The 61,835-nt window shown below is 36.6% G+C and overlaps 4 protein-coding genes and 1 pseudogene across 4 annotated transcripts; 2 read left to right on the plus strand and 3 right to left on the minus strand.

The window, feature by feature from the left end:
* Positions 1 to 22,299: 22,299 nt before the first annotated feature.
* Positions 22,300 to 22,935, minus strand: LOC103335898 (uncharacterized). The gene has a single exon (XM_008238934.3). It carries the CDS (start codon positions 22,852 to 22,854, stop codon positions 22,432 to 22,434), a length of 423 nt encoding a protein of 140 aa, XP_008237156.2. The 5' UTR covers positions 22,855 to 22,935; the 3' UTR covers positions 22,300 to 22,431.
* An 11,966-nt stretch (positions 22,936 to 34,901) lies between these two features.
* On the plus strand, positions 34,902 to 35,543 carry LOC148916446 (uncharacterized; annotated as a pseudogene).
* A 4,044-nt stretch (positions 35,544 to 39,587) lies between these two features.
* Positions 39,588 to 40,190, minus strand: LOC148916447 (uncharacterized). Its single transcript, XM_089054917.1, has one exon. The coding sequence runs from the start codon at positions 40,110 to 40,112 to the stop codon at positions 39,723 to 39,725; it is 390 nt and encodes a 129-aa protein (XP_088911043.1). The 5' UTR covers positions 40,113 to 40,190; the 3' UTR covers positions 39,588 to 39,722.
* Positions 40,191 to 41,863: 1,673 nt separating this feature from the next.
* On the minus strand, positions 41,864 to 42,477 carry LOC103336033 (uncharacterized). Its single transcript, XM_008239071.3, has one exon. The coding sequence runs from the start codon at positions 42,385 to 42,387 to the stop codon at positions 41,998 to 42,000; it is 390 nt and encodes a 129-aa protein (XP_008237293.2). The 5' UTR covers positions 42,388 to 42,477; the 3' UTR covers positions 41,864 to 41,997.
* Positions 42,478 to 49,845: 7,368 nt separating this feature from the next.
* GCH (GTP cyclohydrolase II) lies at positions 49,846 to 55,125 on the plus strand. The gene is given in 8 exon segments (XM_008239069.2): positions 49,846 to 50,026; positions 51,093 to 51,294; positions 51,296 to 51,487; positions 51,597 to 51,818; positions 52,368 to 52,690; positions 53,102 to 53,231; positions 53,539 to 53,835; positions 54,459 to 55,125. Coding segments are annotated over 8 exon segments (1,689 nt in total). The 5' UTR covers positions 49,846 to 49,973; the 3' UTR covers positions 54,729 to 55,125.
* The last annotated feature ends 6,710 nt before the right edge of the window (positions 55,126 to 61,835 follow it).

Consider the following 61,835-nt stretch of genomic DNA (forward strand, 5'->3'; position numbering starts at 1 on the left):
GCACGAGCTTAAATGGGTTGGGCCAGCCCGGCACGGCCCGTTTGACACCTCTAACTCGAAGAACGTAGCGAGATGACACCGAAATCTCCACAATCGAAACCTAATCCTGTGGCCGTAAATTACATGACAACACTATGCATTACTAAACTGTCCAAATAATGGGACAATTCATGAATTAATTGGACCGCAGTCATGCATTATGCATACATGCACGAAATCCAACTAATCTCGAACGGGAAACTAAGTGTTACTAAACATAAAAATAAAAGTACGAAGTTAATTTCAATTAACTTCGTACATCACAACATATTATGCTACGTTACGCCCAATTTAACAACATAATATAAATATAATTTCACAAAAAAATTTAAACATAACAAACTAACTTTAACATTATTAATATATAAAATGAATAAAATATCTTCTCAATCATTCTCCACCAATCGCTAATTACAAATATCCCTAACGAAAACAAAATTAATAGCGTTAGTACGAATTTAAATTAATACTTTTAAACTAATGACGAAAAATACTTACCCAATGAATGTATTGAAGTTCCAGCAGCGGCAGAGAGGTTGAGAGAGAGGCAGAGGTAGAATGCTTTTGTTTTTTTTTGCATTCTGCCTCTGCAATGGCAAAATTCTAATATGAAGAAGAGCGTGACGAACCAATGGTTTCGTTGTGCAAACTGCCGTCGCGAAAAACCAAATTTTTCGTCGCACAAACCAAATTTTTCGTCGCACAATCACGTGCCGACATCGAACTTTTGCGTGACGCACGGTATATTTCGTCTCACAAACTTTCGTCGCGCAATGTCGTCGCGCAAAAACACCATTCCGTCGCCAAAACCACCATTTGTCACGCAAATGTGAAACTTTACACGACGAATAATATTTACGTCGCTGAAACAAAAATGTCCCACGCAAGTATTTTTGGAGCCAAAAGAAAAAATATCCTCGTTTTCTTATGCAACGAAATATCTTCTCGTCGCGCTAAGATGTCTTTTGCGACGAACAGTGTCGTCGCATAAGTTTTTACCGCCAAATAAAGGGACCCACTGTTTGTTGTCCATTTTCGCGCTACGAATTTTCTAACCGTCGTGGAAGTTGTCTTAAGCGACGATATTCCTCGTCGCGCAAGTGTTTCGAGCCAAAAAAAATTTCACGGGTTTTTTAACTCACTTTGAGCGATGACGAAATTTTCTGTCGCGTGAAGAAATTATGTACGACGACATATTTGGTCGCGCAAGTTTTCAGTGGTATGCGCGACAAATATTTTTTTTCGTCACCCCAGTGCGTTTTGCAACGAATTTTTCTTCATCACGCAAATAGTAAAACGTAGTAGTGAAATGGTTGTAATGGATGTAGGAATTAATTTGGAAATATTTTTTTAAAATTTAACAATAAATTCAGATTTATAAATTCAGATTTACGTAATCAGTTTGTTTAAAAAAATTGTTTATGTTATTTTCTTTTTATGAATTATACATGACTAATCATCTACTTTATAATTGTTTATGAATAATATTGTACATACTAATTATGTTGAACAAATAATGTACCTATTACTTGTTTGTTTTATGAAAGTATAATTTACCTAGTATGAAAAGTGTACCTGTTTTAAATTTATAAAAAGTGTACATAATTATCTATTCCAATATACCTACATTATACGACATCCAATATACCTACTACGAAATATGTATAGTAAACTATTATACAAAATTAGTGAAACACCCATTCCTACACATGAAATTATAAATATACCCTACACTATTTAAAACATAGAAACACACCCAAAATAAACCCAAAAATCAACAATTATATATTTTTTAATTTAATTAATAAGATGAAATATCTTTATTACCCTTTTTAGCATTAAATTAGTTTTGGATCTCGTTTGAAGCCTCCCTCAGTTTTGACAACCTCAGGTTTGAAGCCTCAAGCCCCTCTCCTGCTTCAAACCACCATCTCTCCTCTGTTCTCTCCCTTCTTCCCTCTCTATGCCTTCAAAGTAAACCAAACAGTCTCAAAGCCATGGACCAACACAAGACCGACGACAATCTCCGTTACGTAGGTGGCCTCACAAGTGTTCTCGCTGCTGATGCCTCCATTTCCTTTGCAGGTTTGTTCCATATGCTTCAATTCATTATTTTCCTTTTGATTTTTGCTTAATTTACTTGAATTTCTACTTGATTTCTCTTTCACATGCACCAACCCCAACGGATCACCGATTTCCACCGACGATATATTCCAAAATGGCTAGATCGGTCCTGTGTTCCCAATTTTCAACTCGGATCTCTTGTTCGCAGATGCCGACGACGATGATTTTTCCATAGCCAAAGGGGTTGCCGCTTCCTCTTCCTCTCTACGGCCGCCATTGAAGCTCTTCTTTGAAAAGAGGGATACGCCGAACTCATCAACACCTTTTACAGCAGCAAGGAGATCTTTCTCTGTGAGCTCATCAGTGACGCCTTTGATGTACGTATTTTCACCATTTATTCTTATGTTGATTGCTCATTTCAGTATTTTCTAGTTTTATTGTATGAATTGTTGTGTTTTCTGTTTGCGTTTGACTTGTGAACATTTTAAATTCAACGAATTAGTTTGTATGGCTTAGGTTAGAGATTTGAACATGTTAACTTTTATGTTGTGGTTTATGATCATTTCAATATGGAAGGAAACTAATTGATTTGTTCTTTAGTCGTGATAGGCATATTTGCTTTGGTTGCTTTGGTCATACAAGTACGCGGATCTCTTTTAAGGAAAAGCTTGAGATTTGTCTTGACAAGGAAGATGAAATGGACTGTCTTGTGGCTGGATCAAATTTTCTGCTTAAGGTGGGATCCTAATACCGCATACATAGATTGGTATGTACAAGTTGATGCCTTTCTTAAGTCCTGTCATGTGTTGCATAGGATGTGTGGGTTGGGATTGGCAATAGCGTGCACAAGATGAGAGGAAGTAACTTTGTTTTTGTTTTTTTGTTTTAGAAGGAAAAGAAACGTGGATGAGTCATAAAATGTGAAACTTGCAAAATTCAGCTACTTCTGTAGAGATATTTATGATTCTTTAGGATACTGAAATATATGGCTTATGTGGAATATAGATCCATTAAAAGAGTAAAAAAAAATCCCTTTGCCGCTTTTTGATTCAAGCTGGCGACAATATCATTAACATTCTTTTTTGCATTATGAGTTCCTTGCCTGACAATAACATTCACATTTTGATTGTTATTAAAGTAGGCAGTTCACACCAAAGCATTCACATACATGGATGGTCAGAAGGAATTTGTGCAGATTGACCATGATGATCTATATCCCTATATGCTTGTTAATATTGGTTCTGGTGTCAGTATGATCAAGGTATTCTCATAGTAAAAATCAAATACTTTAGTTACTGAATTAGCTTCATATATTTAACTTTTAAAAGCTTGATAGTGTCGTCTGTGTTGTGCTTATATAGGTAGATGGACATGGTAAGTTTGAGCAAGAGGAACCAATGCTGGTGGCGGCACCTTTTGGGGTTTGCAACAAGCCAATTTTGGCTTTTTGGGTGGTTGTGGGTCTAATATATGACTTTTGTAAATTTCAACAAGCTGGTAAGTTGATTTGTAGTATACAATTTGTTATTTGTAAGTCGTATAAGCAGTTGTTAACTTCCAGTAAGTGGTATGAACGACTGTTATACTGTTCATACCATGCAACTGAGTTGATTTATATAATATAGTATTAACAATGTACTTCTATGACATAGTATTAACAGATTTTTAGTAATAAAGCACGCTCTATATTTTGCTCTATATATGGTTGTGCACTTGAAGTTTATGATATGCAAAATGTGATTTTTACTAGGAAATAGTTTTTTGACATAGTATTAACAATGTACTTCTGTGACATAGTATTAACAGTGTACTTTTTTTTTTTGTAAAGGTATTTCCTTTTGCCTTTGCGATTGTATCTGGTGAAACTATGGACAATTGGAGGTGGCAGCAAAGGATATTGAATCTCTTGTTAGGGTTTTTTGGATTTTTTGTATGAAATGGTATTTACAATGTTTTTCTATGAAATTGTATTAAGAATATTTTTCTATGAAATTGTATTAACAATATACTTCTATAGCATGGTATTAACAATATACTTATATAGCGTGGTATTAACAATGCACTTTTATGACATGGTATTAACAATGTACTTTTATGACATGGTATTAACAATATACTTCTATGATATGGTTTGCAGAGGTTTGATGGAGAATGAAAGGTTGTGGGGACAGACCCTTGGTTTTCGTGATTTTTTTTTATTTATTTTATTTTAAGTTTGGGTTTTTAAAAAAAAAAAAAATCTAATATGGGCTTGCTGGGCTTGTTTTGGGTTCTTTTGGGAATTTTGTGTTGGGCTTGTTTTAAGTTAATCAATGGCAGAGATGTAATTTATAAGAACTTCAATACTAATTTCACATGTAGTAAATGGTTTTTGGGTGTGTTTCTAAAGTGCATTCTATGTAGGGTTTTTTTATAATTACAGCTCCTATTTTGGGTATATTACTAAAGCTCCCAAACTATTATATGTAATTATGGTTTATATGTATAGCTATATATATATATATATTATCTATGAACGAACATATATTATATGTTTTATGAGAATGTTTTGATTTGTTGAGTCCAAGCAACACCATAATAATGGAAAGGCTAGATATTAGGGATTGTTTAGGAAAAATTGTTGGATAACAAAAATGGCAGGGTTTTGTAAATAAGTAATAAGAAATGGGCAACTTTTATCCTTCATGGCATCCGTTTTCAAAATTAGGTTTTGGTTGGAAGTAAATATGCAGATGAATTTAGAGTTGCAAGGGCCTATTACATAATGACAAGGTATATAACGAACATACCCAGTCTCCACATTGGATCAAGAACAGGATCAAAAACCGCTAATTCATATAGAGCCATCGAACCAGCCCAACCAGAAACTAGAGCTATAAGCATTATATGGACATCAATCAAACAGTCGGGATCATTCAATACAACGGTATGAACACGATACCAAAGCAAACCCATGGAAATACCCTTTTATCAACGAAAAATAGACACAATGTAACTTTACTCCATTGGAAAAAAATATGCTGTGGACTGTGGATTATCTTGGGGTAAGGATTAAATTTTATTATGAAAGAAAATAGGATACCTGAACTTTAATTTGGTGACCCTAGAAAATCAGTACTTTTTCAGAAAAAAACAATCTTTCGATTTCTTACAACGTAGCATGTAAACAGTCTTTCGATTTCCTACTAAATTTATTGCTTGCGTAAATTATAACTTAATCTATCTCTCGCATAACTTAAACTTAAAGGTAACATAAAGGCCAGTGTTTATCCCATATGACACAAACTTTCGGCCAAATGGAAGCGAATCGGTTTAGCGCGGAGGCCGCGGTCGTAGAGAATATCTAGTTGGAGGTGCTGACCCTTCAATAGGGGCTGATGTGGGGATCACGGCCGATGGTTCTAACACAAAGAGCTGGATGCGTGAGTTGGATGCAATCCCTTCAATGCTCTGAATTATACGCCAATCTTCATGAAGATATTCTCCGTTGAAGAATAGGACTTGCTGGGATACTCTTATCCCAAGTAAACATTCAATCTTGTCCTTTATAGAGCCCACAATCCCAAACATGCTCACTTCAATAACTTCGTCTTTATGCCCTTGACGTACCACAACAAATTTGTAGCAGTTCCTGAAAATATAATGAAATAAAACCTCAACATAAGGTTTTTGAAAGGATTTTTTAAATTTATTTTTCATTTACAAAAAAGGAAAAAAAATAAATAAATTAAGAACTGTTTTAGAATGTGTACAACCAGAAAATAAAAAATAGACCTAGGGTATTTTATTTAAAATGCATCTTTTACCAACAAAACAGAAATCAATCGCGATACGATATAGCACTGATGTGTGCAATATAAAAGAATCACAATCCAGAGTACAAACATGTCAATCAAAAACTCAAAAACACTGTAGAATTTATTAATTCATATTATTTGAGCTTTACATCATCTTATCAAGTGTTTTTATGTGCTGTTTCAGTTTCAGATTTTTGGAAAAAGCATAAAGAATTAAGCATTTATAACACAAATTAAAAATTAAAATTAAAATTTGTGTAGGATACATACCCGATTATCTCCTCCGTCCACATGCTTGCTACTCGCTCAAATTGAACTTCCTCACCAACATTGGCTGCTACTCCCTGACCGTGATCGTGATCGCCAACGTCGTTACCATCATTGACTGCTACCTGACCCCCAACAACCATTCTACCATAGTAAATAGCTGTAGTGACTGCAGCTTCATATTGAAGGTTGTTGTAATATGATGGTGATTCTTGTCCAGGTAAATGTCGTGGTGCTCCTTCTTGTTCATCCATTGTACGTCAAATCGCAAACTATGAATATGAAGTAAGAAAGAGAGAAGCAGCAAGGAAAAAGAAGCGAAAATGGAAAAGATTATCGAGAAGCTTGATGTGTGCATGCACTATCTTAAACCTGGAACACAATGGGGGTAGAGAGAGGGCTATATATATAATAGCTCTGTGATCAAGTAAATCGCTATCTATTTCTTCTTTTTCCTTACTGTTTTGGGATAGTAACTCCTGACTTGCCCTTTTTGATATCCAAGTTTGTTTTGGGATATAGTAGGTCCTGACTTGCCCTTTTTGATATCCAAGTTTGTTTTGCGATATAGTAGGTCCTGACTTGCCCTTTTTTATATCAGTTTGGCGGCTTGGGATAGTACTATCCCTCACTTGCCCTTTTGGATATCCAGTTTGGTTTGGGACAATAGCTAGGTCCTGACTTTGTCATCGTACCAGACAAAGATTTGCCAAGAGCGATTCATAGAATCCCAAATTTGTGCTGATAGTTTTTTATTTAAAAGCAAAAATAAAAAAAGATTGAGTTTTTGTAGTTGAAAATTTGAACCCAAAGTTGGACTTTTCTTCATGTGTTCCAAAATTGGTCATATACGTACCGCCGCCACCTCCAGCGCTCTGCCGCCGCATCACCATATGCGATGTTCTATTTTCCTTTGCTTAATCTAATCCGTATGAGAGCAAAAGAAAATATGTTCTTTTTCTTTCTGATCATGCACATCTTCAATATCAATATTATTTGATAGCAAAAAATATTTATAGCCAAATAGTTGGTCCTCGAATTTGCCTTGGGCAATATATATATATATATATATACAGTCCCCTTCTATTGAGGGATCCCTCAAATAATTTTATTTGAGGGACGCCCTTTAGGATATCCTACAATTTTTTTTTCAATGATCCAAATCATCTATTTTTCAGGTCTTCATTCATAGATCATCCTTACAAAAAATTAGACAAATCGGAAACTATTTCGACATCCAATTGTGTCCTACAAAATCAATGAACACGGTGTTTCAAGAAAATACTAAAATTTCAATAAATCAATTGAATGGTCAAATGATATCGGATTCAAGTGATTTTTTGTAGAAATGATCTTTGAATGTGTATCTACAAAATAGACGGTTTGGATTAGTGAAATACAATCCGGAGTGGGCCCTACAAGGGGTGTCCCTCAAATAAGCTTATTTGAGGATCCTCAATGGAGGCTCTCAGATATATATATATATATATATATATATATATATATCTGATCCCCTTCTATTGAGGGACGCCCTTTAGGGTACCATACAAATTTTTTCCCAATGATCCAAACCATCTATTTTTAAGGTCTTCATTCATAGATCATCCTTACAAAAAATTAGACAAATCGGAAACCGTTTTGACATCCAATTGTGTCTTACAAAATCAATGAACACGATGCTTCAAGAAAGTACTAAAATTTCTATAACTCAAATGAGTGGTCAAATGATATCGGATTCAAATAATTTTTTGTATAGATGATCTTTGAATGAGTATGTACAAAATAGATGGTTTGGATTAGTGAAATACAATCCAGAGTGGGGCCTACAAAAGGTGTCCCTCAAATAAGCTTATTTGAAGGATCACTCAATGGAAGCTCTCTATATCGTGCAAAGTGTATGAAAACATAGGAATATGAGCAAAACGGGCTGCATGAAAGCCTTTTGGCGTCGGAGCCAAATTAACTTGGGAGTTATTATACAATTGCACACGTATATTATACATGTTCGAACTGTTTGGTGGTGCTATATAATATTCTTTTTCTTTTTTCATCGGATGAAGATTTTTCTAGCAAGATTTTAATGAGACCACGTTATAGCACATCAGAGTCTAAGATTTCTGGATGTATTGATGTTGGCTTCAGTGTGATTAAAGTTTTTCTTTGATGAAAACAAAAAAATGATTTTGGATCTTTTGACCAAGACATGCATAATTGAGTTATTTTAGGGAACTTCCCTACTTGAATTTTGGACCATTGATTAGGATATCATATATTTGTACTACAGGCATTCGTCCAACTAATGTATAGAGGCTATATTTTGTAGACAATTTGGCCGGGATTCGATGGGATACAAGGACCTCCGTTGCTAAAGGTACCCAAACCCACATACCCTATTCTCAAACAAATCTCAAAAAACCCAAAACTCATATGATATATCTTAACACATAGTAATTTTCACACAACTACTCAAACAAACGTTATAAATCAAAGAGAGAATTGATAGACAAACACTAGTAAAAAATAAACCTTGCGCGACGAAAAACTATCGTCGCTCAAAGTCACTTTGCGCGATGAAACTCAAAACTTCGTTGCTCAAAACCTTGCACGACCAACTTTTGCTCGACGAAAAACAATTCATCGCGCAAGTCACTTTGCGTGACAAACTTTTGCGCGACGACCATACATCGTCGCTCAAAGTAACTTTGTGCGACAAAACAATAAACTTCGTCACGCAAAGTCCTTATAAAAATAAATAAATAAAAAAATTTATTTTTTAAAATCTTTGCATGGCGTAATCCAAACATTCCGTCGCCTAAACCAATTTATTTTTGTTTTTTATTTTGTATGCATAACAATTAAGAAATTAAACGGTATATATATATATTTATTAAGTAGCTTTAAATTTTTTATTTTAGATTGGATTGGATTTTTGTTAGAAAAATATATTATTGTTGTTCGGATTGGGTTTTTGTTAGAAAATATATTTTATAAATTGACGATCGAATTAGTTCATTGTATTCATATAGGGTCAAGGAGTGTAGCTATAAAAAATCATCAAAATCGGAGTTAAAATAGCTGTTAAATTATGATTTTTCATTTATAACCGTCGAAAAGTTTTGTCTCATTACTTGATCTCTGAATGTTTATTTTTTCCGATTTTTGGCGTATGTGATCTTGAAGTATAAACAAACAAGTTTGATGGTTGGATTGTTGAAACTAGTTTTGTTGAATGCGTATGCCATCAAAACAATATATTCACTAACAATTAAGAGTTTATTTATACTTTCGTTAAATATAACATAAGATTTTGTGGTATCCACTAGTGTAAATATTTTAAATTGAAGATCAAATTCAGTCATTGTATTCTTATAGGGTCAAGGAGTATGGCTGTAAAAAATCATCAAAATCGGAGTTAAAATAACTGTTAAATCATGATTTTTCATTTATAACCGTCAAAATTTTTTGTCCCGTTACTTCATCTCTAAATGTTTATTTTTTCCGATTTTTGGCATATATGATCTCGAAGTATAAACAAACAAGTTTGACGGTTGGATTGTTGACACTAGTTTCTTAGAATGTGTATGCCATCAAAACAATATATTCACTAACAATTAAGAGTTTATTTATACTTTCGTTAAATATAACATAAGATTTTGTAGTATCCACTAGTGTAAATATTTTAAATTGAAGATAAAATTCAGTCATTGTATTGTTATAGGGTCAAGGAGTGTAGCTGTAAAAAAATCATCAAAATTGGAGTTAAAATAACCGTTAAATCGTGATTTTTCATTTACGACCATCGAAAAGTTTTGTCCCGTTACTAGATCTCTGAATGTTTGTTTTTTGCGATTTTTGGGGTGTACGATCTTGAAGTATATACAAACAAGTCTAACGGTTAGATCGTTGAATGGTGTGTGTGTGTATATATATATATTTATTAAGTAGCTTTAAATTTATTTATTTTGTACATATAACACTTAAGAAATTGAATAGTATATACATTTATTAAGTAGCTTTAATCTTATTTATATTTTAAATTGTAAAATAAAATTATTTTATTTTTTATTATTCATAACAATTATTTTTATAAATATTGTGCTACGAACCAATTTTTCGTCTCTCAAAAGTTTGATCGACCAACAGTTCGTCGCGCAAAACTCTAAAAATTTGGGTGGGTACCAAAAATGAAACGCGGGATTTAAAAAATATATATATATATTAGACTTTGCGTGACTAATATATATTTTTCAATCATTCAAAAATTTGGGGTACCAAATATGGGACGCTGGAATTTTTTTAGACTTTATGCGACCAATATGTATTTTTCGTCGCTCAAAATGTAAAATTTTTGGGTACCAAAATGAGACGGAATTTCTTTTTTTTTTTTTGCGCGACCAATATACTAATATTTGTCGCGCAAAGTGATACAGTTTTTAAAAAGAAAATAACTCCTCCACCATTTTCTCAATGTCATTCTCTACTCCTACCTCTCCTCTCTCTTTCCCTCTCCCCAAATCCCATCCTTTCTCTCACACTCACTCCTCTCACTTAATCTCTCACTCTCACTCACTCTCTTATCTCTCTTTTCATTATCTCTCACTCTCTCATCTCTCTATCACTATCTTCTCTAATTCTCTCACACTCACTTCTCTCTCTCATTCTCACTCACTCTCAATCTTGCCAAAAGGTATATTCTCTCCAAATTTTAAATTTTTTTCATTAATATGTGTTTTTGGAGTTAGTTTTGAGTTTGTGTGGGGTTTGGGGTTGAGTAAAGAGGAGGGATTGGAGTTTGGGTTGAATTTGTGGTATAACAATTTTAGGGGAGATTATCCATTTTTTTTCTTCTTTTTTTTTGGTTATTTGACCTTATTTTTTGTAGGGAATCATCGAGACTTTGACGGCTAAAGTTAAGGATTATGAAGCTATCAAAACATATCCTCCGCCACTACCACCACAATATGCTTGTATTAGGATTTTATTATTGTACTTTGTTAATTTATGTGTACATTTTGAATATTATATATATATATATATTTATTGGATAATTTGATCACTATTTTTCATATGTAATTTTATTTTGAATATGTCAGTTTAAATTAAAGTAACTAAAAAAAATCATACAATTAAATTAAATTTAAAAAGTAAAAATTCAAAAAAATTAATATAATTAAATTAATATAAATTTAAATTAAAGTAACAAAAAAAATCATATAATTAAATTAAATTTAAAAATTAAAAATTCGAATAAATTAATATAATTAAAGAAATATTAAAGAAATAATAAAACAAAAAGTCAAAAACCAAAGTATTTTGTCGCGCAAATATTTGCGCGACGTTAGTATTCGTCGCACAAAACTCTAAAAATTTGGGCGGTACCAAAAATGGGACTCGGGAATTTTTTATTTTTTTAATTTTTTAAGACTTAGCGTGACCAAAGTTTTTCGTCACGCAAAATTTGTGTGACCAATGTTTTTCGTCTCACAAAGTCACTTTGCGAGTCCAATATTTTTTCGTCGTGCAAAGTCACTTTGAGCGACCAATGAAAAACTTCGTCGCTCAAAGTCTTTCTTCATGATCTTTGTACAACGAAGTTTCTGTCGCGCTGAAATTTATGCGACTACAATGTATTTTGCACGACGAAATTCTCTTCGTCGCACAAAATGTAAAATGTAGTAGTGAAACTTGAGTTCGAATACTTGTAAATAAGAAGCAGATGACTCTGTAAATAGAGAGAAACAGAACATAAGAAATTGTGAAGAAAAAGATGAAGACATAAGAACAAGAAGAAATTATGAAGAAGAATACCTAGGGTAGATCATGAATACTTTGCCCTCAGGTTTTTGTTTTAATTTTTTTGGTGTGTCTGTGAAGAGTATATCTTCTTTTTGCTAGTAGCGTGTGAAGATGAAAGAGCGCTAGGGTAACCAAATCATAATGAGCGCGCAAGAATTTTGTGTTGTCGCTTTTTTTTTCCTTCTTTTTAATTGCCCTTGAGCGGGAGTTAATTTTCCAATAATTTATCTTTTTCATAAAATTTTGTAAGTTGTAGACTTTGCAAATGTAAAATTAAAATTTGGCAAAAAAATCTAAAAGCCTGATCGGATTACTTTTTAAAAAGATATAGCTCTATTGTCTTTTATCATATGAATTACCTTAAAAATATATATATATATATATAGTTCAATCTATTGTACTTTATTACATGCATTACTTATTGAAAGAAAAAAAATATAGTTCAATCTATTGTCTTTTATCATATGAATTAATTTTTTAAAAAAAAATTATAGCTCAATATATTTCATCATAATAGAAATATATAGTGAAAATTGTTATGCATTAAGGCATCCTAGTAGCTGATCGGAGTTTGATCAAATGAATGGTTGATTTGGATTCTTAATATATACAAGTAGTTCCAATCATTGTGATCATTACATGCTTGTGGAACTCTTCGGCATTATATGTTTTCAGTCAAGGAGATGCAATATATGTAATAACATATAAAGGATGAAACATGAGCTTAGGTGATTTTATTGGAGAAGATAAAAAATTTAATCTTTGTGGCATCAAAATGTAAACAACTTCAAATTATTTCAAATAAGTATTGCTGATTTTGGAGAAATTCAATTCTTGGGTGGGAGGTGATATTTTAACTCATGGAGAACTAACCTATTAGGAATTCATCTTTTTTACTCATTATATCCTCGCACAATTTTAAAAATTCCAAATGAATGGAATAAAATGGAACCATGGGCAGTGGCAAATCCGGGAATTTTTCAGCGGAGGTGCAATTTTTAAAAGTTAAGAGCTCAAAATAAAAATAAAAAGACAACTAAACATCCTTATAATTTAAACAATACTAATGTTATTCATAATTAATTAAAAAAGACAACTAAGCCTCTTCCTCCTTGAGTTTGGTACTGATCTTACTAATACAAAGAGAGCTAAATAAGAAAAAAAATTATTCAAAAAACCAAAAAAATAATAAACAAAATTGGCGTTCGCTCAAGAAAAAAATAAATATGCATTCGACTTACTTTGGATTGGCGTACTCAAGAAGGAAAAAAAAAAAGGCAGGATTCTTGTGATGTGCACACACTTTGATGAAATTGGGTAATGTTAAATTGGTCTTTTATAAAGGGAATTCCTAATCCCACTTATATAAGGAATTCCCAAAACCCAATTGAATAAATGGAACTCCCAATTAAAACCCAATTAAGTAAGGAATTATACAAGCCCTTTGAAAAGCCCACGAAATGGCCAGCAGTTTCCCTTTCTTGTTTTTTTTTTTTTTTTAAACCTGGTCCAAAACGACGTCGTTTTGGCATGGCTTCGTTTAAAAAAAAAAACAAGCGGGTAAGCTTTGCATTGTTCCTGCTTGAAGGAAAGTGCCGCACTATTTTTAGCCACTCGGAGATAGCCTCTTTGATCTTATTGGCTTAAGCAGACCATTCATGAGCAGATAAGATCAAAGAAAGCAATCTATAGTCCCATCCATGCATACTAACTATAAACAACCGATTTGCTTATTCAACAAAACAAAAAAATTATAGCATTCCCATTGTATTTCAAAATTAATTCATATATAGTTGGTAACCCAAAAAAAAAAACAATGACTTATTGTAACACCATCTTAAAAAACAATCTTCCTTTTCATTCTAAGTTCGGAGGATGAGGGCCCTCTTTGAAATACTTCTTGACAAAAAAATAATTCTAATCCATGATTGAGAAACCATCACCCAACTTTTTGATAAATAATAATCTCAACCATTAATTAGCCGTTAAATGGAATAATTCTTCAAATGGTAAAGCTGTCCACTATATTCAAGTAATAATTGGGAGAATAAAGTCACTATTTATTTCCCAATAAATGAATAAATATAATTAATAGTCAAATAGATAATTAAAATTGGATAGGTAAACCCCTCAAAATTTTTTGTTGGACTTTTAGAGAGACGATAACATATTAAACTCACACACACTACATGGATGTTAAGACTCGAAATAGTACATTTCTAGAGAGCAATTACTCCAAACGACTACATTATTGGATCCTTTCTCTGCCCCCGAAGTGTTTATTTAACCAAATTTGCAGTGTAAATCCCGTCGGCCAGGCAAACTTTCTCGAAACGGCCAAGTTAGGAGCGGATGTAGGAGCCTCAAAAGACAAACCAAAACTCCAAGAGGGAGAAATCTCCGCAGAGCTAACCGGGGAAGATGAGGGAGGAGAAGACGGAAAGTCAGCTACGGGCGCAGTAGGAGCAGCCTTTGGTGGAGTGCTCGATGGAGAAGGGGAAGGTGAAGCCCTAGATGGAGCGCTTGATTGAGAAGGCGCATGAGACTTGGTAGGTGATGATGCATGGGATTTTTCCGTTGTTGAGGCCAGCAAGAGGGAAGCCATTCGCACCAAAACGACACTACTGAATATTGGGGAGAGAGAGAGAGAGAGAGAGAGAGAGAGAGAGAGAGAGAGAGAGAGAGAGAGAGAGTTATGGGGTTTTAGGGGTTTTAGGGGGTTTAAAAGGCAAATGAAGAAGCCAGGGATGGGTTTATTGAGAGAAGATGTTGGGTTCTATAGAGGGACGCTGAGGAGGCTTGGCTTATAGAACACTGGTTTGTTGGATTGTGAGAAATTAGTTTGTACGGTGGAAATTTCTCCTAGGTGGATTTGGTTGGAGCAAAACGTGGTTTGTTTGTATGTTGAGCTGCTTTTCCTAGCTGTTGTATGTAAAGTTGAAGTTGATAATGTGACGGTTAGTTTCCGTAAGTCCTATATTGGTCATTCTTGTTTATCCTACTACTGCTGCTTCCATAGTTGGGTTATTTTTCTTGTTGCTTTTCCACTTTAATAAAAGCTTCAATGTATTCTCCATTGATGGTCAATCAGATGGCCCACTCCTACTACAAAGTGTATCAACCACAATGTATTTCTTTTATTTCTTATTTTTTTTAGCTTGGGGTGTATTTAAGGGTAATTTGGAACGATAGTGAGGTTTTCTTAGAAATTGTGAAATTTTAAATTAAAAGTTGGAGTGAACTAAGAGAAGTGTGGGGTTTAAATAAAAAATCTGAAAAACAATTCATTATTATTACATCGTCTAAAATAGAGTGCTGCTATTTCCACCCCTATCCTATTTTCCCACCTACCTTTTCTTTAAAATTTGAAAGACAAATTTACCCCTTTGTAAAATGAAATCTAAAGACTTAGAGCATTTCCACCAGTTAGCCCCTTGCCATGGCAAGGGGAGCCCTAGGCGCATTACTATTCACGTGAATAGTTGCTGCCTAGCTCCCCAAAGAAATGTGTGTTTCCAGCAGTTAGCCCCTTGCCATGGCAAATACTATTCATTTTTTTGTTTTTTTCACAACTTTGTTTATTTAAACAATTAATTTGGATAATATTTTCGGATAAGATTTTTGGGTTCCTACGTGTCAATACTATTCATATCGGATAAGATTTTCGGTTTCAAATTTCAGATAAATTTCAGATAAATTTCAAATTTAAGATACATTTCAAAATTCAAATTTGAAATAAATTCAAAATTTGAATTTCAGATACATTTCGAAATTCAAATTCCAGATAAATTACCAATTCCAAATTTCATTTGAATTTCAAATTTCAGATAAGATTTTCATCCTCTAAAATTGCGCCACGTGTCATCTCTATCTGTCTAAATTTTTCTATAAAACCAGAGGCTCAGCTCATACCTCCCACACCATATCTTCTCTGCATCTTCATTTCTCATATTTTAGATTTCATTTCTCAGATTTTAGATTTCATTCTCCATTCTCAATGTCAGACATGGAAGATGTTTTGGATAGGCAAGAGCGAGAAAGGCGAGCAAGAATGCGCAGAAGAGCTGCAAGCAAAAGGGCGCAGAGAGAACTAGATGAGCAACTTGGTGTGGCCGTTGCTTTGATGGAGGAAGAAAACCAGAGCCGTCGTGGTTCACGAGAAGGCCGGGCATCGAATGTGGACAGACATAGACATTCTCGGGGTAAGAATCTTCTGGAAGATTATTTTATCCCACAATCTCTGTACTCTGATGTTCATTTTCGAGCAAGATATAGAATGCAACCCCATTTGTTCAATAAAGTCATGCATGATATTTGCAATTATGATGACTACTTTGTTCAAAAGAAAAATTGTGCTGGAGATTTGGGGCTGCTTCCCGAGCAAAAGTTCACAGCTGTGATACGAATGTTGGCGTATGGGTCATCTGCTGATCAAGTGGATGAGATTGCCCGGATGGGGAAGTCCACTATTTTGGAGAGCTTGGTGCGATTTTGTGATGCAGTGGAAAATCTGTACACCATGGACTACCTGCGCAGACCTACGCCTGTGGACCTGCAACGGCTTCTACAAAAGCCGAGTCTCGTGGATTTCCTGGAATGATTGGTAGCATTGACTGCATGCACTGGCAATGGAAAAATTGTCCAGCTGCTTGGCAAGGGGATTATGGTAATCGGAAAGGGCAGAAAAGCATCATCCTCGGCGCTTGGTTTTGATACCGGGTTTGCACGCCTTCTTTGGAGTTGCCGGCTCTCAAAATGATTTGAACGTCCTGGGTCAATCCCCGGTGTTCAATGATATTTTGAGAGGTGAATGCCCAAATATCACATATCAAGTCAATAATACCGTGTATCAAAACGGGTATTATCTAGCTGATGGTATCTACCCGAGATGGACAACATTTGTGAAATCAATTCCACATCCCCGATCCGAGAAGGAAAAATTTTTTGCTGCCTATCAAGAGGGGTACAGAAAAGATGTGGAGAGGTGTTTTGGTATCCTTCAAGCTCGGTGGGCTATTATCAGGGGCGCGGCGCGTCTATTTGACGAGGAGGTGCTCAGAAGTATAATGATGACTTGTATCATCCTCCACAACATGATTGTGGAAGATGAGTATGATTATGATGTTGAGGAAGTGTATGAGCCAGATCCCATGAACACGACCTTAACACGAATTTATGAAAAACCTATGGGGCCAAATGGAGAACCAGTGCAGCATGATCCGTTAGTTAGAGACGGTACTTTCATGCATCGCATGATTGAGCGCTACACGGAGATGCAATCGTCGTATATTCATGAACACCGTCAAGTTGATTTAATGGAGCATTTGTGGGCGGTGAAAGGCAATGAAGGTCAATGAAGTCAAGTGAAGAAGTTATTTTAGTGCATTATGTTTATGTTGTATTTTTAGTTATGCTTTGTTGTTTTTTTCATGCTTTGGTTGTGGTTTGTTTATTTTTTATGCTTTGGTTGTGGTTTGTTTATTTTTTATGCTTTGGTTGTGGTTTGCTTTTTATGTATGGAATGTTTTGAATAAAAAGGAATTTTGTTGAATATTTTCTTCATTCACTACAAGAAAATCAATACAACTCATAAAATAAAATACATGAATTACCACTAATTTTTTAAATAAAAAAAAATTACAATGAAATGAAAGGCAAGCAAACTAATTTAATGGTACAATGAAATGAAAGGCAACCAAACTAATTTAATGGTACAATGAAATGAAAGGCAAGCAAACTAACTTAATTGTTTTGATCATTTAACCAATCCGTGTTGCTAGGTCCATCGTCACGAAAAAGTCTTCGTCTCATAACATCCCTTCGTTCTAGCTTCCAATATTGTTTTGTGTCAGGGGACATATGGGTTGTATCCATGGCCATTGTTTCCCGATCCTTATTTTCAATCTTTTCTTGTCATGCATACTCCCTTTCTTGGCGTGCATACTCCCTTTGTTGGCGTATATACTCCCTTTCTTTTGCATTTTCTACATCCATTGCCCTATCGTGCTTTTGTTGTTTCATGTCCATTTCAATTCTCATGGCTTGCATCCTTGAAAGTTCCTCCAAAAATTTAGATGATGACTTGGTAGAATTACTCCCTCTCTTCGCCTTCGCCGCCTTCCTCCCAATAGGCCTCGGCTCCTTTTCGATAGGTGAGTCTTGATTCATCGGGGAATCCATAGGTGAATCCGATGCCGGTGTCTCATAGAGTGGCGTCTCGCTTCAAGACTACCGTCGGACCCGTGGAATAATTTGGAATTTCTTACAATTCTTCACCACCTCCCAACAATGGGTATGGTTGAAGCTTTTTTCCTTGCCCAAGTAGCACCAAAAAACATTTGTGCTTGTATAGTCTATAAAAAAAAAATAGGAATGCAAGAAACTATAAAAATTATTGGCAATTCAACAAGTATAAAAAAATAATAATGGAAATACAAGAAACCTTAACAATTTATTAGAAATGAAAAACAAAATTTAAATATTGCAACAAACATTCATATTAATATTGGAAATACAAGAAATATTAACAAAATATATAAATTGCAAGAAATATTTAAATTAACATTAATATGACATAGAAATTAATAAAACAAAAATTACAAAAATATTACCTCACTGTAAGGTTTTCCCCGCTTCTATGGTTGTCCATCGCCTTTGCCAAGGCATCCCTCCATTTCGCCAACTCTTTGTTAAGAATTTTCCACCTACTAGATAGTGCTTGATCTGTACGGGTCGTACCACTTACCCTTTCACAAAAATCCTGATGAATTTTTTTCCACATATGACAGAATTTCATCTCATTGCCCGTTACGGGACAATGACTAATGTGGAGCCAAGACTCACACAAGCTAACATCTTCCATGACACTCCATGCCCCTCCGGTTTCACTAGAAGAACCCATAAATTTTTCTAGAAAAATTCAACTTGAAAGTGAAAAAAATTTAGATTAGAAAGTGAATAATGGTAGAATGAGAAGAAAATGTATGAAGAGGTGGTGTTAAAAGTGAAGAGTATTTGTTGGTATTTATAGGAAAAAACATCAGTATTTTTTTGGGTATTTTTTCAAATTTTTTCCGATTTTTTTTTCATTTTTTTCATTATTTTTGGCGATTGAATTGCCGTTGGATTGTCGGAAGGACTTCATCGGAGCGCCAGAGCATCGCCACGTGGAAGAGAGCCGTTGGGTGCAACTTCCGATTTTTTTTTTTCATTTTTTTATTCGCGAAAAATGAGAAGCGTTGGATTTTGTTCAAACCCGATCGGACGCCTTCGGCGCGCGTGTAATAGAGCCGCATGGGCATCAGAAGCGCTGTTAAATTTTTATCGTTGCGCTGCACGCGCCAACATTAAAAATTTAAACAACGACGTCGCCGCGACGTCAATACCGACGAGGCCCAAAACGCTGTTTTGCTCCTGGGACCGCCTGAGGGCTAGCCCAGCAACATTTTTTTCTGGGGCCCACACCTTGCCCTGGCAGCTTTGGGTTGCTGGAAACAGGCTTTTCTCCCAGCCCCCAGCCCTCCCCCCAGCCTGCTTGCTGGAAATGCTCTTAGGGAAAAAACATAACCCACCTATTATTTAAAAATAATTTAACTTTTAAATTTTTAAAACCAAAAAAAAAATCTCGTATCCCAGCAACCCCTCTCTCCCTCTCTCACCCCAAGCACCTTCTCTGACCCACCCTGCAGATCCGCCCTTCCACGACCCACTCTGTTCTTCTCTCCTCCTCTCTTCCCCGACCTGCATCCGTTTCACTCTTGCTCAACGTTCACACTCAAGCAAAGCTTAAAGAGAGATCTGTTCTCTGGCGTATCGCTCCAAGGTATATTGGAATCACTCCAATAGAAATTTGAAATTTTCAGTCTTCCCATCTTTCACACATTACCAGGAAATCACAAGAACTTTCACTATTAATGAGTTTTATAGTGCAACGATTTTTGTAGTACAGTATTAAAAGAGGTGAAGACTTGTGAATGGTTCAAAGAAAGCTTCCGTATTCCCACTTGTCTCCTCAATGGCGTTTCCTATTTAAGAAGAATTTGGAAACGGTTGATCACACGTTCATTGCCCGGGGTCAATAGTTGAATTTGTGCAGAGAGATGGGCATTAGCTGGGTAATTTCAAGGGACTGCTTTTCTCTTCTTAGCCAAACACATAAATTATTTTGGACGTAAGAAGGCCAAAGTTATGTGGGCTGCATGATCATGGCTACTTTGAGCTCCAAAAAATTTTCATTGCGCACAGATAACACTAACTAAAAATACAAAGTTTTCCGAGGCTCACAAATGCCACATTGCTTCTTGTAATTTGGGTGAAAGTGGGTGTATTTGGGGTGGTGGTAATAATGGTCTTTCTGAAAAGGTTGAAGAAGTTTAAGATCTTTTTAAAGTTCACTCTTGAGCATAACGATTTCTTTTCTTCTTCTTTTTTGTCAAAAACTTGAGGGTGAAAGTTGATCCTCAACCTTCTTATCAAAATCATGCTTTTCCAATGCCCAAATGACAAAGCTATCAACAACTGGTTTTGCTAATTGAAAACGACAACTAAAGTTAAAGCCTTTTCACCTGCACATATAAGGGATCATTTGGTAATGTTTTTGGAGAATATTTTCAGAGAATGAAAATAAGAAATAAATTTGCATTTTCAAGATCCAAGAATGTGTCTAATAGCTTAACTCGAATACAGTTTTAGAAAATAAAAACAGTGAAAACATGTATGGCAACATAAACAATTAAAAATATATAATTTAACAATAAAATAAAATTTTGATATTTTTAAGGCTGAAATTTTTATTTAAAAAATATATATTTTTGAACAAATACCAAAATAAAAATAAAAATAAATTGCAAATATAAAAAACAAAATTAAAAAAAAATACAACTCAAAAGCAGTTGCTTTCAGCCGATGCCCTCCCTTTCTTTTTCTTTTTTCTCCTTCTTCTTTCTTTCTTCCTCTTCTCTCCTTCCTCTTTTCTTCCTTCCCAGGCTCCGTTCCTTTTTTATCTTTCTTCCTCTTTTCTTCTTGCTGAGTGGGTGGTGGTACTCAGAGCCGGTCTTGAATTTTTTAGGACCCAGGGCAAATGAAATTTTTTTTGCCTCTATATATAAAATATGTACTTATCATTTAAGTGCTAGACTCACTCTCATTTTTCAATCAAGATTTAACTTATTCAAATTAACTAAAAATTTTACATTCAAGACAAATAAATTAAGGCTAATGTCAAAAGACCCTGAGAAGGTTTGGCGTCATTGGGCCCTCAAGTTTTAATTTCATTAATTTACACCCCATGATTTTCAAATTTGACCAATTCAAGTCTTCCATTAAGTTAACCGTTTGGTGAAATTGAAAACCATGGGGTGTAAATTGATGAAATTGAAACTCAAGGGCCCATATTAAGAATGACCCCAAACCTTCAGGGAGCCTTTTGACATTAGCCCAACAAATTATATAAATACAAACTTGAATATATAAAAATCTAAAACATGAGGCTACACTTGATACATTCAAATCTAATGCATAAGCAAGATAAATACTTGTAACAATTCAATAATTTCTTTTCCTTTTTTAAGTTCCAAAGTGTTGTTTTTTAATAAATTATGGCTACTTGAAATCAGAATCAGTACAAAGAAATCCAATGAAATTTTAAACTTCAAATAATAAACAAAGAACAACATAACTTGGATTTTGAGAAATCCCACTCCACAAACAAACTTAAAACTTCCAAAGTTGCAATCAATTAGAGCTTAAAAGAGTTGAAACACCCATGTTATTTTTTTTTTAAATATTAAAACAATATATAATAACTCTTTATAAAAATTAAAAATAAAAATTAGGGCCCTTGGATAGTGGGCCCAGGGCAATTGCACTTACCACCCCTGTCTAGGGTCAACACTGCTCGTACTTCAATTTGGTACTAGTGGTATTGATCGTAGGGTTGATTGGATTCGACTGGGTGTATGCGTTTTCAATGAATTAGAACTAAAAGGTTCAAAACATTTTCTGCAATTTCTCAAACTCACCACCGAACGCAAATTTTAGTGTTTCTAAGAATGAAAATGGAAAACGGCCTCTAAGCCCTAATTTTTCATCAAAAAATTGGATGAATGAAGATTGAACTTCAATTTCTTGAGAATTCATAGACACATCCAATAACATGAGTTGGCAATAGCTGGTGCAAAAGCCAATGGCCCAACTTTTGCCTTCTCATATGTGGATTATATACCGTGCCTCCTTGAGTCTAAGCTCGATTCCTTCCACGTGCATTAAAATATTTTTGCAAACACAAAATTATACAAGTTTTAATATAATATAAATAAAAATTAGATTGCAATTCTGATGACAGAAAAATGCCTCTTTTTATTCCCATATATATCAACAACTACAAAATGAATGAATTAATCAGATGATAAATTAAATACAATAAAACAAATTATTAAAATTCATAAAACCCCGGCTGTACTTTCCCTCTTTACATAAGCATGGCGGCAGCGAAAACCCCAACGGCCACGGATCCCACGAAGGAGAACCTGTTTAAAACGGCACCGTTGGATGCAGGAGCTCCGGCGGGTGATCCTGAGACCGAAGAAGGGGGAGAGGTGGCCGGAGATTCAGGAGAAGACGATGGGGGAGAAGGTGGAGAGTCTGCGACCGGAGATGTAGAAGGAGCAGCCGAGGGTGGAGTGACCGAAGGAGAAGGTGAGGTACTCAAAGGAGAAGGTGAAGCAGCGGGTGGTGTGCTCAAAGGAGAAGGAGCGGCGGCTGGTGGTGTGCTCAAAGGAGAAGGGGCAGAGGCAGGGGACTTGGCTGGGGAAGATGCAGGGGATTGTGCCCTTGCTGAGGCCACCAAGAGTGCAGCCATTAGAACCAAAACGACAGCGTTGGATCGAGCCATTGTATAGAGCGAATGAAGACAGAGAAAGTGATGGGGTTTAAGAGACAGGCAGATCAAGATTAAGAGGCGAAGGATGGGTTTAAGGAGAGAAGGGAGAGGGCTTTTTATAGGGGAGGGCTAAGGATAGTTTGGGGAATAGATCACCGTCGACTTTGAGAAATTTGTAAAGGGGTTTGGACGGCGCAGATTTTGTGGTTGGGATGGAAGGAAATATTACGTAGCAAGCTGGACTTGGTTAGAAACGTGTGACCAGAACACGGTTGTTGTATTGGCTGGTTTTTAGTGGCTGTTAGATGTAAAGGTGTTGCTGCATGAAAAAGGACTAGAGTTCAATCCAGGAAGGTTTCGCACGAAAACTTAACTATTTCTCTATGTATTAAGATATCTAGTTGACAATTCCCGAGTTATCTTTTAATTTTATTGCTCTGCCAATACTTGGTATCGATTCCTAGTTGCCAGACTTGTTGTTTTCTCTTTACCAGTCTGTCAATTTATTAGTTTTATCAATTTATCAGTTGTTTTCCTTTAAACTCTTGTTGTAATGGATTGAATCGTGAAATCTTCAGTTATAAATCATCCTTTCTGATTGCATTTAAGTTTATGAAGTGTTCATTTATTATATTTTACTTGTTTAATTAATATCGAACTAGAAAACACTTGAGCTCTATGTCAAGAAAGGTAGCTCGGTCTTGGGCAAGCTAGCCCAATCTAGGGTTATCTGACACGATTTTGGTCTAATTAGTATGATCTTCATGTTTGCATACTGATCTTGGGTATGTTGCTTGGACCTTAAGTCAAATCTTTTTCTAGTTGGATCCAACATAACTTAAGAGAGGGCATACTACTATTCACATAGTGTGCTTGGAGAGAGACAGATTCGTGAGGAAGAGAGAGAGAGAGAGAGAGAGAGAGAGAGATAGATAGATAGAGAGAAATCTGGGTTTTATTAAAAAATGACTTCGAAATATTTACGGCTATGCCACTGGGCTTCCGTAGATCATAACTTCTTTGTTATAACTCTGATTTGAGCCCACTATGTGTCTATGGACTTATCTCGACGTGCTCTACGCAACGGTACTACTAAAATCCCATATTTTTTTGAACAAAAAGTCAACTTTTAAACCATTAAAATATTCTCGGGCTAAAATTGTCTTTTATTTGAATAAATTAATAATTAAATATTAATTTAGGATTGGGTAATTACAATCTACCCCCCCTAATAAAAAATTCCGTCCTCGAAATTTCATACATGTCACTCGAAGAGGTAAGGGTATTGGGCCTACATTTGTTCCTCGGGTTCCCAAGTGGCCTCCTCCACAGGACTTTCACAAGTGAAATCTCTCTAAAACGTAGTACTTGTATCTTCCAGTCCAAAATCTGAACGGGTTGCTCCACATAACTCAAATCATCCTTCAATTTTATTGGTTATGACTCCTGAACATGAGAAGGATATGAAATATACTTTCGGAGCATGGAGACGTGGAATACGTCGTATAACCAAGAAAGTTCAGAAGGCAAAGAAAGTCTATAGGCCATTGGGCCCACACGCTCCAAAATCTCATATGGCCCAATGTATCGAGGGCTTAACTTCCCCCGCTTTCCAAATCTCACCACACCTTTCGAAGGCGACAACTTTAAGAATACCCAATCACCAACTTCAAACTAAAGATCCTTCCTTCTATTGTCAGCATAACTCTTTTGTTGATCTTGTGCTACCTTGAGTCTTTCTCTGATCAGTTTAAATTCCTCCTTAGTTGCTTCAACGTCTTCAGATACTTCCAATCTTGTTCACCTACTTTATCCCAATAAATTGGAGTCCTACATTGTCTTCCATACAAGGCATCGTAGGGCGACATCCCAATGCTTGATTGATAACTATTATTATATGCAAACTCCATGAGATGTAGTTTATCATCCCAATCTCCCAAACTGAGCGCATGCAGACTCTTAGCATGTCTTCCAAGGTTTGAATCGTTCTTTCTGATTGCCCATCACCTGCAAATGAAATGCAGATCTGAACCGCAATTGGGTCCCAAAAGCTTAATGCAACTTTGTCCAAAATCGGGATGTAAAACAAGGATCTCTATCTGACACAATAGACACTTTCCCCCAAGCAATCTTACAATTTTAGCAATAAAAATTTTGGTCAGTTTATTCAAAGTATAAGTCGCTTTCATTGGCAGAAAATGAGAGGACTTAGTGAGTCGATCCACTATTACCCAAACTCCATCATGATTGTTTCGTATCCGAGGAAGTTTGAACACAAAGTCCATAGTAATGTGCTCACACTTCCACATAGGAATTGGAAGTGGTTGCAGCAACCCAGATGGTTTCTGCCGTTATACCTTGACTTGCTGACAAATCAAACACTTATTGACATATTATGCTATTTCCTTCTTCATGAAGGGCCACCAATAATGCTCTCTCAGGGTGCGATACATCTCTGTGCTACCAAAATACATGGCGAAGGCCGAACAGTGGGCCTTGTCAATAATTTCTCTCTTTAATGCTTTATCCCTAGGTACATACAATCTTGTTCCTACCATCAAGGCTCCATCCTTCCAAACTGAATAATCTGTTATCGTACTATTCTCAACTTCCAACCTTAACGTGAAAATTAACCGATCTTGCATTTGAGCTTCGATAATTCGTTCAACCAACACTGGTCTTAAGTGGAGAGTAGCAAGCAAAGCTCTCTGATCATCCAAACTTAACTCAACTCTCGACTTTCTCAACCCAACCAACATTGGAAGATACTTCCCTCGGAGATGAGCCATAGATCCAGACGACTTCCTGCTAAGAGCATCAGCCACAATATTAGCTCTCCTAGGATAATGTTCAATGGTGCAGTCATAATCATTTATCAATTCTAACCATCTCCTTTGTCTCAAATTCAATTCCTTATGGGTGAATAAATACTTTAAACTCTTATTATCGGTAAAAATTTGACACGTTTCCCCATAAAGATAATGCTGGCAAATCTTTAGGGTGAACACCACTGTAGCAAGCTCCAAATTATGAGTGAGGTAATTCAACTCATGCTTCTTGAGTTTCGTAGAAGCATAACGATTACCTTACCGTGTTGCATCAACACACAACCAATCCCATGTTGTGATGCATCACTATAGATAACAAAGTTTCCACTATGATCAGGAAGTGTCAATACTAGAGAAGTTGTCAACCTGGTTTTGAGTTCATTGAAGCTTTCTTCGGACTCATCCGTCCATTCAAACTTAACTTTTTTCCTTGTCAAGCGAGTAAGAATGTCGCTATGGTGGAGAAACCCTCCACAAAGCAACACTAATACTCGGCTAACCCAAGAAAACTTCATACCTCAGTGACATTAGCCGGTGGCGGTCAGTTTACCACTGCTTCCACCTTCTGGGGATCCACTTAAATACCTTTAGCAGAAATCACGTGCCTCAAGAAACTAACTCTGTCCAACCAGAACATACACTTGCTAAACTTTGCATACAATTGTTTTCTCTTTAAAGTTCTCAGCACAATTTCCAAGTGCTTCATGTGCGCCTTCTTATTTTTAGAATACATAAGGATATCGTCAATGAACACAATCACAAAACGGTCCACTCTGTTTATGAGATCTATAAACAATGCTGGTGTATTAGTTAGCCCAAAAGGCATCACTAAAAACTCATAATAGACATACCTTGTTTGGAAAGCAGTCTTAGGTACGTCTTCTTCCCTAATCCACAACTAATGATAGCCTGATCTCAAATCAATCTTAGAAAACACTTTAACACCCTTCAACTGATCGAACAAGTTGTCAATGCATGGCAATAATATTGGTTCCGCACTGTGACCTTGTTCAATTGTTTATAATCAATGCACAACCTCATGGTGCCATCCTTCTTCTTCACAAACAGAACTGGTGCACCCCAAGGAGAAAAACAAGGTCGGATGAAACCCTTTGTCCACCAGTTCATGCAATTGAGTTTTCAACTCTCTCAATTCAGCTAGTGCCATTCTATACGACACCTGAGAAATAGGATTCGTTCCTATGACGAGTTCAATAGTAAATTCAATCTCCCGTTCAGGCGGTAAACCAAGACGATCTTCTGGGAACACATCTAGAAATTCTCCATACCGCTGGAATATCTTCCAACCGCAATCTATTTTCCCGTGTATCAATCACATAAGCCAAATATCCTAAGCATCCCTTTCTAAGTTACCGTCTCGCCGTTGGCTGAAATGAGGCAAGATGGAAGAACTCTACACTCCCTATAGAAAGTCAACTCAGGTCGTCCGGGACTACAGAATATGACCTCCTTCTAGAAACAGTCAACCGAAGCATGATGTTTGGCTGACCAATCCATACCTAGAATAACATCTAAATCCACGATATCCAAAGGGATTAAGTTCGCCTCCAGGAATATATCTTCGACTAACACCAAACTATCCATGTACACCTCACCAACCATAAAAAATCTCCCGTGGGTACAAAAATAGCAAGCTCCTCACGCAAAGCCGTGAGTCTCACGTCAGCATTATGGGTTAAGTGCAACAAAAGAATGTGTAGGCCTGGGGTCGATCAAGACACTTGCAGGAGGTCCAACATACCTATGATGACGTCTGGTGACGCCTGTGCCTCCTATCTGAGTCATTATATACTCGACCGGTTGCTCTGGAATGCTCACCACGCCCCTACTACTTCCCCTCTGTTAGCCGTACTAGTCTGGGCCCCACTCTTTGGATGAGGCTCCCACAACCGAGATGTACCTGCACTCACTCTATGCACCACTCCTCCGGGTTAGCCCAGCAGTAATTTTTCTACCTTGTAGTAACATCGGGAACTCCCTCTGAAAATGTCCTTGCTAACCACAAAGATAACACCCTGATGCACCCTGCTGACAAAGGGGAGAGATAGAGAGAGAGAGAGAGAGAGAGAGAGAGAGAGAGAGAGGAGAGAGAGAGGGAGAAATCTGGGTTTTTTAAAAAAATGACTTCGAAATATTTACGGTTATCCCACTAGGCTTTCATAGATTATAACTTCTTCGTTATAACTCCGATTTGATCCCACTAGTGTCTACAGACTCATTTCGATGTGCTCTATGCAACGGTACTACTAAAATCCTCATATTCTTTCCCGATCAAAAAGTTAACTTTTAAACCATTAAAATATTCCCGTGGTAAAATTGTCTTTTATTTGAATAAATTAATAATTAAATATTAATTTAGGATCGGGTTATTACAATCCACCGCCCTTATAAAAAATTTAGTCCTCGAAATTTCATGTCTGTCACTCGAAGAGGTAAAGTACTGGTCTGCATCTGTTCCTCGGGTTCTCGAGTGGCCTTCTCCACTGCATGACTCCTCCACAAGACTTTCACAAATGGAATCTCTCTAGAACGTAGTACTTGTATCTTCCAGTCCAAAATCTGAACGGGTTGCTCCACATAACTCAAATCATCCTTCAATTCTATTGGTTGCAACTCCAGAACATGAGAAGGATCTGAAATATACTTTTGGAGCATGGAGACATGGAATACGTCGTGTAACCAAGAAAGTTCCAAATGCAAAGCAAGTCTATAGGCCACTGGGCCTACACGGTCCAAAATCTCATATGGCTGAATGTAATTAGGGCTTAACTTCCCCTGCTTTCCACATCTCACCACACCTTTCGAAGGCGACAACTTTAAGAACACCCAATCACCAACTTCAAACTGAAGATCCTTCCTTCTATTGTCGGCATAACTCTTTTATTGATCCTGTGTTGCCTTGAGTCTTTCTCTGATCAGTTTAACTTTCTCCTTAGTTGCTTCAACATCTTCAGATACTTCCAATCTTTGCTCACCTACTTCATCCCAATAAATTGGAATCCTACACTGTCTTCCATATAAGGCATCGTAGGTCGACATCCCAATGCTTGATTGATATATATTATTATATGCAAACTCCATGAGAGGTAGTTTATCATCCCAATCTCCCTGAAACTGTAGCACATAGGCTCTTAGCATATCTTCCAAAGTTTGAATTGTTCTTTTCAACTGCCCATTAGTCTGCGGATCAAATGCAGTACTGAACCGCAATTGGGTCCCAAAAGCTTTATGCAACTTTGTCCAATAGACTCAAACGAGGATCTCAGTCTTTGATCACTCCTACTCTGTCTAGCACAATAGACATTGTCCAACCGGCCTATTTTGAGCTTTTTCCAGCTACTCAGTGTCGGTACCGTGGTTGGGGAGGTGAGGTGGAAAGAGGGAGTTGAGCCAATCGTTTTGGTATAGGTCTCATGGCTAACAGTGGTCGAACATAAAACTGTCGGCCAAAATGTGGCCGGCTATGCAGTCACACGAGAGAGAGAGAGAGAGAGAGAGAGAGAGAGAGATCTGAGTTTTAAAAATCCAACTTCGAGTTATTTAAGGTTGTGCAACTATACTTCCGTTGATCGTAACTTCTTTGTTACAACTCTAATTTAAGCCATTACATGTCTATGAACTCGTATCGACACGCTCTATGCAATGGTACCATTCATTTCCCCAAATCCTACCGGATTAAAAAGTGACCAAAATAACCCTATCCCAAGGGCAAAATTCTAATTTCACAATTAATTAAATTTAAAATTTAGGTCGGGGTGTCACAATATTAAGTAATGTTTAAATATAATTGTAGGATACTATGTATAATAAAATTCATTTATTTGAGCCATAGCAGGTTAGGAGGGAATATTTGAAGTAATTCATTTATTCGAGTCATAACTGGGTAAATACACAGTTATTAGATTGGTTTGGATTGTGCCAAATGTGGATAAATGTACAAGACCTAAATGTAGAGGCTCAGGATCTATGTCATTAATAGTTAAAGAAGTGTTTGATTGTTGGAATGAACAATCCAATTGAATGGAATAAAATGGAACAATGGGAGTTAGTAAAGATTGTAAATGATGTTATTGGTATTTAACTGTCATCTATTGTTATGCATTTTATAAACAAAACGAAAAAATTATCGCATTCCTATTGTATTTCAAAATTCTTTCATAGTTGGTAACCCAAAAAAAAATCATTTGTTGTAACACCCTCTTAAAAAACAATCTTCCCTTTCATTCTCAGTTCGGAGGATGAGGGCCCTCTTTGAAATACTCCTTGACCAAAAAAAAAAATTCTGGTGCATGATTGAGAAACCATCACCCAACTTTTTGATTAATTATCTCAACCATTAGCCGTTAAATGGAATCATAATTCTTCAAATGGTAAAGTTGTCCACTATATTCAAGTAATAATTGGGGGAATAAAGTCGCTATCTATTTCCCAATAAATGAATAAATAGAAGTAATATTCAAATAGATAATTAAAAATGGATAGGTAAACCCCCAAAGTTTTTTGTTGGACTTTTTAGAGAGGCGATAACATATTAAACTCATAGACATTACACAGATGTTTAGACTCGAACCCAATAAGTTTCTGGGAGAGCAATTACTCCAAACCATTATACTAGTGGATCCTTTCTCTGCCCCCAAAGTACTTGTTTAACCAAGTTTGCAGAGTAAATCCCATCGACCAGGCATACTTTTTTGAAACGGCCAAGTTAGGCGCGGATGTAGGAAACTCAAAAGACGAACCAGAACTCGAAGAGGGAGAAATCTCCGCAGAGCTAACAGGGGAAGATGAGGGAGGAGAAGGCGGAGACTCAGCTTCAGGCGTAGTAGGAGCAGCCTTTGGTGGAGCACTGGATGGAGAAGGGGAAGGTGAAGCCTTAGATGGAGCGCGCGCATGTGACTTGGCAGGTGATGATGCATGGGATTTTTCCGTTGTTGAGGCCAGCAAAAGTGAAGCCATTAGCACCAAAACAACATTACTGAATCGACCCATTGGAGAGAAAGAGAGAGAGAGAGAGAGAGAGAGAGATATGGGGCTTTAGGGGGGGTTTAAGAGGCAAATGAAGAAGCCAGAGATGGATTTATTGAGAGAAGATGTTGGGTTTTATAGAGGGACGCTGAGGAGGATTGGCTTGTAGAACACTAGTCCGTTGAATTGTGAGAAACTAGCTTTAACGGTGGAGATCTCAACAAGGTGGATTCGGTTGGAGCAAAACGTGGTTTGTTTGTATGTTGGGCTGCTTTTCCTAGCTGTTGTATGTAAAGTTGAAGTATGTAACGGTTAGTTTCCTTAACTCCTAACAAGTTCCCCCTAATTTATTGATCACTCTTGGTCATCATTTCTAAATTTAAAATCATTCATCATTGAACAGAACAAGATCCATTACTGGCTATAAAAAAACAATTCATTATTGTTACACCATCTAGAAGAGAGTGATGCCATTTTCAACCCTTGTCTTAATTCCCCATTCACCTTATCTTCAAAATTTTAAAGACAAATTTACCCTTTTGTAAAACTACTTCTATCGACTTAGGGAAAAAACATAACCGGCCTATTCTTTACAAATAATTTAACTTTTAAATTTTTAAAACCAAAAATAAAAATCTCGTAGCCAAGTAACCCCTCTCTCCCTCTCTCACCCCAGCCACCTTCTCCGACCCACCCCACAAATCCGACTTTCTATGACCCACTCTCTTCTTCTCTCCCCCTCTCTTCCCCAACCCACATCCGTTTCACTATTGTGCTCAATGCTCACACTCAAGCAAAGCTTGTACAGAGAGAAAAGAGAGATCCAGTTTCTGGCGTCTCGCACCAAGGTATATTGGAATCACTCTAATAATAGTATAGGGTATCTAAGGCTTCAAAAATTTCCTATATTGTTCCGCAACAATTTTATTGCGACCATATGAGGAAAGGATATCAATTTCCTTATAAATGTATAAAACTTCACCCACTGTTTTATATTGTGAATTTATGATTTTGCACCAATTGTTCCCCAATTGAATTTTTAGTGGACGATTTTATTGTGCTTGAGACTTGCAATAGAATTAGCCGTTGTATTTGAGACCATTGAGTCTTGGAATGTTAGCTTAAGACTGATTGATTTTGAGATGTGAGACGAGCCCAATGCATATGAGACCATTAGGTCTTGGGCCATCAAATCTTGTAATTTCGTATTGGGCTGTAGCTGTTAATGATTTGTTAATGAGCTGAGTCCTCACAAGCCTTTTGCTTTCTTGATCACGTCTTTTGAGCTCAAGGCAACAATGCACATGGCCTTCCAACCTGCGAGCTGAGGTCTTTTGTGACCTCTTGCTAGTTCGTTTCTTTATATCTTAATTGTCCTCAAGTCTCAATTTTTTGTAGCTGGCATTGGAACAAGACCACTAAGAGGAACCCAGAAAACTCCAAGTCTTTTAACAGTGCTGTGAAACATAACAATCCCCAACTATTGAACTTGCTGTTTTGGATGATGAAGACATCAGTGAGAGAAATCTCAAGATCTTGTTGTTTGGGATGCTTGAAGGCATCACAGAGAGAGACCCAACGGTCTTGAACGAAGCAGAGCTGCAGAGCCACGTCTTAGAGAGGATTCCTGACTTTATTTATGATGATAGAAGTTGTTTACACCATAATCAACCGAGCATATCCATCTCAAAACAACTAGCACCAAGGCGACACGCCTTCTCTCTTGCGAAGGAAGACACTCTTCAGTGCCAAGCACCACAAACTCCACCGCCAAAGCTCACAAACTGTTAAACCTAATTCTCATGACACGTGTCACCACCAACTGCACAGTCCCACATCGGAAATCTACACCAACCTCCCACTTTCACTTCCCTATAAAAGGAACCTAGTAAGAGGGTAACTACTTTCCTTTTACTATTACTGCAAAGTTACCCTTCTTAGGCGAAACATCGGAGAGCCTTCACCAAAAATAATACGGTGCCCGAGCTTGACGATCGCTTCCCTATTTTTGTCTTCTTAGCCTTTATTGAAGGCCCGGACCCTTTCCTGAAGGCAAATCCTTTTCTAAGTTGACCTCTCCGAAAGACTTGCGCACACAATTCCACATGACGAACCTTTTCTTGACTTTGCGGCTCCTTTTGCCCAACACCCGATATCAGCTCCTTTGCGCTACCTCTTAGCCCACTTCATGTTCCACAAAGAACTGGAAAGGGAGGAAGTTCAAGCCTTAGCTCGGCCTTGCCAAGGAAGAGAAGCTCAAATTTTCTAAACAGAATCCCTACAATATCACAAGAGCCTAGCCACACAAAACCCAGCTCATTCCAAATACTGCCCCCTTTGATTTCACCTTGCCAACGGCAAGCATCGTGGGATTGTTTTATACTCCTCAATACCCTAGCAACTACCGAGTCATACCTAGGCTAAAATTGACGTTTGGCTAAGACACATACATCTCGAGCCAAGCCTCAGGTCTTGTTGACTCCTTGCGAACGGAGCATTCAAACATATGGAGGCTCACGTGCAAGCTTTGGGCATAATAAAGTCCACTCACCATAGGCCTAGCCCAAAAAAAAAAAAGGGAGAGCCAAACCAACATACCCGGTCCTTGCCCAAAACAAGGACCTTGCCAAGGCCCACCTACCCAAATGATCCCACACTCCCTTGCAAAAACGTTGGGACTTTTGCAAAAGGAGCATTCATTTTTTTAGGGAGGTTCATGTGGTTCTCCCTTGCCAAAGCCCACTAGAGCCTTGCTGCCTAAATTCCAAAGCCCAACCTTGACCAACAAAAAGCCCGGCTTTTTCTCCCGGCTTTTTCTCTTAAAATTCCAAGGCCCTTTTTGGGTTTTCTTTTGCTATAAATTTGTGGCCCAAGTCCCTATTTCCTCACCACCTATCCCTTTGGTTATCAAATGGAGGACCCGGGTCATAAACACTAGGGCCCACAGATTCTCTTACTGAAGCTTCAAAACCCAAGTCTACTTTTCTTTTAAAGGTACCCAGCTACCAACAAACACTAACACAGCTTTTTATACCTTCCAAGTGTTAACGCCACTTAACTTGACAACTTGGGGACTAGGGACTGCCCTCGGCTCCCACTGAACTGGAATGCTCGGTCATGATCACACAAAAGCTTACAAGTTCCCAACCCGTCACTTCTTGACCGCGAACTGGGGACTCTGTTTACACCATAATCAACCGAGCATATCCAGTCTCAAACAACTAGCACCAAGGCACGCCTTCTCTCTTGCCAAGGAAGACACTCTTCCGAGGTGCCAGCACCTGCGAAACTCCAGCCAAAGCTCACAAGTTAAACCTAATTCTCATGACACGTGTCACCACCGGCACAGAGTCCCACATAAATCTACACCAACCTCCCACTTTCACTTCCCTATAAAAGGGAATACCTAGTAAGAGGGTAACTACTTTCTGCCTTTTACTATTACTCTGCAAAGTTACCCTTCTTAGTCGGCTTAAGCATCGGAGAGCACCACACGGTGCTTGAACGATCGCTTCTATTTTGTCTTCTGCAGGCTAGCCTTTAGAAGGCCACTTTCCTGCTGAAGGCAATCCTTTTTCTAAGTTGACCCTCTCCGAAAAAGAGCATCAACAGAAGTCATCAAAACCAGCAATCCTTATGGATTGATTGAGAATGTTGAGTGCATCCATAGATATGTATTTGAGCGGAGCCTTGACTTAGAGATTCCTGACTTTGTTCATGATGATAGAAGTCATCATAGCCAGGCATCTTCATGGGTTGATTGGGCACTAGATGGGGAACGCATCCCCGGAAATATTTGAGCTGAGCGGTGCCTTAAGATAGATTCCTGGCTTTCTTTATGATGATAATATTGTCTCGAATAAGAAAATTGAGTTATAGGTGTTAAGCTAACGATGCAAAAGTGACTTGGTCACAGAGGTGTGGTGTTGTCACCAAGCTAGTCACAATCATATTCTTTGCTGGAACTGGTTTTCTTGACTTGGCTTCTAAGTTTTCGTGCGAAACCTTCCTGGATTCAACTTTAGTCGTTTTTCATGCAGCAACACCTTTACATCTACCAGCCAATACAACAATCGTGTTCTGGTCACACGTTTCTAACCAAGTCCAGCTTGCTACGTAATATTTCCTTCCATCCCAACCACAAAATCTGCACCGTCCAAACCCCTTTACAAATTTCTCAAAGTCAACGGTGATCTATTCACCAAACTCTCCTTAGCCCTCCCCTATAAAAAGCCCTCTCCCTTCTCTCCTTAAACCCATCCTTCCCCTCTTAATCTTGATCTGCCTGTCTCTTAAACCCCATCACTTTCTCTGTCTTCATTCGCTCTATACAATGGCTCGATCCAACGCTGTCGTTTTGGTGCTAATGGCTGCCCTCTTGGTGGTCTCAGCAAGGGCACAATCCCCTGCATCTTCCCCAGCCAAGTCCCCTGCCTCTGCCTCTTCTCCTTTGAGCACTCCACCCGCCGCCTCTCCTTCTCCTTTGAGCACACCACCCGCTGCTTCACCTTCTCCTTTGAGTACCTCACCTTCTCCTTCGGCACTCCACCCTCGGCTGCTCCTTCTACATCTCCGGTCGCAGACTCTCCACCTTCTCCCCCATCGTCTTCTCCTGAATCTCCGGCCACCTCTCCCCCTTCTTCGGTCTCAGGATCACCCGCCGAAGCTCCTGCATCCAACGGTGCCGTTTTAAACAGGTTCTCCTTCGCGGGATCCGTGGCCGCTGGGGTTTTCGCTGCCGCCATGCTTATGTAAAGAGGGAAAGTACAGAGGCGGTTTTCTGAATTTTAATCGTTTGTTTTATTATATTTAATTTACCATCTGATTAATTCATTCATTTTGTAGTTGTTGATATATGGGAATAAAAAGAGACACATTTTTTTGTCATCAGAATTGCAATCTAATTTTTCTTTATTTTATATTAAAAATTATATGATTTTGTGTTTGTAAAAATATTTTAATGCACGTGGAAGGAATCGAGCTTTTTTTTGGTTCAAAGAGTCACGGTATCTAACTCACAGGCAAAAGTTGGGCATTGGCTTTTGCACCAGCTATTACTAACCCCTGTTATTGGATATGTCTATGAATTCTCAAGAAATTGAGGTTCAATCTTCATTCATCCAAAAAATCTTCAAGCTCAAGATTGAATGAATTAATAAAAAAAAACTCGAGAGAAATGTTGCCAAATTCACAATTGACAAGAAGCTGAGATTTGAGATTACAAATGAGAAAGCTGCAATCATGAATTAGAATTTTCTTTTTAGAAAATTTTATTATGAAGTAATTTTTTTTTGTTCTTCTGGTGATTAGGTAGTTGAAAGAGAAATCCTCTCATGAGAATGAGAATAAGTTCATTTTATATGAGAGGATTCCTCAGTATGTATGGGAACAAGAACAAGGTTATTAACAATAATGAATTGTTCTTTTTGGTCAATAAAGGATCTTGTTTTGGTCAATGATGAGTGAAATTTTTTTTTTTATTTTGGAGAGAAATGTATTGAAGAGAAAATGAGTAATTAGTAAAAAAAATTAGGCTACGTCATTGGTGATTAGGCAAGTGTCTCTACATCAATGGGTTCAGTCGTCGATCTAACTAGTAGGCTTAGCCGCTCAACTGCAAGCGGGAGTAAAAACCTCCCCAGTGATCTATGGCATCATATTCTTGGTGTCTTCCACTATAGGACCAAATTGTCGATACGGTACGATCGGTACGCGATATGTTATTCAAGATGATACATATTTCCTATCTAATTGGGCTTATTTAATCAAATCTCCAAATGAATCATCATTTGATGAAGCTTGGATCGTTTTGAAAATGAGTACAAAGAGAATGCAGCTATTTTGAAATATATTTGAGGTACTTGGCTGTCATTGAAAGAAAAATTTGTAAGTGCATGGACAAATGAGGTTGCACACTTAGGTAATCAGGCTACTTCAAGAGCTGAAGGTGCACATGCAATGCTAAAGAAGTATCTTCAAGTAGTTTCACTGGAGGTCTTCGTGAGGTAAAATAAAAAATGTCTTGCTATTGAACATCAATTTCAAGAAATCAAAACTCAACTCTTAAGTGAAGAGGTTCGTGTTCCACAGACTTCATATTCCATTTTTTACTTTTAAGGGTGAGGAAGCCACTAATCTTTCACCCCTCTCCCCTCATATTTTTGATTGAATTATGAATGCAATTCCAGAATTTATCAAAATAATAATAAGTTGGATGAACCCATCATTTAGACTCCCATTGTAGTATATTTCACACTGCACTCTAACTAAAATATAAAATAAAATAATAAAAAAGGGAGCTCACTATCTTGCTCACAAAATAACTCAATATCTCGAAGAGAGAAAATGGCTCAAGCCACATGCATCCACACCTTCGGCCCCCATCATCTAAAATTTGTGTTGCCACCTACGGTATCTAACCTTACTATTAGTGCCCTATATGAAACTTAAATTGAGACCCTTATATAATCAAATATAAATAAAAAAATTAAATAAAAAATCATGAATTGTTGATGTCATAAAAAGACTAAGCACAACTATCTTCAATGACAACATGCCTAGTCCAGTCGTTTGGTGTGGTAAGGCCATCTCCATTCATAGAGCTAAATGTAGTTCAGGGCTAAAAATTTTGCCTTTTAAAATATTAATTTTTTAAAGAATAGTGCATGGCTAAATTTTTCCATCTCCAACTATGCAAAGCTATACTTTAGGGTCCGTCATATTTTATTATTTTGAGAAAACCTATGGTACAACACTCATACATTCCACAACTGTGTATTGTTTAATTTAATTAAACTACAATTTAGAGACAATATTCCATATATGACAAGATTTCTGATAAGATTTTGTGTCCAAGTGGCACGTCTTATCCTGAAGGAATCTTAATAATTTTTCTGACTATGATTTTCGAGTGACACGTGTTGAATTTTGTATAATTTTTTCTTAAATAACACGAATTGAAAACATGAATTAAAAACATTTAAAAAGTATGTGGGAAAACATGAATTGGTGTAGAGTACTCGCCTAAACCTCTAGGACTTTGTCCCCTTTTTTTGTGTTACCCTTTTCTCCTCATTAATAAAACACTAACGCCTTTGTGTTGTTTTTTTTGTAAAGAGGCGACCACATTTATAAACAAATAAATAAGAAAAAAAAAAAAGGATGGGTTTCAATGGTCTGACCTCCAACAGTCATGATCATTAATTTTTTAACAACATGAATTGAAAATATTTAAAAAGGCTTATATATATATATATTTAGCTGACGTCATCAATGACATCAACGCTTTTAATGTTGGCTGTTGGATATGCATTTGCACAAGATGATTCGTGCTCTTGCCCACACTTGATAATTTATCTTCTTCAAAAGCACATGCATGGGGTCCACAAAAAATTTGGCCTAGGCCTAAGTTAGGCTACATGTGGCCACGTTGGAGGGCTAAAGAGCCAAATGTGGCCCTCCAAATTTTGCCAAAATTTTGTTTAGTCCACGGCTGGAGATGAGTTTTGCATTATTTTAGGGCTATATTTAGGATATAGCTCATGACTGGAGATGGCCTAATGTTGGCTAACTAATCATGAAATTGATACTCCCTAGGGCCATTTTATGAAGAACATTTTGTTGCTTCGAAAAAGAAGTAAAGAAACTACTTGTTGTGCACACTGGCGGATCTATTAAGGAGCAAAGAGGTGCAGCTGCACCTCTCCTCGCCAGAAAAACTATTGTTGGTGCTTGAAATTGCCCATTTGCTCCTTAATTCTATCTTCAACATTTAAGTAAATGTCTTTGTCTTTTTACTTTCATTTATTTTTATATTACTCAATTTACTTAAGTTTACAATGTAAATAAGGAAGTACCCCCCATTTGGATTCAAATAAAAATACTAGAAAATCAAATTCCCCCCAAATCAAAATTTGAAAAATCGGTTTTAGTGCAAAATACGATTTAGGCTAAAAATGATAGCTCATTAAGTCAATATATACTTCATAATAAAATCCCATAAAATCAAGTTTTCTTATTTGATGTGTAATGAATAAAAGCCGCCAAAAATTATTTTAAGAAAATAATTATTCCGAAAAACCATTTTTCATACTTAGTCAATATTTTTACATAGAACAATTTTTCATGTATGATATGAATGAATAAAGGGACCTAAGGTCAATCTAGGTAAAAAGCCTTAGATGTTCAATCCACAAAGAGTTTTTAACCTTTCAAAATTGCACCTCTGCAAAAAAATTCTTGGGTCTGCTAGTGGTTGTGCATAAGTGAGAATGAAACCTGCAAACTAACTCCATTGGGCGCACAATTCTGTAAATTCATTTAAGGAACATCTTTGTGGATCCATTTCGCATTGTATTTCAATCATTCAAACTACTCGTCTTTTACATATTCCTTCAAAGATTATCTTTGAAACAAAGCGTTCATATAATTTTTTGTCACAATGGTACCTTTACAATTTTAATGGTTCCGACCTTTAAAATTAAATTCATAGTGAATCTCACAAGATAAGGACCCTTAATAGAAGAGGACTTTTACACGTAAAAAAATTTAGGAGCCGTTCTAGCCGCCTCGGCCAAGCGTAATTTACACCATACTCAAAAGTTCAAAACATACTCTCCTCGAGGCATTTGCACATTTGCTACTTGTAGTTGGGTGAAAGTGGGTTTCTTTTATCTGGTTGTATCATGATAGGTGCTGAACGGTAACATTTATATATGCGACCGCCATTTGATTGTCAAAATTTCCTTTTACTTGCTAAAGTTCAGTCTTGACCACGAAGATTTCTTTTTTTTTTTTTTTTTTTGGTCACAATCTTGCGTTCTTTGCTTTTGCCAATACCCCAGTGACAAAGCTAGCAGCAGCTGCTTTTGCTAAAGTTCAAGGCTTTCCAGCTGGAAAGATCATTTGACACCACAAAATTGGATTCAATAATTAAATAAAATGTCTCCATTTAATTAAATTCAAGCATTAAAAAAAGAAACAAATAAATTGAATCGGTACAATAATTAATGAATAAATAAAACCCCCTAAACTCTCACTAAAAATACTCATAATTAAAAATCCACTCTACATAACCAAGACAGCGGCGAAAACCCCTACGGCCACAGATCCGGCGGCGGAGAATCTATTCAAAACGGCGCCGTTGGTGGCGGGTGCGGGAGCCTCAGAGGGCGGTCCAGAGACTGAAGATGGAGGGATCGCTGGAGATTCAGGGGAAGCGGATGGGGGAGAAGGTGGAGAGCCTGCGGCGGGAGACTGAGAAGGAGCAGCCGACGGTGGAGTGCTCAAAGGAGAAGGCGAAGCCTTGGGTGGAGTGCTCAATGGAGAAGGGGCAGCGGCTTTTCTGGGAGTGAACGCAGGGGACTTGGCTGGTGACGATGTAGGGGATTGTGCCCTTGTTGAGGCCAACAAGAGAGAAGCCATTAGCACCAAAACGATGCTGCTGAATCTGGCCATTGTTGTAGAGAGAGAGAGAGAGAGAGAGAGTGTGTGTGTGATGGTGTGAGAGGCAAAGAGGCGTTGGATGGGTTTAAGGAGAGTAGGGAGAGGGCATTTTATAGAGGGAAGGGGAGGACACTTGGATGGAGGGATGGACCGTTAGATTATTAGGCTTATTTGGACGGTAGAGATTTTAGCCTTTTGAGAGAAGGTGAGTTTGAAAAACGTGTTACCAACTCAGGCCAAACGCGGTTTGGGTACTGGCCTTGTTTTGTAGCCGTTGGATGGAAAGGTTGATTCTCTAACGGTTAGTTTTCCTAAGGTGCAGATGGCAAGTTTGGCTGATTGCGTTTCTTTTTTGCCAGTGCAAATTGTGGCTTTATGCAACGGATCCTCCTCTTGCAGTTGAGGTACAGGTTGGAAAGGGTTGCTTTATTATAAAGAGTTGTGATTGGCAGCACTCCAAAGAAAACATCATTTTGCACTTTATATTAAGATGCAAATTTTCTCTTATGTTTTTCTAATGGAGCAGTGTAAGATGACTGTTTTGGAATGTCATAACAATTAAGGGTCCGTTTGGTATCCTACTTGAATTCAAATTTATAAACTTAAAAACAAATTTTAAGTCCAAAGCTTAAAAAAAAAACCCATTTGGTATGCCCATTTTTTAAAACTCAAATCCAACAAAAACTCAAAACACCCCCTATTATTGAAAACAAAGAAAGTGAGGTTTTAGAGTTCTCTCTCTCTCTCTCTCGGTTGGTGGTTATGAGTCGACATCATCGTTTGCAGCTCCATGACGGTCTCCTTCATCCACTACCTCCTTGGTCTGACCCAACCCCAACCAAAATTGATAAATCTTTCTTTATATTTCGGTTTTTTAGGGTTTCCATTGAAACCACATAGATTTTCCTTTTCTTTTGTTAATTTCAATTTGGGAATCTAGGGTTTCTTATTTTAATTTCAATTTCAATTACTTTTAGATCTTAAAAATAGTTTAAAATCACTATATGAAAACTCATATTTTAAAAAAATAAACATAGTTTTTAAGTTCTATCCAAAAAAAAATCATAGTTTTTTAGTTTAAGTTTTTTGAGTAGGATACCAAACATGCTGTAAGTTATTTAAAATAAGTTATTTCACATATAAACTCAACTAATGAATTTTTTTTTTGGGTCGTTTGCTAGAGAGGGGGAGGGGGGAGTAATATGTTAGGTTGTCTCAAGATTGTCTCAAATATGAATTAAACTCGGGTACACTTTAGGGGCCAGAGTGCTTGTACAAATGGCTTTATCTATTGTATAGATTAATTAGGTGCTAAATACTATTCTGTATTATTTTCTCAATTAATTAATAAGAATCACAATTTCCATTATAGGGGGTAGAAAAAAAAAATTCAAACTCGCTAGAAAACAATGGCAGATATAAAAAAATTGGATTCTTTCTGAAAAATTACAAATTTTTATTTTATTTTTAACATTTGTGAAAACTTTAAAAATCATTTTTACCTAAAAGAATTACATAAAATAAAATAAAAATAAGTTTATTGTGAAGAGTGCCAACGGTAAGTGACCAAGAAACTCGCTATCTCATTTGATGATTTGAGTTTAATTAAAGAACTACTTTTAGGTTCAACTTCAACACAACTAGCTCAGCCCAGTGTGAGGTGGCAATAGCTGTTGGCAGATGCCAACGACTACTTATTTGTAATTCTGGACCCAATGCAGGGCTAACTTGAGAATAATCGCATGTATCGGAAAAAAAAATAATTAAGAACACAAATATCTCTTTTATATTCCCATATAACTGCGCTACAAATTTAAATAAAATAAAATAAATAAATTGAATTAAATGGATACAAATATTAAATGGATAATTGTAAAAAACCCATAAACCCCCCAGTCTACATAACCAAGACAGCAGCGAAAACCCCTACGGCCACAGATCCGGCGGTGGAGAATCTATTCAAAACGGCGCCGTTGGTGGCGGGTGCGGGAGCCTCAGAGGGCGGTCCAGAGACTGAAGATGGAGGGATCGCTGGAGATTCAGGGGAAGCGGATGGAGGAGAAGGCGGAGAGCCTGCGGCGGGAGACTGAGAAGGAGCAGCCGACGGTGGAGTGCTCAAAGGAGCAGGCGAAGCCTTGGGTGGAGTGCTCGATGGAGAAGGGGCAGCGGCTTTTCTGGGAGTGAACGCAGGGGACTTGGCTGGTGACGATGTAGGGGATTGTGCCCTTGTTGAGGCCAGCAAGAGAGAAGCCATTAGCACCAAAACGACGCTGCTGAATCTGGCCATTGTTGAGAGAGAGAGAGAATTCGCACGAAGAGAGAGAGAGAGAGTGTGAGGGTTTGAGGGCAGAGAGGCGCAGGATGTGGGTTTAAGGAGAGCAGGGTGGGGGGCTTTTTATAGAGGGAAATGGTGAGAAGACTTGGCTGAGGGATCGCCGTTGGATTATTAAAATCTTGTTTGTGGCGAAATTTAAGGGACTTGGACGGTAGAGATTTTCTTCTGATGATAGAGGGTCGGTTTAGAAAACGTGTTACCAACTCAGGGCGAAACGCGGTTTGTTTACTGCGCGGGTTTTATGGCCGTTGGATGAAAAGTTCAGCCTATAACGGTAAGTTTTCCTACGGTGCAGATGGCCGGTGATCTGGCGATTTGCTTTTTGTCTTTTTCTTCGGCAAGTACAGATTATGATTTTAAAGCAACCGAATCGTCTCTTTCATGAAATTGGAGTCAATATATTTCCGTAGTTTCAGGAACATGGGAGAAAAGAAAATCAGTCTCTTTTTGTTTTTTTCTCTTTGGGCTGTGGGCCGAAGCCCACAACGGAAACTAACTTCACATCATTATGGGCCAAGAAATGAAAGAGAGAAGCCCACGACTAATTAAAAGGACTTTAGGTTAAATGACGTGTCAAGGCCCATATCTGCTAAAATGGCCTACAAATGCAAATGTAAGGATCCAAAACATCACGACAACATATATCGGGATGTATATGAGCACCTAGGCTTTCTTTCCTCATTAGCCGATTTTTTATTGGAATTTTTTTTAACATGTGGGCTCTTAACAATTAGTATACAAGTCTAGTTTTACCAATTGGGCCAAAACTCCATGAAATGAGAACCTATAGGCTTATCTTTTCTCAATATAGTCGCTCGAAATTTATATATATAAAACAAAATACAGAGAATGAAACATTCAAACTACCAAAAAATGTATTTGGTTAATTCAAACATTAAGAATTGAAATTATTAATTAAATGAGGATAATATGGTAAATTCACATTTTTTCATATAAAAAATAAAACAAAAACAAAATCAAATAATAGGTCATACTTTTATGGAACATAACTACCTATGTTATCTTTTCTTAATTCTAAAAATAAAATAAAAAATAAAAAACCCGTGTGCCAGGGGGCTAGTTGAAATTATTTCTCTTCTCTTACCAACTTCTAACTGAATGACTTAAAGTAAACTAGCCTCTCCGCACGCATTTCCACGCCTGCGAGAGATTTTTTTATAAAAAATTTATTTTATTTTAGAATTAAAAAAGATAATGGGTAGTTGTGTTCTATAAAAATAGGATTCATTATCTGATTTTTCTTTTAATTTTAATTTTTTTAATATGAAAAAGTGTGAATTTACCATATTATCCTCATTTAATTAATAATTTTAATTCTTAATGTTTGAATTAACCAATGACATTTTCTAGTATTTTGAATGTTTCATCATTCTTTGCCTTTTGCTTTATATATATAGATGAATTAGTAAGTTATTGAGTTAATACGACACTATCTACTCATTTGGGCCAATTGGTCACAATGTGGTTTCACTAAGTGAATCGTTTGGTTTTTAGATCCTTATTTTAACAATCATTGTGCAAAAAAAAAAAAAAAAGTCTAATGGAAAAACCTATAGCCATCTAATTGTGATCAACTATATAGACAAATACAATATTTACAATAAAATAATGAAAATAATCACCATGATCTATTAAAATGGTTAGAGGGTTTCAAGTTCTCTGATTTGTTTTAAGGTATAACTGAAATATCCAAATCATGAACGTTTAATGTTGTATTAACTTACTAATGATTTCCCAAAAGCCCAAAACCGAAAAAAATGTCTCTCTTTATGTTCAGCGGAAAACAAACAATGTTTGCCAACACCTCAATGACTCGGTCTCGATTGTTTTTAGGAAACAAAAACAGAGAAACAAAAGTAGAGGGTCATAGTCAAGAAAGGCGTGCGCGAAGACGAGTAGGAGGAAAACTTTGGTTTGGGCTTTTGCAACCTCCACGTCGTCGAAGGAGTGTCGTGTTATCCAACAACGAGCGTTTTGACCCTCATTTCTCAGTGGATAGGGACACAGACAGAAGAAGAATCTCCCCGACCTTCCTTTCAATTTCTTGCTCTGTGCTTGCGTGGGTGGCGGCACATGCGTTTTCTCCACTTCTCATCCTTCATTGTCGTAATCCCATTGTTGCATTGCATCACCTGCCTGTGACTCTACACATAACGTGTACCCCAATTACAAGGAAGATCTTCTTTGAATCTTAAGATTAAAAAAAGTCAAAACGTAAAACGATAAACAACTAAAATAGAAAAATCACTAAACCAAATTATTGCAGCTATAGCCTATAGATGGTATCTCAGTATCCTTTTAATTTAAGAATAAATATAATTATGAATTAAGTTTATGAAAAGGTATTTATATTGACAGTAAATTAACTTTAGTTCAGAAAATTTAAAAGTACAAATGAATTCATAAATGATGAAATTAAAATGACGGAAATTAATGTTCTAGAATTTGTAAAGTTTCTTGTTTTGGTAATGAATTTATATACGAAATGTAACCTTTATTTGTAAAGGTTTTTTTTTAATTTCAAATATTTAAACTCAATCTCTCTTGAAATTTTATAAATGACAACTTTTTAGATTGAATTTAAAGTTGGGATTTATGACCTCCAAATTCCTTTTTTTTTTCCCACGCGGAATTTCTAAATTTATATATTTTTTTTAAATCTAAACACAGGAATTGGTTTGTGTTAATTTAGGTGGGGTATATTCAATTAGGATTCTAGAGCATTTAAAAATATTTTAAAAATTCGAGTGTATTCAATTTGGATTTATACAAACTTTAAAAGAGGTTTTACAAGTCTGGGTGTATTCAATTCAGACTTGTATGAACTTTTAAAAAGTTTATATAAATATGGGTGTAGTATTATAAAAAAAAAGTTGAATAAAGTCTAAGGTGTATTCAAAAAGTCATATATTTGGAAGGATTTCATTAAGTGGTAAATTTTAGTAGGTTTTAAGGTGAGAGTTATAAATAACAAAGACTATAATAAATCCAACCTCCCACCCAAGTATTTCATCAGACACTAGTTTTTCTCTCTACATACGCCCTGATTTTTCTCACTATAAAAGACGAACAGTCTTCCTCCATATGTGAAGGTACACTCCCTATTTTCTCTTTGATCAATACTTCACCTTCCATGGCATGATGATCGTGGCCATTACTCTGCTGTAGTTTCATCCGCCTTCTTTCCATTATGGAACGTTATTTCAAGATTTATCATTCCCAAAACAGTAAGTGCCACCATGTGGCAAAAAGTGTTGACTAGAAACCCCATTTTATGTTTTTCTGTTTGTGTTTGCAAAAACAGTAAGTGCCCTCATATTGCAAATAGTGTTGGTACAAATCATATATTAGAACATCTAAGCATCAATGCAGAAATTTTCTCATCCCTCATTACAACTTTTAGAATATATACATGTGGACACTATGTATATGCTATGAACCGTCCTGCTGCATGATGTAGTGCTTCATTTGGGTAAGGATGCCGAAGTTAGCATTCGTTTAAAAAAAATATATATGTTAAAGAAATTATAGAAGTCTAGAATAAAAGCCATACAAATCTTAAGGAAGTTCATAAAAAATTATATAGAAGTCTTCTGAAAGTCTATACGAAATCTAAAAGTTCCACCAAGTTCCATGAAATCTAGCACTTAAACAAATTTTTTTAAACACTCTAGAATCCTAATTGACTTTTGTCAAAGTCTCAAGTTTATTTCTCTTATCCAAACGCACTGTAAAGGAGATTTGTGAAAACAATTTGAAACCTCAAGGAATGTTAATGTAATTTCTGAACACCAAAAATCTCACGGATGTCAGTGTAAATAACTCTTCGTGAAATTGGTGGGATGTATATGCAACAATGACATGCATGCTTACGTTTTATAATCATTTAAGCTTCAGCTAAATAAAATTGACGAATTTAGCCTAAATGAAAAATGGCAACTTACCACAATGGTTAAGTTGCCAACAAGGTCTAACCTAGTGGAAAAATTGTAACTTCTAGGGTAGTGATCTCATGTTTGAAGTAAATAATACCTTGGCAATATGTGTGTGAGAAAAAAACAAAAACAAAAAAACCCCCTCCCCCTACCTAACTTTGGAAAAAAAAAAAAAAAACAAAGGGGGACTGATTCCACATGGGGAAAGAAAGGAGTCGGGCTAAATAGCGTAGATAAGATTTTTCAAGTTAGGCTTTTTTGAAAGAAAATGCCTTTTGTTGTTGTCGCGTCTTAGGGTCTTATCGGCTTTGAGGCTAGTGACCTTCTCCAGTCTGTGATGGAAGCAATCTCTCTCCGGTCGGTTCGACTGTTAATGGTTTAATGAATATCTCCTTAGGAGGAAAAGGCTCTTTGGCTCTTTGCAATAAGCACTGTTCAAGGAATAACCACATCCGCTGCTATATCTATTAGTCCCAGAATTTAGACCCGATTTGCATTTGAGTATCTCAATTTCCAAAATAGTTCCTATGGTCCTTCAATTTCAGTTTCGTTAGGACAAATAGTCCTGCCGTTAATTTTGTTAAATTTTCTGCTAAATGCAAGGGCAAAATGGTATTTTTGTATCATAATTGATTAAAATATGAATAAAAATTTTAAAAACTAAAATATTAAAATTAAACTCTCTCTCCCCTCCTCTATCCCGATTCCTAATCCCCCAAATTTAATTTTAATTTTAATTTTTGTTGGTTTTTTATTTGATTTAAAGATATGATTATTTATTTATTTTTTTGGTTTTAATATAAAAATACCATTTTGCCCCTACATTTAATAGAAAAAGTTAACAAAATTGACAGCATGATCATTTGTCCTAACAAAAGTGAAGTTAAAGGACCACGGGAACCATTTTGGAAATTGAGGTAATCAAATGCAAATTGGGTTTAAGTTCAGGGACTAATAAAATGATTAACTCAAAAAAAAAAAAAAACTATGTACAATTGAAAGAAAAAAAGAATAAAAAATTGTAATTTAATGTGCTTTAAACTACTACGCATGAAGATGAAAAATCAGAAATTATTTGAAAAACTCTCTACCAGACTCCTAGCTAGAAAGAACCCAACAAACAACAAAAGTCTAGAAAGCACAATCAAAAACCATTTTGGCAATGTCATCTAAATTTAGGACCTTCTTCCGTTTTTCTCTTTGGGCTTTCTTTTTGATAATGATCTCCCTTAATTTTTCAAAACGTGCCAATTTACCCCTTACAATCAAATTTGTCAAATTCATGTTAAATTGAGGATTGCTTTCATCCATTCCGGGGGCATTGTTAATAGAAAACTACAAGAAATTTTGACAAGTTTGATGGTATGGGCAAATTGGTCGGAAGAAAGTCATAAGTTCAAGGTCAATGTTAAAATTTTTCTAGTGTAATCTATATGATGACTCTCGTTTATTCTTTGAAAGGACCAAAATAAAATGTGATGATTAAGTAGTTTTGTTCTTTTCCTATGTTATATTAGTAGCATATATATGGAAGTATGCTCACTACAATTTGAAGATACAAACGAATGAGACTAACAATGTGTTAATCAAACCCAACTAAACTTTGGACCATTCAATTTAAAAGAATAGAAGAATACGTAATATTGAAAAATAACTTGACCAAAGGCCAAAGAAAAACTAACTAACTAGTCCTTGGAGTAGGTCTAGGTCTAGTCATGGGTACCAATCAACACGTATTGAGCATACCTTTGTTCCCCATTCTCCATCCCTACCCCAATGTGAAGTGAGGTAAAGTAGAGCTCAATAATAGCATCAATAATACCCTCCATGCCCCATCTTCCATACCCCATCCTTTAATTGTAGATAATATATATATTTCGCCGAAATCTAGGGGCGCACAACGGATAAAAATCTATTGATATAGTATTAGGAAAATTGTATTTATACTACTCCAACTGCTCACTCTACCATCCTTTTAATTAATTTCTAATTTTGCAGATGTGGATTATGACAGTTGGTCAAGTTACTATATCGGTTCCTTTGCATATGAGTTCGATCCCCCCTCTCCATCCATATAGTAGTTTAGAAACATTGTAAAAATATAGTCCTAATTTTACCATTAACAAAATTCTAAAAGCTGCAAGAGGTAAATTTAAATTAAAAAACCTAGCAATCCCACCTACCATGCCGTCCCCCTTTCTCTCTCTCAACCTGATTTGAACTCAACAAGTTACCCATCATTAAATCGGAAATTTTTATGTAGAAGGAAGAGAAGATAGCAAAAAGGACATGGAGAGGTGACCGGTGGAGAAGGGGTCCGAGGAAGGAGGGTGTTCTTCTTTAAATTGTTATAAAGCATTTGTTAAAGCAATTAAAAGGTCAATCTCATTATAAATTTATAGACCACAAGATGTGAGAGACGTGTATTACACGTGATGCATATGCACAAATAAGTTTCACCTATTTCAATTCCCAACAATCATGTGCATATTCTTGTTTCTTTTATTTGCATCAAATGCATCTTCTGCCTTAAAATAAGAAAAGATTTTGTGCCGTAATCTCAAATTTTTTATTTTTATTTTTTCTGTCTTCCCTATCCAAGATAACATAAACTCCCAAACAAACTGGCGGATGGGCACCACAGTGCAGTGGTTGGGCCTCCCCTTGTTAGGAGCGGTCCTAGGCTCGAGCCCCGGCATCGGCGTGTGTGTGAGCGTGTGAGTTTGTAGATATTTATCGACTCTTTTATTAGGAGAGACCTTAAAAAAATAAGATAAAAAATAAAAAATAAAACACTCCCAAACAAACTGTGGGACTTCCAGGATGGAATCCACCTTTTCTTTTAATAATTAAAAAATAAAATAAGAGAGCCCACAATATTGACCACGGAGTGACCAACTGTACATATTTAGGATAAAATAAAATAAAGAGTAAGTCATGAATTTGTGTTTGGTTCGCATTTTTGTATTTGAATTTTAAAAGTGGTTGTTTATAGCCTTTCAACTCTATTGTATTCAATTGAATTTCAAGGATCAAAATGTAAATCGAGAGTAAAATTCAGAGATTATTGGTATTAAAAACATGAAAAAAATAAAACAAAAGGGCTTGTAACTCAAGTGGTCAATAATAATTACTTATGCACTTAATGTTCTAAGTTCAATTCCCCCCTTACTCAGTATCGTTTATATATAAAAAATCTGAAAATAAAATAAATAGATGAGTTATTTTTCCAATATTATCATGCCTTTTTGAAATTTTAAATTTTAAATTTTTTTAGGGATTTTATAAATTTTTTATTATCAACGAGGAGATCAACATCTTTATTCAATTGATAAAAGAAAGTTCGTACCATGTGATGTGTTATTATTTTCTGATTGGTTGGGGACAAAGCTTCGTCACCCGCGAGTAACCAAACCTCTCCCTTCCTATATAAATCGCCATTGCTTCATAATCTGTTCCCTGTCCATCTTCCTTCGTTTTGCTTCATCTTCTTTCATCCTATAATCCAAAGAGAGCCATTTTAGTGGGAAGTTCTCAAAAGAGTCTGATTTTGGGCTTTGGCAAGGTTTCTCCAACAATCCCATGGCTTCCATCAACGTCTCATGCCCTTCTACAACTCCCCTTTCACGACCTCAGTGAGCTTTCTTTCATTTCTTCAGCTTTTTATCTGTTGTATTAATCTTCTAAGTTAAAACCCATCTGGGTTTTTGTGTTCTTGATGTTTTGTAGCTATTTTCCTTTACATCTTCTACATATATCTTGTTTGATTGAAATTTTCTCATCAAATGTGGACTTGGATTATGGCAAGATGCTAATGCTTTGCTTAATTCTTTGAACTTTTATTTATTTATGTTTTTAGCTGTATACTTCATGCTATTATTTATTTTTTCCATTGTTTACCATGTGTTTGTCATATCATATGATTTGCCTCTTAAGAACTCTTATTTGTGATTGTTGTTGTGTATGAGTAGGAATTTTCTCTAGTTGGTCAGATCCAACATTTCGATTAGTTTTAAGTGCTCAGATAATCGGAAGTTACAAAATAAAATAAAAAATTGGCAGCTTTGTTTGTCTGCTTAGGAAATAGTTTTGGACAACCTTCTTTTGAGAAAAATCAAAATTTTGACTATTTGTTGTGTCCAGCGGTTTCACTCAATTTGAAGGAAACAAAATTAGATAATATCATAAAGCTCTACCCATTTCTGATATACTGGCAAATAAAAACTTTTTCAAAGGCTTTGCTAAGATTGGTTTTGAGATATAAACTCTGAGACTGCACTTTTTGCAGAACACATATCCAAATGGGCCCTTTAAGGATTGAACGTTTCAACTGTTACGTTAATGTAATCAATTAATAGTGTAAATACAGTTGTAGTATTCATGTGTATGTTACTTTTTTTTTTTTTCTTTTCCTATCTCATAAACAAAGTAATATACTTGATGATTGTTTGGGCCATAACTCTTAGGAAACTTTAATTTATGGTAGACTTATTTTAAGGCCTGGATTATTCAACAACTGGTTCTCTTCATAAAAGATGTTCGAATACATTTTATATACTGAGAAGTTCCTATCTAGTTAATCTCTTCAACTATTTGTGTTAGCTACACAATCTACTCACACCATTTTGCTATGTTTCATGTTATCCATTCTCTACCACTATTTTCATCTCTTGGTACTTATTGGCATTCTATTTTGTGTAGGGCATGCAAAAATTTTAAATTGTTCAATGGGTTGCATACTCTGAATCTTTCTCTGTCTAATGGGAACACGTCTAGTATAGCTTCAATCCAGATGGGTAGTAAATTTTCATTCAGTAATAAGGGGGTTTCTCGAATTAGAGCTACAATGGTGTCTGAAGATGGTGACCTTGTTTATACTAACGGCAATGGTGCAGTGACAAATAGGTACTCTCATTGATGATCAGTCAGTTGGGATTGAGATACAGCCGGATGCAGTAGCATTTGGAACACTTTCAGCAGATACTGTTCCAACAACTAGTGGTTTTCCAGTTGATAATGATGAATTTGATTTGGATTGCCCCACAAAAGGATTTGCTTCCATCCCAGAGGCCATTGAAGACATTCGCCAAGGAAAGGTTGCTTATTTTATGTGCTTTTTTTCTTGTCTTATGGTGGCATGGCACTCTATGTTTGTCCACCTTTTTTGAAGTATATTTCCATGAGTAATTGAAATTACTATTGCAGATGGTAGTGGTTGTAGACGACGAGGACAGAGAAAATGAAGGAGATCTGATCATGGCAGCACAACTAGCAACACCTGAGGCTATGGCTTTTATCGTGAAGCATAGCACTGGAATAGTGTGCGTGAGCATGGATGGAAAAGATCTGGAGAGGTTGCAATTACCTCTAATGGTAACACAAAAGGATAATGATGAGAAGCTTCGAACAGCGTTCACCGTGACAGTGGTAAGTATTATTATTATTTGACATTTTATTTGAAAATTTTAACTTTTCCTTTCAATATTGTAATTTCATGACTTAATGTTGATCTCTTATTTGACATTCTAAGGCTACAACAGATTAATTCCTCATCTCAGCAGGGCAGACCTGCAATTTTAAAATTTGTGCTCTCCTATCTTATCATGAAAAAGAAAACAATGATAATACGCTAGTTCTCTTTCTGAAGAGACAGTGCTGAGACAATGCAGTTTGTGCGGAATGAATATGTTAGAAAATATGCCAATGTATCATAGGTTTGAACTTGAATGCTAAATGTACTAACATATATTAGAAAATCAATGACCACAACAGTCAGTACAATAACAAACCCATTAAAAAGCTTAAACTATCCGGTTTAGGATATTTACCTGAATTGTCCACTGACAATATTCCCAGTGGACTCAATTGCAGTGTTGTGCTTTATGGAAGGTTTTGTAAGTTAGTTGTTGATGTTTTTCATTTGCATACTTATCTAACTCTTTCTCAACTTTGATTTTGCGTTAATAACTTTTTTAGGATGCAAAAAATGGTACAACCACAGGGGTATCTGCAAGTGATAGGGCAACAACAGTTTTAGCTCTTGCTTCTAGAGATTCAAAACCTGATGATTTCAACCGCCCAGGTCATATATTTCCACTGAAGTACAGAGAGGGTGGTGTTTTGAAAAGAGCTGGACACACTGAAGCATCTGTTGATCTTGCCGTGCTAGCTGGATTGGATCCCGTTGCTGTTTTGTGTGAGGTTGTTGATGATGATGGTTCAATGGCTAGATTACCAAAGCTTCGCCAATTTGCACAGCGGGAGAATTTGAAAATTATATCCATTGCTGATTTAATAAGGTAAATTTATTGCCCACTTTTGGACAAAATTTACTGTATACTAAGTTAACTGCAGTTGCTCCATGAAAGCCTACATTTTCTCCTGCGACTTTAAATATAGCTAGAATTATTTAACCTGCAGTTTTAAATGTTTAATAGCTCGATGAAAGCCTACATTTCACCTGCGTTTTCAACGCTATATATATTTATGCAATAGCTCATAAAGAACAAACATCTTATCTCATGCTTTAACTCATCTCATAGATTCATTGATCCCTATTCTTTTTTCAGGTCAATGTATGAAATAAATATATTTATGTATCGACTATTTTCTTTTCAATTTTATACTTACCTTCCATCTTATTTGTTATGGTGTTGCATTTTCATTAAAGCATAAACGACTTAACTGATCCAGTGCTCGGACAATGGCAGGTATAGGCGGAAGAGAGACAAATTAGTTGATCGTTCTGGTGCTGCAAGGATACCTACAATGTGGGGACCATTCACAGCCCACTGTTATAGATCCATCTTAGATGGGATTGAACATATTGCAATGGTTAAGGTAAGCACTGTTTGTTAGGTTGATATTCAATCTATTTTTGAATTTGTTTATCTCAGTTACAATGTAAAACAAAGTTATTGGTTGCACTCACTCTTAATACTAGAATACTAGAGTTTTTATACCAAAAATAGTTGTGTAGCTGGTAGACAAAGTTACCTGATGACCAGAATGAAATTATGTCTGAAGCCTAGTCCAATCTGGTCCTGTTAGATCCTTCACCTGAATACGGGATCCATAATTTATTTTTCTTTTTGTTTTCAATACTATAGTAATGTTTAATTTATAACTAAGTTTATGGTATAAGCAGGGTGACATTGGGGGCGGACAAGATGTTCTAGTGAGAGTACATTCAGAATGCCTCACAGGAGATATATTTGGATCGGCCCGATGTGACTGCGGGAAACAGCTCGCACTTGCAATGCGGCAGATTGAGGCTAACGGCAGGGGTGTCCTGGTGTATCTACGTGGTCATGAAGGAAGGGGCATCGGTTTGGGTCACAAGCTTCGTGCTTATAACCTACAGGATGCTGGACGTGATACAGTTGAAGCCAATGAGGATTTGGGGTTGCCTGTTGACTCACGAGAATATGGCATTGGTGCCCAGGTACTTCCTAGTAGAAATTCTGTTTACAGGCATTTTGAAAGTAGTCTGAAATTACTGTTTCAAGTTGGTAACAAATTAACTGAGATTTCTTTATTGAGCTTTCGATTGCTCGGCAATCAGTGTTGATTCTGTCTGGCCTCTAATTACATGTGTAAGTTTTGAATATTTCGAAACAATTTATTAGCCATAGAGGTTTGGATCCCATCATAATGTTGTTTAATTAAGTATTGGTCTTTATCTTGCATGAATTCTGTTAAATTTATTGGATAGTTGAAACTCAAATTTGAAGATTTCAAAAGTTTTTAACATAGAGGAGTAGTTATGATGAATATTGACAAGTCATTTGTTCTGCAACATATAATAGATCTCGTATTGCATTCAAGAGTTGAATGAATGTTGGTTTCTACAAGTTTGAAGGAAAAACTTACTCTCAGAGACTCTCAGTTATAAGGAATTCCTACAGTAAATTAGTTGAGAAAATGCTATTTGCCTCGATGAATCTTTTTATTATTTCATAGAACAGTGAACTTTATCCTGTGACTATCTTTTTAAACCCCAAATACTTGCATATTCAAGAGTACCTTTCTCTTGGTAAAACTGAACTATTGGCTTATTCATTGCAGATACTAAGGGACCTTGGTGTTCGAACAATGAAGCTGATGACAAACAACCCTTCCAAGTATGTTGGGCTAAGGGGTTATGGTTTAACAGTTTCGGGCAGAATACCATTAGTAACTCCCATTACTAAGGAGAACAAGAGGTATTTAGAGACTAAACGTGCTAAAATGGGTCACATCTATGGGTCGGAATTTAGTGGCCCCTTGAGTAGTCTTATTATTGGCAATGGGAAACAGAATGTTGATTCCACAACTGATGTCATTTCAAGCTCATAAGCCTGGTTACCTGCCCATGCCGACACAGTTCGTCTGAGATGCGAAGCAGAGAGGTCTTGTTGTCATCCCATAGCTTATTATGATTTGATTAATTCTTTTGATTCAAGACTCAAAACTAAATTGGGAGCCTTCCTCACAAGCGTAGTACAAAATTTCATTAATTCTGTAACTGCATTGTAATGCTAGGCGCATTCTGCAGCGTTCTGCAGCATTTTTCATTTTTTCTGTTAGTTGTAACACAGGCAGACATACTATTTTGGCGACTTATGAATTTGTTAGAATTAATTTACTAAGGTCAAGGTGTAAGAATGCACTGCATTTACAAAATATAGCATTGTTGTAAAACTTCGTAATATGTATTTTTTGTTACGTTGGAAGGAATTGAATCCTCGACCAATCATCTCAGCTCTTACTACTCCATATTGGGATTGAGACGCCTTTAAGCTTCAATAGTAGGTTTAGCATATGCTTCTAACAGTATTATGTGCATACACAGGGCGGGATTAATACCTTTAATGTCTGCAATAGTCCATCCAATGGCTGTCTTGTATTCCCTCAGAAACCTCAACAATTTATCCTCAGTCTCATTCAAGTCTGCTGCAATGATTACTGGTAACGTGTAATGGTTTGGTTTGAGTTCCAGCCTTGGTGGTTGCTCAATGGAAGGTGGGAGGGGCGGCTTTGGTGGACCAAGAGCTTCAAAGGAATGGCGCCTAATTGGATACTGAACTTGGAGCTTTGTCAAGTGCGGCAATGAGCTCTAACATGTCATCTTCGCCTTTAAAGCACTCTTTTGGTCTAGTGAGGCAAGCTTGAATAATATATGAAGTTGAATTTCTCACGAACGCAAATTTCACTACCTCAATGCGAAAACACTCATCTTCATTGTGTGGTTTCTTGGAAACATCAAACAATTTAAAAACCACTGATTCATCCATAATACGTATGGTGAGGGTGCCTTCTTCAACGTCTATTAAGGTTCTAGCAGTGGCCATGAAAGGTCTCCCAAATATCAGAGGTACATCCTTGTCTTCTTCCATGTCCAAGACCACAAAGTACACTGGCAGGTAGAACCAGTCCACTTTGATGATGACATTCTCCAGAACTCCAAGTGGGTAAGTGACTGACCTATCTACAAGTTGCAAAGCTATAGAAGTTGGCTTAAGTTAACCTTTTTCTAGTTCATGAAAAACTGAGAAAGGCATCAAATTAATGCTAGCTCCTAGATCAATTAAAACTTTTTCAAAATGAGAATTTCCCATTGTGCAAGAAATTATAAAACTCCTTGGATCTAGCTTTTTAGGTGGTAGTTTCTTGAGAAACACAACGCTACATTGCACTGTAAGTATGACCTCCTCATGCTCTATCAAGTAGTGGCAGGTAAATTTGCACTTTAGTAAATGTCTTAATGAAATCCAACATTTGTTGGTCCTTAGTAGCACTCTAATGATTCTTAGGAAAAGGCAATGGCGGAGTATATGGTGGTTTTTTAGAGGGTGCAAACAAGGTACCAAAATCCCAGGCATTGCTTTCATGAGAGTTGGGCTCTTGCGTAAGGGCTCGCGCTTCCAACATAGCATTTGGCACAAGTGATGTCACGGCTGTGGCATTCGATGGCGCATTGTTGCATGCCTCTTTCAATATGAGCTTCCTCTTCCTCAAATTCAATGTTCGGCCTGTTGTCAAAAGTTTTTCCCGTTCTGAGCGTCTTGATGGCCTTGAGGTGCTCCTGATTTCTTGGGTTTTGTTCAGGTTGATTAGGGAATATCCCTTTTTCACGATCATTAACCTGACTAACTGTCCCAGCTGAATTTCCAACTTCGAAATAGAAGCACACTAATTTTGCAATAGTTAAGTCACAGCTTCCATTGTAGATTGCTGCCATTCTAGAGTATTTTGTTGTTTTGCCATCATTTGCTCCAAAGTATATATTTTTGCTTCTACATGGGATGTTTGAGTCTGACTTGTGCATGGCTGAAGCTAGCGAGATTGTTGTTGTCCTCCCCATTAAAAGTTTGGATGATTCCTCCACATCGGATTGTAAGTGAATGAAAAGGGGTCATTCTTTGGTCCATTAAAAGTATTCAAAGCATTAACATGCTCTTCAACAAGCTTTGGAAATGTGGCTTTACTTGGGCGTTGAGTAATATCATGTGTTTCTTCATTACAAATGGCGCATACTTGTGAGGTTACATAAATTGATGAACCATGCATCATGGCTTCAATCTTTCTCTCCAAACTTAGCAATTTGAGTTGAGACATTGGGAGTGGCTTGATTGATTTCAAAAAAACCTCTTTTTCTTTGTATTATCTTCAGACAACTGCTGAGAGTTTGTAGCAAGCATATCATATAATTCATAGACTTGTCTAGTTGTCTTTTCCATTAGAGATCCCCCTGTAGAAGCATTCACATTTCTTTTGGTAATTGCATTGAGACCATCGTAAAATATCTGCATCTAAAGCCCACTATCTAGGCTGTTGATGTGGACACCATGAATAACTCACCAAATCTGTCCCAAGTTTCGTGGAATGCTTCTCCTGGTTTTTGTGAAAATGTCAGATCTCTTTCTTCAATGCTAGTGTTTTGGAAGCATGGAAAATTTTGAGCAAAAATTTCTCTTGGAGCTGGTCCCAAGTGGTAATGCTATTCATAGGCAATGAGTAGAGCCACGCTTTGACTGTCTGTCTTTAAGAGTGTAAGTAAACAACCTGAGATTCACGCATTCCGGTTCCATGCCCTTAATAATTATGTTTTCCATGGCCTCATGGTATAACTTAAGATGCATATAAGGATCATCCTTGGGAAGGCCGTGAAAAGATGGCAGCAAGTTCAGAATTCCTGGCTTCAACTCAAATTGAGTTCCCCTCTTCAACTTTAGGATAAAAGATTCATGATGGTGAATTGTTAGCTCTGGCAGAGAGGGAGCTTTTCAAGGGTTGGCCAGCTGTCGGAATCGTCAATGTCATTAAGGTAGTGTGTTGTCTTGGTGGAGTAGGCGTAGAACTCTTAGACTCACTAATTAATCCATCCTTGTGAGTAGTAGAAGATGGAGCTTTGTTTCTTGCGTTCTTCTTTGCTGTTTTTTCAAGCTCAGAGTCTAAGGGACAAGATTTGGATTTTTGGATCTTGTGCTACTACTCACCATAAACTACACAAGACACACACAGCTAATTAATAAATTAAAATTAAACAAAATAAACAAAGTAAAGTACTCAGTATAAACTAAATAATGATTGATCTTCAATTCCTGACAACGGCGCCAAAAATTGTGACAGGATTTTAGCCACCTACAAAATAGAGGTTAAAATGCTATATATACTCGCAATAGAACAAGACTATTATTAGTATAGCAAAGGTAAATATGAGGTCATTCCCATTTGGATTGAAATCAATTGAAAAGATGTATTAAATACTTAACTTGTAAATTAATGAATTATTTTTTAAGATTCAATGCGAATAAAATAAAACACAAATTGGAAAGGAAGTTTTGAAGGATAATTAATTGGTTGAGAAAATGAGGAAGACATATTAAGGCTAGGCATCCACCACAAGCAATCCAGCATTTATGTTCATTCATCCATTAAGAGGTAATTCCATATTGAAGATTAGTTACTTACGTTTATTCTCCCTATGGCATTTAGGCTAGAATAATTCCTACAACATGCAACCTCATTATGGCACTAGGCTAGATATAAACATGAAAAATACGATGAGCACAAGTAACTAAATAAATCATGTAATTCTTATACTATGTCATTTACCCTAAGTAATCACACCTTTTAATTGCAAGAAGCATACTCAAAATCAGTGTGGCATTCACTCAATTTTACATCATATAACTTAGTCATATACCATAATGGCCAGTATAAAACTCGGCAATTAAAAGTTCAAACACAAAATCACATTAATATATGGATAAATCAATGTACAGTACTATATCATCATGCTAGGGCTTAACATTTCCCTAGATTAAAGTTTAGTTATACGTGAACATAATTAAAACACAGAAAATAATATCATAAGAGTGAAAGAGAAAACTTTGAAATACAACATCGCATGCACACGCCAAGCACAGTATTCTCTTTAGATGAAGCGGGTCATGAAACCTCAAATAACTTAACTTGCAAGGCAAGAATGGCCAAAAAACCTTTAACCATATAGGAAACATAAAAAATAGAAAGTACAAGTCAGCTTTCCTAATTATTTGAGGATTATAGCAGAGATTCCAATTTTGGGCTTTTGGGGGGCTTACTCTTCACCAACTTTAACGTGTAAGATGTCATTAAAAAGATATTGACGTCAGCTACATTTTGCATGACAAATATTTTCCAAGACAAATCCCATAAACTTGACTAAAATCATCCTTAAGCCCAACAGCTCTAATCTGCCCGTATGGCATAGAGTGCTTCTATAGTGAGTGGAAAGTTATAAGGGGTGTTTTTGAGGGGTATGTAAGAGTCGTTGGATGAAATCCAACGGTGAGTTTTTAAAAGAGGGTGCATGTAGAACCGGGTTGAAATCTGACCCGTTGGAAACCCAACTTTAGTTGAAGATTTTTCCCTCTCTATGAAAAACTGAAGAACACAATCCTCTCTTTTTGAATGTAATGCAAACCCACAATTAGAAAGATTCAAAGTTCCCAAACCCGATAGTCGCTCCATTGTCATTAGCTCCTTTGGAGGCCTGCGATCTATGGTATCCTTGGTATAATGATTAATGGCTCTTATCTAGTTATTGCCTTGTTTTGATTCTATGGCTCAAGTGAAAACCCCTTCTCTTTTTCGTTCAGCAGACGAGATTCCAAATGAAAGCAAAGTAGCATATCTCTTTCTGTAGCTAGACGACGCAGCAGCAGTTGTTCCTCGATTTTGGTAGAGATGGAGTCTCCACTACCAAAAAGTCTTCTCTAATGTCCACCACATTCTCTCAAGCTAACTGACTTCGGAGCTCCTGATTGACTTTGAGAGGTAAGTTCACTCTTGCTGGATTGATTTATTGGGTTTGGTTTGTTTTTCGTGAGGGTAGGAAATTCGTCATTTGTGGCATCAATAATGCGTCATTAGAGGAATCAATAATGCGTCATTTCTGCCATCTATAATTCGTCTTATGAATATTCAATATATTTAGTTGATTGTTTTTGGTGGGGGTGAGAAATTATGAAATGTAGGTAAAAGATCCTAAACTTAGGCTTAATGGCATTAGGAGTAAGCATTTGGAGAGGATATTGGGTGAACTTCTGTAATTGCTGGGTTGAATTACATTTGTGTTCTTAGTTGAACATGTTGGTTGTAATGTTATTTTTTCTAGACTATTTCACAAGAGATGACGTAACTATTATTAAATTTTGCTTGTGTTTTGTGTAATCGGAATCTAACATGCTAGGCTATGCGTGTTTTGTGTCAATTTGGGCAATGTTTTGTGTAAGTGGAATGCATTGATATGTTGTAATGCAGTAAAGATTGATTAATGAATTAATATTTGCTATGCAATAATATAGAAATAGTTCAATAATATATGTGGGTAAAATGTCTGGGGGCTCAGGGAGTGATGACTGTGTAATAGATAATGGGAGGATTTACATTCCTAAAGTAAGAAATGAGGAAACACCAGCAGTTGGGATGAAGTTCGACTTGCTTGACCTCGTTTATAATTTCTATAATAGATATGCATTCTTGGCTGGCTTTTGTATTCGACTTCATTCCAGCTTTTGGGGGAAAAATAAGAAAGAGATTCTGAGGAAAAAATTTGTATGTTGCAAACAAGGTGCATACAGGAAAGATGAAACTCGGGAGAGAAAAAGACAGCGGGGAATAAATAGATGCAATTGCAAAGCTAAGATTGTGGTTGTGAAGACAAATAGGAGCAAGAAGTATACCATCTCTCTTTTTGCAGATGGACACAATCATAAGATGACACCCTCATAAAGAGTGCATTTATTGAGATCACACCGTCGTATTTCAAATTCTACAAAAGTACTTACAAAACAGTTGGGTTCAGTTAATATTCTCATTCATCAGAAGGTAAGTATTTTCGAGGTGCAATCTGGAGGAATGGATAAAATGGGTTTTATAAAAAATGATATTTACAATCTTGAATGTAATGTGAATGGGAAGCTAAGGAACCACGATATTGAACTAGTGACTGAGCTGAGGGAGATGGCGATGACAGGTTTAGTCGATGTTTTTATGCAGATGCAACTTCTAGACGGGCATACGGGTTTTATGGAGATGTTGTTGTATTTGATACCACATTCAACACGAATCGATACGACTTGACATTTGCACCAATGTTGGGAGTTAATAACCATGGTTAGACAATTGTCTTAGCATGCGCATTTTGGAGCAAGGAAACGATTGAGTCGTTTATTTGGATGTTTAAGGAGTTTAAGAGAGCCATGCCAGGTGGCGAACCTAAAATGATTATTACATATCAAGATGCGGCAATGACCAGAGCGATTTCAATAGCCTTCCCAACTACATTTCATCGACTTTGCATATGGCACATCACATCAAAGTTCTCTGTTAAGTTACCACATTTTGCTTATAAGGAGTATTGACGTGAATTTCAGAAAGCCATATGGGATACTGACAATAAGGATGAGTTTGATGCAAAGTGGAATATTGTGGTTACAAAGGCTGGTTTGACTGACCATCCATGGCTACGTTCAATGTTTGATTTAAGGAAATCTTGGGTTCCAGCCTATGCACGACACTTTTTTGCTGCTGGAATGTCAAGCAGCCAAAGAGCGGAATGTTCTCATGCTTTCTTCAAGCAATACATATCAAGGAGAAATTCGTTGATCACGTAGATGCATTTGAAGTGGCTCAATGTATTCTACCGATGTCGGCTACCTTGTACACAAGGACAATGTTTCAAAAATTTGAGCAAGAACTAATACAAAGTACATCATGTTTCCTAGAGCTCAAAACAAAGGATGCTTCTAAAGTTGTCTTTAATGTGAGCGAAAGGAAAAATTGGGAAACAAGAGTGGCAATCGATATGTCAAAGATTCGACTACGCATCTTGTAGCTGTAAAACATTTGAATTTGTTGGAATTATTTGCAAGCACATCCTAGCATTGTTCAGAAGGGACCAGACTGAATATA

This window comes from Prunus mume, linkage group LG6, assembly GCF_029339155.1.
Source record: "Prunus mume cultivar Tortuosa linkage group LG6, ASM2933915v1, whole genome shotgun sequence".
NCBI classification, from domain to species: Eukaryota; Viridiplantae; Streptophyta; class Magnoliopsida; order Rosales; family Rosaceae; genus Prunus; species Prunus mume.

What these genes read in the sequence shown, in the direction of transcription:
- LOC103335898 (XM_008238934.3), bottom strand. Translation starts at nt 22,854, where the DNA reads ATGGCTCGATCCAACGCTGTCGTTTTGGTTCTAATGGCTGCACTCTTG.
- LOC148916447 (XM_089054917.1), bottom strand. Translation starts at nt 40,112, where the DNA reads ATGGCCAGATTCAGCAGCATCGTTTTGGTGCTAATGGCTTCTCTCTTG.
- LOC103336033 (XM_008239071.3), bottom strand. Translation starts at nt 42,387, where the DNA reads ATGGCCAGATTCAGCAGCGTCGTTTTGGTGCTAATGGCTTCTCTCTTG.